Below are 72089 nucleotides of genomic sequence, written 5' to 3'. Positions count from 1 at the left end.
TTTAGGGATCGTAACACGGGGTGTTACAGTTTAGGTGCTTAAACAAAGAATCGTAGCACATTTTATCCTGGGAAACCTAGGCTACAATGCTCCTAGCACTTGTGGGAGGTAGCAAATAAGGTTTTAAGGAAAAGAACAATCTGTTCAACTCGTGCTAACCCTTACCCAGATTCTTTCACCTTTTCCTTCCCTATATTTTTTCTATTTTTCCCATATCATAATAATCTTTCCGTAGGATTATTATTTTGGGGGTTTTCAACCTTATCACCCAACATAACATGGAGTTTGGTTGGAGGGAGGGAAATTACGTGGGAAAAGAATTGTAATTCCATAGGAGATAAATTACTGGGAATAAAGTGGAATTTAAATTCCAGTGTTTGGTTTACAGGAATAGAATTACTGTGAATTTCAATTCCAATGTTTGGTATATATGGGAATTGAAAGGGAATAAGTAGTATAAAGTCCAAAATGCTCATTGTTGTTGTCAAACATTAATTTTAGGTTAAAAAATGGGAGGGGTAATTTTGTTTCATCACTATATTTTTTTCCTAGGAATTAAAATCTCAAGGGAAGACATGGGATTTTAATTCCATGAAAATAGAGAAATTGCAATTCCATGGAATTACAATTCCTTCCAACCAAACAAGGGAATTTTCTGATATTTGGAATTAGGTAGGACTTAAGTAGGAAGGGAATTTAAATTCCCTTCAACCAAACACCCTGTAAGGGTTCATAACTCCTAAATTTTAATTGATGTCCATTTTTTTTTTAAAGATCAATATAAAACATTATGTTTTGCCTAGCATTTAACTTATACATAATTCATTAATCCATTAGAATTTAATCTAATCAAATATATATATATATATATATATATATATATATATCATATATTCAGCAACATTCACAATTTTAATCCAAATACATATTTTTGCCATAATATGTTTTGCATCTAAAGATGCGATGAATGTCACATTTTATGTCAAATTTAGATGTATTTTTTTTATTTATTATATATTTTGAAGAGGACCCAAATTAAATTATTGTACAAGACTCATTTTATCCCATAGTTATACCACCATTGACTTCTCAATTCTCATCTTGATTTAAACTTGTGCAATTGTTATTGTGTTGACCGTGGTCAACACAACACTGTGGATCACAGACCAAAACGACATCATCTCCTCATTTAAGAAGATACTGCGCCGTTAATTTAGAGACGTGGGTCGCACAAACTTTTTTATTTTCACACGACTTACATTTTCCTCTCTATTGCTTCTTCCTTTAACTCCAATGCTACAACATACATGTGTTATAACTGATAAAGTACATTATTCTAACTCATAAGTACATCATCTTACCCCAGGAGGTTCATTATTCTAAACACATACCGACTGAGTAGATGCCGTTATTGGCTAACATAATTTTTTAAACGTCAAAACATCCACACAGCTATGTGAACTGTGCAATTTGCCAAACCTGTAGGTGGAATGGACTCCAGGTCTAAAGCCAATTGAGATCGAGAAATTGAGGCCCAAAAGGTAATTGGGTCATGAGAATAATTTAAATTCATTAGCAAGGTTTCTGAACCTCGATTAGGCGCAAATTATGCTGTGCAACCGTGTGCACCATGTATGCTGTGCAACCGTGTGCACCATGTATGGTGCACACGGTGGCAAAAACGACGTCGTTTTGATTAAAAACGCGGATGCACATAGACAACTGTTTTTCACCGTTGTCGTAGGGGTAAAATTTCTGTTGCTGAAACCAATGTTGTTGTAAGTCCCGCGCATAGACAACGGTTTTTAACCGTTGTCTTTTCTAGAAACAACAACGGTTTTTGAATCGTTTTCTATTAAGTGTTGTTGAAACCGGTGTTGTTAAAAGTCACGCACATAGACAATGGTTTTTAACTATTGTCGTTTTTTAGAAAAGACAACGATTTTTAAACCGTTGTCTATTGAGTGTTGTTGAAACTGGTGTTGTTAAAAGTCACGCACATAGACAACGGTTTTTAACCGTTGTCTTTTCCAGAAAAGGCAATGGTTTTTAAACACGCTTATCGGTCTTGATAAATGGGGTTAGCTACAGCTTCTTTCAACCGACGTGGGGGGTTAAGCAAGGCAACCCGCTCTCCCCCCTTCATCTTCATCCTTGTATCGGAGGCCCTTTCCTGCTCTCTTGTATTTAAAATGGACACGAGCTTGCTATCTCCATATGCTTCGAGGCTGGGATGCCTCATTATTTCTCATTTGGCGTTTGCAGACGATATTATTATTTTCGTCAATGGATCTTCAGGCTCTCTGAAGGCTCTCTCAGATGTTCTAAAACAGTACCAGGCCGGGTCCGAAAAGAAAATCAACTATAGCAAAAGTTTCTTCGTCACTTCCAAGCACTGCTCTACGGGAAGGTTATCCACAATGTCGCGTATTTTTTCTATGCAGCACTCGACTTTGCCTTTTCGTTACCTGGGGGTGAACATGTTCGCGGGGAGGAACAGAACACATTACTATTATCATGTCTTGGCAATGGTCCTGCTATATACAATGGCCTCTGTGCCTCTTCCTAAGCAGATTGAGAAAACTATTGAGTCAAAATTTGCTAAATTTTTTTGGGGAACCATTGAAGGTAGGCCGAAACGGCACTGGATGGCGTGGAAGAGGGTTTGTCTATCGATTGACGAGGGCGGTTTAGGTGTCCGCGGTCTCACGGCCAACCAAGAGGCGTTTTCAGCAAAGCTCTACTTCAATTATCTAAAAGGGGGATCCTTGTGGAGCTCCTTTATGCAAGAGCGCTACCGTGGTGACTTATCAGTTACGGCTGCCTCACAAACCTGGAGAAGAATGCAGCTCGTGAGAGACCTGGTGGAGGACAACACCATAACTGAAACTGTGGTGTGGATGCCGTTGGTGTATGGTAATTTTCCTTCTCCACGGCGTATGATTCGATCCGGCCAAAGGCGGGACGGAGTTTATCATCATCTGCCATCTGGGGAGCTCTAATCCCTTCGAAGATTTCAGTCTTTATGTGGCTTTTATTGCGGCGATTATTGCCTTTCCCGGATGTCATCCAATGCTTTGGATTTTGCTTGCCTTCGATCTGCCCTATCTGCCTGGCTGCAAGCTCAAGCTTGGAACTTTGCATGTACCATTGTAGCGGCGCCCAGGTCGTATGGAGACACTTTAACAGTATTTTTGGCTTAAGCCAGCGCAGCGTCTTCTTGGTGCGTGCGGCGTGCCAAGCTTGGTGGCTCCTGGATACTCCATCGCGCTTGGCGGCTACGCATGTCTTCTCCCATGCCTTATTCTGTGGTTTTTGTGGGTTTCTTACAATGAGAGCCTCTATGCTGGAGCAGCCTTCTCCGCTCAAAGGACTATTAGAAGAATCAAATCTGAAGCGTATTTGCTCTCCCTCGCAATACAGCCGCATTGTAGGGGGGCTGTAGGTTCCCTTCTGGTAGCTGAAGGCCTGGTTGCCCGCCTTTACTCTCCTCCACGACGAACAACGATTTAGGTTAAATGGTTGGCCCCACCGTCGGGGAGGTTAAAGTTGAACACAGACGCCTCATTCTCTTTAAATGGTGTTGCCAGTGGTGCGTGCCTAAGGGATTCAAGAGGCCATCTTGTTGTGGGTTTGTGCTACCATCTCAACACGTCCTCAGCACTTGAAGCGGAGGCTCTAGCTTTGCATAAAGCCATTTATGGTGTGAGGCCACTGTGACATAGCCTCTTATGATCGAGGTTGACTCTCTAACTCTCGCCAATTGTGTGTCCACGCCGGGGGGGGGGGGTTGATCCCTTGGAAGATACGTGAACCCGTTTTACACATCTGAGCTTGCCTTTTAGAATGGGGCTCTACTATTCGTCATGTCTTTCAGGAGGCGAACCAGGTGGCCGATGCGCTAGCAGAGGAAGCCCTCAATTTTGGTTCTCCCAAAGTTTTCAGCAATTTTGTTCTTTTGCCTGCTATGACCAAATTAGCTTTGATGTATGATCTTAGAGGCTTTGCCTCTCTTCGGGCTATTCGCCAATAATAGAGTCCCTTTGCTTAAAAAAAAATTGTTGTCTATTGTGTGTTGTTGAAACCGGTGTTATTAAAAGTCACGCACATAGACAACGATTTTTAACCGTTGTCTTGTCTTTTCTAGAAAAGACAACGGTTTTTCTATTTCGTGTTGTTGAAATCCGTGTTGTGAAAAGTCGCGCACATAGACAACGGTTTTTAACTGTTGTCTTTTCTAGAAAAGACAACGGTTTTTGAACCGTTGTCTTTTGAGTGTTGTTGAAACCAGTGTTGTTAAAAGTCACGCACATAGACAACAGTTTTAAACTATTTTCTTTTGTAGAAAAGACAACAGTTTGTAACCGTTGTCTATTGTATGTTGTTGAAACCTGTTGAATTCTTGATAATTTGAAGAATAGACAATGGTTTTTAACCGTTGTCTTATATATGGAATACAATGATTTTAAACCGTTGTTTTTAACCTGTTTAGGTTTTAAACATCATATAAAAAAAATTATACAATCACCATCACCAAGTGTAGATACACAATTTTGCACAAGCTAACGTTCAAAATACAAAAGAACTAATTACCAAGTCTAAATACTTCAATGACTAATTCCAATCCAATCACCATCCAAATCATAATACTTGAAGAAACAATTCCAAGAACCAAGTCTAAATGTTCACAAAGTTCTAATCATCATACTATACCTACTCTATATAACATGATACAATATCTGCCCATTCAGAACGCACCAAATCAATAACCGTTTTGTCGTAATCAACTTGTTGGAACTACATGTAAAAAGTTAGTAAATATATAAGTACGTACTCAACATAACCACAATATCATAAATTTTATGAAATTATTTGACATAATAATATATGTAAAAAAAAAAAAAAAAAAAAAAAAAAAGGTACACTGCATATAATATCATTTTTATAGCTAGATAGTGAGATACACATGTACCTAACATTATATACCAATAACTCTTCTCGTTAATCACTTGACAAGTAAAAGTTAGCTATATATAAACAATGAAGGAATAAAATTTATTCGATGGACGGATAATGATTCTGAAGTTCCAATTTGGCACATAGTCTTGCTAGTAACAGGTCTTCTCTAAAACTTTAACTTATTCTAGCAATAACAAATGAAGTTTGTTGAATGTATCTAGTTTTCCTACATTTGGTGTTATTTAGGAAAGGAAACATATTCTTGACCAGCACCATACCACTATCTCCAAGAAACCAGTCTCTAATCTTTTCCGCTGCAATCAGACTACTTGAAATGTCTAAGAAATTCCACTCCCTAAGATCTTAACTGAATGAATAGTTGCAGTTCTTGAGCTAAGATATATCCAGATGTGTATGAAACAGAAACAAGTATGATTACTGAAATCAAAACTTAGTGCAAGCACGAGACTTGTACCTACCAATCTACCATTACAAGTATGATAATTACAAGCAAAACTTCATGAAGTATCGAAACACAAACTGATAAAAGCAGAACTTTTATACAGAAGCATGCGAGATACAACTAATGAGCATGTAATAATACACACCCAAATATATATAATTATTGAAATCAAGGCACTTACTAGACTCTATCATTTGATATACACCCAACACCTCGAACGCGTGCACAAAAACCCAATGAAATATGATTAAAGGAAGAAGAAGAATATTTTGTTATGCTTGAACTGTTTCGTCAACTTTCTATACAGATCAAAGGCTCGTATAAGAGCAAATACAGGAAGGCGGGAAGGGTGGTTACAACTGAAAAGCTCAGCAAAAAATACAAGAAAGCCCCTACTTATTATTTGTTGTGGAGGGTGTAATGGTCTCATCCAATACCCCCCGGTAAGCTGGAGCATACATGTCATGTATGCCAAGCTTATGAACGAAAGCGCGTAACGGAGAAGTGGGAAGAGGTTTTGTGAATCCGTCCGCCGTTTGATTTGCAGAGGTGACAGATAGGAGCTTTACTAAGCCTTGCATCACTTTCTCACGAACCACATGACAATCGATCTCTATGTGTTTGGTGCGTTCGTGAAAAACGTAGTTTTCGGCTATAGCTATTGCCGATTTGTTGTCACAGAACAAGGTGGCATCTTTAGTAGTTGTAACTCTAAGATCATTAAGAAGATATGTGAGCCATTGAACCTCGCACACTATAGCTGTAAGAGCTCGGTACTCGGCCTCGGAGCTTGAACGGGAGATGGTGACTTGCTTCTTCGATCTCCATGAGATTAGAGAGGGGCCAAGAAAAATATAGAAGCCCGTAACAGACTTGCGTGTCTCGATGCAAGCCGCCCAGTCGGAGTCTGAAAAAGCTCTAAGGTGTAACTCTGTTTGTGAAGGGTAGAACAACCCTTGGCCAGGTGAAGCTTTGATGTATCTCAGCACCTGGTGTGCTGCTGTAAGATGTATGTCTGTTGGGGAGTCGACGAACTGGCTTAACTGCTGAGTGGCATAGGCAATGTCAGGCCTCGTGGCTGTGAGGTAGAGGAGCCTTCCTACCAGCCGTCTATATGAGCTAGCATCAGGCAGCAATTGCCTTCACCATGTATGAGCTTTAATCCGGGAATCATGGGAGTACTGGCCGACTTGCTTTCAAGGAACCCTGCTTCTTCTAATATTTCGAGGGCGTATTTCCTTTGACAGAGGCTTAAACCATCCTTTCCTTGGTGTGTTTCAATCCCCAAAAAATATCCCAGGGGTCCTAAGTCTTTGATTCGAAAAGTAGTATCCAGAAACTGTTTGAGGTCTGTAATGAGATTCAGGCTAGCACTGGCTACAAGTATGTCGTCCACATAGACAAGAATGGCAATAAAACCAGCATCATCATTCTTAGTGAACAAGGATGGATCAGCCTGAGATTGAATAAATCCAACTTGAATGAGAGCTGTAGTAAGTTTGACATTCCATTGGCGACTTGCCTGCTTCAAACCATATAATGAACGTAGAAGTCTGCATACTTGGTTTGGCCTTTCACTCTCAAATCCCGGAGGCAAAACCATGTAGACTTCCTCATTAAGATCCCAATGTAGGAAGGCGTTGTTGATGTCCAATTAATGAATGTGCCAGGATCTAGAGGTGGCAATGCAAATGAAAGTCCGAATCGTTGTCAGTCTAGCAACTGGAGAGAAGGTGTCAAAGTAGTCGATGCCGAGTTGTTGGGTGTAGCCCATGGCTACGAGTCGTGCCTTATATCTTTCGATTGTACCGTCAGCTTTCATCTTCACTTTGTATACCCACTTACACCCAATGGGAACTTTTCCCGGGGGCAGCTCAGATAATTCCCAGGTCTTGTTGTCTTGAAGAGCTTTTATTTCTGAGGCCATGGCATCTCTCCAACAAGTGTGCCAGACAGCTTGGTTGTAGGTTCTTGGTTCACAAGTGGATGTGACTGCCAAGGAAAACATTCTGTGAACAGAGTCAAGGTTATCATAAGTCATCCCCTTTGATATAGGATGGGGTGAGGTTTTGTATTGAATCACATTGTCACAATAATAGTCTTGTAACCTGCTGGACGGTTGCCTGTGTCTGGTGGAACGTCTAGCTTGTATGATAGGAGAGGGACTAGAGTCATGCATGTTATCTGCATTATCAACTGCATGACTATTTGTTGTTGCATCAGTGTTGGTCCCATCGATCCTGCATGGCAAAGATATGTGAGAATTGTAATCAAAGGATGATCCACTCTCCTCATGTTCATTGTGGGATTGTGATGAATCTGGGGGACTATGCTGGATCTCTTGATTATTATGTGGCACCGGCAGACCATGACTTTCTGCACATTCTTGGTGATTTTGTTGAAAGTCAATTTCTTCATGACTTGTAATTGAAATATTCGGCAAAGGTGGCATCAAATCTTGTGGAGATTCATCACTTATTTGACAATTCTTGGAGGTAAGGGGGAATTGGTCTTCATAAAAAATCACATCACGAGATATGAAGGCAGCCTTCTCACCAAGATCATAAAGCAGGTATCCTTTTACCCCTGCAGGAATGGCAATGAAGATACATTTTCGACTTCTTGGTGCCATCTTATGGCGTGAAGTGGGTAAGGTGGCAGCAAAAGACAAGCAACCAAAAACCTTTAGGTTAGAGAGATCTGGAACCTTACCATGCAACTTGTGATAAGGACTTGACCAATCAAGAACTACGGATGGGAGCCTGTTGATAACATAAATGGCATGGAGCACACAATGCCCCCAAAACTCAAGAGGAAGGCCTGCTTGAAATCTTAGGGCTCGAGCAACTGCTAAAACGTGCTGATGTTTCCTCTCAACCACAACATTTTGTTGAGGGGTGTTGACACAAGATTTTTGATGAATGGTGCCATTTTCATCAAATAGAGTTTTCATGCTAAATTCCAGGCTATTATCACTTCTTATTGTCTTTATAGTGACTCCATACTGTGTGTGAACCATTTTGAAAAAATCCTTGATTAAACCCCTTGTCTCGCATGAGTTTTAACCAAGTAAATCTGGAACAATCGTCCACAATAATGAGAAAGTATCTTTCCCCTTTCAAAGTCTTGATGTGGAATGGTCCCCATATATCCATGTGGACCAGATCAAAGCAGGCAGCAGAGACAGTTTTGCTCAGGGGAAAGGGGTTTCTTTTATGCTTAGCAAGATGGCATATGTCACAAGCCAGACTCTTAGTACTGGAAGCAGAAATATCAAGAAGATGCAGTTTATTTGAAGGAAAATGTCCCAAGCGTTGGTGCCACAATTCAACCTTATTACAAAGCATAGAAATTAGATTACACTTATCAAAAACAAGATTAGCTGATGGTGGATCATTGAGCAAGTACAGCCCCTTCTCTTCCCTAGCAAAGCCAGTCGTCTTCCCATGGTCCATTAGAAGGCACTGACCATAGGTAAATAACAAAGAGTGAGACGAATTCTTCAGCAACTTATTCACGGATATTATATTGAATCTGAATGAAGGGATGTGTAAATCATCTCTTAGCCACAGGTTATTGTTTAACCGGATGCTTCCCATATGTTTAACAGCCACACAATCCCCATTGGGTAAATTCACCATAGCACCAGTCACAGCAGAATAATCATCAAAGAAAGCAAGAGAACAAATGATGTGATCAGTGGCTCCCGAATCTATGATCCAATTAGAGGATGTCAGACAAGCAGTATTAATATAAGTGGGGGCGTAAAACTTGCTTTCATTACTAGACTTCATGCTGTTGAAGTTGGGAACTAGAGAGACGGCTGCATTGGTGGACTGTTAGTTATGCACTGCAGCACTAGAGGGTTGCTGTTTGTGCCCCATTTGATCAAGAAGGGAGATCAGACCTTGAACCTGCTGAGGAGTGAAGGTCTGTCCTGGTTGTGCAACTGCGGCATTAGCATACTGCTTTCCTTTGGATTTGTAGCCTGGTATCCAACCCGGAGGGAATCCGTGTTTCTTGTAACGCTTCTCAATGGTGTGTCCATTCATCCGGCAAAAGGTACATTTAGCCATAGATTTACCTCCTATTTCTGAATTCGCCCTTCTGCCATTAGAGTAGTTGAATGCAGCAGCCATTGAATCTATCGGCTCATTGAATTTTTCAGTTTGAGTGTGAATAGCATTTGCCTGGGTAAACTCCGTGCCATGTTTGTTGAGATTCATAACATTGAGCTGCCTTTCAAACTTTTCGGCCATAACCAGCACCTTGTGTAGGTCCGGAAGGGGATCAAGCACTAGAACTCCAGATTTCAGGGAGTTATAAGCTTCGCTGAGCCCCTGTAGGAATTTTATCACCTGATCAATTTCTCTGTCTTTCCTGATCTGATCCACAAGTCACACGAACAACGCGGCGTGCACTTGCATATAGGAAGGGGCCTGAGATCGTTCATCTCTTCCCAAATCGTGCGGCACCTGGTATAATAATCATTGACGGTTATAGCTCCCTGTCTCAGATCATTTATTTCGCTTTGTAGAGATGAGATGCGATGCGCATCTCTCTGTGAGAACCTCCTACGCAAATCATTCCAGATCAACTTTGCTTCGTCCATGTACATTACACTTTGTGCAATGGATGGCTGTACAGACCTCAGGATCCATGAAGACGCAATCAGATTGCATCTTCTCCACGCATTGTATTGACTGTGAGTTTGTTCCGGCGCAGGAAGGCTCCCATTGACGATTCCCCATTTATTTTTTACCTCAAGGGCCACTCTCATGGAGATACTCCATGTTGCATAGTTGTTGCTGCCAGAAAGGGGAGGGCTCACAAGTATCGCGTTAGGATTCTCATTGCTGCTCAGATAGAAGGGATTATCCAAGTCTTCGACAACGTTGCTCCTCTGCGGAGCAGGAACTCTTTGAGTATTGACATCTACCAGTGATTCCAGTTGAACTCCCTGGCTTGATTCACCGACGACTGCGGCGACATAGCTCTCCCGGCGGCGCTCTGATACCATATTGAGATATGGAACGAGAAATCAGAGTAAAGGAAGAAGAAGAATATTTTGTTATGCTTGAACTGTTTCGTCAACTTTCCATACAGATCAAAGGCTCGTATAAGAGCAAATACAGGAAGGCGGGAAGGGTGGTTACAACTGAAAAGCTCAGCCAAAAATACAAGAAAGCCCCTACTTATTATTTGTTGTGGAGGGTGTAATGGTCTCATCCAATAGGAGACGGCGGCGGAGGTTGGAGACGGTGACGGCGGTGTCGGAGGCGAGGCGGTGTACTATCTTCTCGACTTCGGCACTGCAGCGACGGAAATGGTATTTGTATTGCGCTGAAGTGTTTGTTTTTGTTTTAATTTCTTCTTTCCCGCTTAAGTGTCAATATCAAAATAAAGTTAAAATTTACAAAGAAGGAATTATTTTATTTGAGAGGGAAAGATATTTTTTTTGTAAATTTTACATGTCTTGAAAGTCAAAATTTAAAGAATAACATATATATCTATTTTTTTTAAGCAAAAAAAAAAAAAAAGATATATATATATATATATATATATATATATATATATATATATATAATGTATATCTAAAGTCAAAATTATTTTGACTTTTATTTCTTTTAAAGAATTAACATATATATCTAATATAATAAGTAAAATAACGAAAGTTTTATTTTTATTTCATAATAAGTCTTAATTTTTTTTTTTCAAATTAAATAAGTATATTCTTAGTTCTATAGGGACTGGGTCTACCATAAACCGGGTATATAGACACAGAACGGGGGCAAATTATGTTGTGTAACCGTGGGTGGACACTAGGAATGGAAATAGGCCGAGCCAAGCCGAGCTTTAGAAAATTATGCCTGGGCCTGTTACAAAAATCTAAAGCCTAGGTCTGGGCCTGAGCCTGTATGTAGGCATTTTGTTAGGCTCAAGCGTGAGCCTACAATTGGCCAGGCCTGGCTTGAATCCTTTTTTAAAAGCCTGTTTAATATTTAGGCCATTAAAAAGGCTTCGAAGTAAGTCCTACTTTGAGCCTATTTAAAGCCTCCATGTTAAAACTTTTTTAAAACTTTAACTGCCTGTTTGGTTCACGGAATAGGCTGGGAATGGCATAGCATTCCCAGTAACAGGCCTATTTTTTTGTTTGGTAACAATGTCTATTACCAGGAATAATAATCCTAGTAATAGCCTATTACCTCAGATGAAGTAATAGCTATTACCAGCCCCCCTGGTATTAACTTATTCCTGAGTCCTCAGGAATAAAATATATTTTTTTTTCAATTTTAACCTTATCTTTCTCGCCGTTCTCTCCCTACGTATCATTCTAACCTTCCCTGATTCCTTCATCATCAACATCAAAGTCAAGCAATTCTTTCTGCCACATCAAATTAAAGCATCATCAACATCAAAGTCAAGCAATTCTTTCGGCCACATCAAATTAAAGCATCATAAATTTTTAAAATTTTATTCTTTACAAATTAAATATTTAAATATTTAATTTTATATATATATAATTATATATATATATATATACACTATTGCGGCTGCGGAACCCTCCACGCCTTCCGCAGCCGCAGCAGTTTAGTTTTTTTTTTTTTTTTTTTTTTTTTTTTTTTTTTTAGTTTATTGTATCATTAATGTAATTATCACAAAAATTCGTATAGACAGTGTAATTGGTTTGATTTTACAATGATAGATTTGGTGGGAGTACCAGATATGATATGTTCATCTAATAATTTACCCATCTAATATCAATCAAAGTTTATTTAGCTAAGATTAAGGTTGACAAACAGATAATCTTTAACATGGGAATTGGTGAAAATGAAAGAAAAGATTGATTTTTTTTTTATCTTGAATTGAATTATAATACTTACTTAGGACTTGTTCTGCAGACAAGCGTTGGAAGGGTCCTTGACTTAGTTTTTTATGTTTTTTATTTTATTTTTTTTAATTTTTTGTTTTTAGTTTAGTTTTTTTTTTTTTTTTTTTTTTTTTTGTGCTGTAAAAGTGTTATTGTTTATTTTGTTTGGTTTTTTGTCACAGCAATGTTATTGTTTATGTTTTTACCGTAGTGTTATTATAATCTGTATATGTTATTGTAAGTTTTAAATTAAATTTGTAGTTATGGCTCGATTGCGTTAAATAACTCGTACTGAAAGAAGGAAAAGATGTGTAGTTGTATTGCGTGTATGGTTGGATATGTGTGCTTCAGTGAGTTTATTGTTTATCATGATGATGTCAACCTTGACAATTTTGTGTTCTAATAAAAAACGAGTGAAATCTTATATTATAAATACTTTAGGGTCTTGAGAATATATGTTACGAACTGTGTATTCGTGTGATGAAAAATGCATATCTCAACTTAGGATGAATCGACATGCTTTTGTGAAGTTGTGTGCAATGTTACAAACTATAGGAGGGTTAAGGCCAACAAGAAATATGCTTGTTGATGAGCAAGTAGCAATATTTTTACATATTATTGCTCAACACGTAAAAAATAAGATCATTCAAAATAATTTTCAAAGGTCGGGGGAAACTATTAGTCGATACTTTAATATAGATGGAAATGGTTTAAGGTAGTTAAACATATCCCCTACAGTTGAGTTATAAGTTTAATTACAATGTGAATATATATTTAATAATATTTGATATTATTTCTAGAATTGCCTAGGCGCTTTAGATGGAACTTTCATTAGAATACAAGTGCCATCAAAAGATAAACCTAGATATCGATCTCGCAAGGGTGAAATTGCAACAAATGTATTAGGTGTATGTACACCTAATATGCAATTTGTTTATGTTTTTCCGGGATGAGAAGGATCTGTAGCAAACAGTAGAGTTCTTCGGGATGCATTATCTAGAAGACATCCACTTAAGGTCCCTAATGGGTAAGCATTATAATATTAAATTCCAATTATCATGTAATATAACATGCATTCGTATTAAACTATAAACTTATGTTTCTAGGTTGTTACTACTTAGTTGTCGGAGGATATGCTAATAGTGAGGGATTTTTGACACCATTTAGAGGTCAAAGGTACCACTTAAATGAATGGCGTTAAGGTCATCAACCGACAACTCCCCAAGAATTCTTTAATATGAAACATGCAGCTGATCGAAATGTCATAGAACGTTGTTTTGGATTATTGAAAATGAGATGGGCTATACTTAGAAGCCCATCATTTTATCCTGTTAGAATACATAACAGACACTACAAGAAAAATCATGATTCGCGACGGAAAAATTTCGTCGCAAAAACGCAAAATTCTGTTGCGAAACGCGTTTTGCGACGGAATTTTGCATTTTCGCGTCAGAATTCATTCCGTAGCCTCCAGGCTTGTCGTATTTCATTTTGCGACAGAAATAATCCGTCGCGAGTGATGGTAACGGAAAATGTCAATGGAATTTTCCGTCGTGAAGTTGGCGACAGAAATCATTCCATCGCGAGTCCGTCGCAATTTTGGCAACGGAAATGATTCCTTCCGTCACCATTGCATTAAAAAATATTCCGTCGCTAAACTCATATTTCCTCGCCTATTGCTGTCGTGAAGTATAACGACGGAAATAATTGTTATCGCTATTCCGTCGCTAACTTTTCTGTTGCAAATTTTATATTCCGTTACAAAATTCCGTTATAAGAAAACGATGTAACAAATTTCCGTAGCAATTCCGTCACTAAATATTTCCTCGTAAAAAATTAACGGAATGCATTAATGTCGTGATTTCGTCGCGATTATGCTAAATTATCCTCTCTTTTTAAAAAAAAAAAAAATATTTTGATAATTATTATTTATTTTATTAAAATTCTAATGCTTGTATTTAAAATGTTAATATTCAATTATATTTATAAACAAAAGCACTATTTAAACTAAAATACAATCTAATTTGTAATATAAAAGTAATACTATTTTTTTTTGGAAACAATGTAATACTACTTTATTGTTCAATAAATTGAATTTTGTATTTAATACCAAATTTATGTCTAAACAATAATATAATAATCCATAAAAAATTCAATATCAAGTTTAATCCCGTTGTGATGAAGGTGATGAAGTACCAGCTCTCTCACTCTCAAGAGCATCTAATATTTGCTGCATAAAAAGCATAAAAGCGTCTATATTCTCAATCTCATCTTGCATCTTTGCAGAATTAGCGTTGTTTGTAGGTTATGAGGCCAATGTTATATTGTCTTATGTGTTAGCATTTATTGTACCACAAATGAAGCTACTCTCTATCAATGCACTTCCTATATTCATTCAGTAAGTTGCTCCAATACATCTAAGTTCACCACGACCAAGCATTGATTTCAGTAGATTTCCAGCATCCATTGCCCGATTGTCCCACCGGCAGCACCTATTCATAAATCATAACAGAAAAGCCTAATTCAAGCTTTTACTTTAAACAACAAAGTGAAAATAAACAAGCGACTTTTGCTTAGGCTGAGGCCAGTTTAACAAAAGGTTGTGTGAACTGACTAATAAATAAAAGGAAAACAAAACTAGTACATAACATAAAAGGAAAAAGATGAAGAAATGGAATTAACTTGACCTGCACTAACAACAATGTCGATCTCATCAATAAATATTATAATCTGCCAGTGTGGAGGTAGCAAGCATTGAACCTATATCCAATGATAAAATATTTGGATCGCAACTGGGATTATAACACATATCAGCAGGACAATATACAGTTTAGTATTTGGCTATATGATCACAAAATATGAAGCTGTCAACTACAAATAAAACACCCGCAGGTTGATCTGTCTCTAGGACTAGATTCTTCAATGTTCAATTAGGTTGTCTTTCAAAAAGTTTAAACATGATATCGTCCAGTTCACCACGGACCCTCCTAATTCTTTTTACTTCATTCAGGCACCTTAACTGGAGCTGCTTTATTCTTCTCCTGCAGAGAAAGGTTTAAATTAAAGAGGCTATACATTATCCTAATTACACAAGCTTATATGTACTGGAAGGAGATCATTGAGCACAACCACATAGGTCGTGTTATTGTGGACACAGACAAAATACATATTTCTCCACCATATTCAAATATTCTTTGGTTACACATGTTTATAGATAGCAATAGTAAGCATTCTGTATACAATTTAAGGACAGGATTTATATAAAAAAAAAAAAAATATCCAGTCAGTGTGACATAGAATCATAAAATCCAATTATGTGCTGAAGCTTTTCTTATATAAGCACTACAACAACGCAAGTATGTAATTAAACAACTCTTCTCTTATCATTGTAGAGAACTGATAGCCATATCATGTATTCATGTATGTAATTAATTCTGACCATAAGTTACAGGATATCATTAAATTTCCCCCCAAAAAAATGAAAGAAAATAATTAAAATTATGAAATTATGAAATTGGCAAAGATTTGGATCAAGAAATACCTATCCTTTTTCTTCGTCGTCGGCAGGGGAACACGACAGTGTTGGCTTCTACTTCTGCTTCTGCTTGCTTCATCGACGGCAATGGAGGAAATGTTGCAGAATCAAAATGGAGGTAGCGGCGACAGGGGAGGATGGGAGAAGGCGGCGTCGACTTCTGCTTTGTCGACGGCGTCAGCTTTGGTGGAGAGCTACGGCGGCGACGGATTTAGAGGAGAGTTGCGATGTGACCGGCTTCTACGGCATCGACAGTTGGAAGACTAGTCTTTAGGTGAACATTTAGACTAGTATAAGATTTTAGTATTTTAGGGATTAGGGAGTTTAAGTTTAAATTTAAATTTTTAATTGTTAAAGACTTAGTCTTTTAAATTAATATATATATATATATATATATATATATATATATATATATATATATATATACTAGCATTTTGTACGCGAGATGCGCGAAAATTCATGCCCAATATTAAAACATTGATAAATATAAATAATTAAAAATTATAATTTGAATTATATATACACAAATAATATATGTATTTTGTAAACACACATATATAATTTATCATTCAGAGAAATTGAATTAAAATATAATTAAGTATTAACTTAATATATAATGATTTTAATAAAATGATAATTAAAAAATAGGAAAAAGATATGATAGATATAGGTGTATGGTAATATTGATGTGTTATCAATGTTAGAATTAAAAACTAACGGTGTTATAACGGTGTAAGGGTAGTTTTGTCAAATAACATTTGAATGTACAACATTTAAAGTAAAATGTACACATTTATTTGCATACAAAAAGAGGGACATAAATCAAGGATATAACCTCAATTGAGACTTATTATGTATGTATGTATGTATGTATGTATGTATGTATCTATATATATATATATATATATATATATATATATATATATATATATATATATATAGACTACGTCCTTATGGATTAATAATTACAATAAATATATTTCTCAAATAATTGAAAAAATTAATTATTTAATTATTTTTCTCATTTGTGGATGATTAATATCTTCTTTTATTTAATATTTACACAAATATTAATTATTATCTTTTGGAGCGTATACAATTTGGTAAAAATTGATTAAACGATCAAATTGAATTAACAAATCGGTTAATTGAATTGTTAATGTGTGTGTGTGTGTGTGTGTGTGTATATATATATATATATATATATATATATATATATATATATATATATATATTTATCATACGTACATGGAGTGATTAAATTAATATCCCAAACAAAAGTTAAAATAGGTAAATGTTTAGTATAATTTTTAATTAAATCTAACTGAAAATATTTATTTGTAATATGCCAATTAACTACTATGTAGTGTGATGGCATCCCGGTTACTATTCCAAATGGGTGGTCATAGGTTATGTAGTGTGATGGCATCCCGGTTACTATTCCAAATGGGTGGTCATAGGTTCGCCTCCCGGTGGTGGGAGCTTATATTCTTTGGGCTAAAAATGTTTGAGAAAGTATATATAGAACAAATATTACATTGTAAAAAATTATGAGTACTTCAAAAAAATTTAATATAAAATAAAATGATTATTTTTTATATAATCAAAATTAGTATTTTAAACTTATAGTAAAAGTAGTAGTAAAGACGAATATTGTTGTACTTACCTCATAAATTGTCTTGAAATTTGATCAAGTCAAAAAGGTAAATTGAGAAATATAAAATGATAGTTATGTTCTATTTTGAAAATTAAAGAAGACGCTATTTCTAAACAAACTTAATTAACAGATCGATTAACTCTGTGTGTGTGTGTGTGTATATATATATATATATATATATATATATATATATATATATATACATATATAGAAGAGCGCTCATATGCGGCGGGGTCTTACGGTGCGGCGGTGCGGTCAAATTCCAGAATACACCAACAGTGTTAACAATATGCACCAACAGTGTAATAAAAACACACCCCAATGAAATGTAATAAAACATCACAAAATACACCACAGACTCAAAAAAACACACCATATAACTCACCACCCCCAATGGTGTATTTCCGAACAGTGTATGGTGTTTTTACTCACACCTAATGGTGTGTGTTTGGTGATGCAGGGCTCTGTTTACTCTGTTTTGTGTGGTGTATTTCCTAACGTTGATGGTGCATATTTGGTGAACTATTGGTGTTGCCGCACCGTAAGACACTGCCGCACCTGAACCCGCCTCTATATATATATATATATATATATATATATATATATATATATATATATATATATATATATATATATATAGGGTCCGGATCAGGTGAGGACCTAATCTTAGGTGTGGACTAATCTAGACCATTAAATCAGAATGATGTATGACTGAGATTAAAAGAAACAAATCACACGGATTAAGAAAACAAATCCCTTTAAAATATTAAAATATATAAATTTAGGGTAAATCAGTCTTATTAAAAGATGTGCATTCCTATACAAAATGTTGTGCATTCCTATACTGAATGTTGTGCATTCCTATACTGAATGTTGTGCATTTCTATACTGAATGTTGTGCATCAATAACTTCATTGTTGTGCATTCAAACCCCGCCAAAAAATCATACAGTGAACATCCAATGTTCTACGATGCATTGAGCTATGTGCTATAATGCACAATTCCCTAGCCTATAGTGCACAACTTACAACACTAGGTTGCACAATCAGCACACACGAATGCATAATCGTACTACCCAGGCATTTATACATATACACGACAATCCAAATATAGACAATATTATACTCAAAAGAACAAGCGAAAAAAAATAAAAAATACTGATTAGTTTGAATGGGCGAACACTCAATCAATGATGAAGAAATTGCGGCTCCAAATTACAACGGTGATGATCCAAGAAAATAGAAAACCAATTTGGCCAAGGATTATACATGCGTTCACACTTAAAAAAATTAGAAAAAGACACTATTATCCCACTTTAACAAAAAAATCAATCCATGTCATCTCAAAAACTCAAATCTGGACCATCCAAATAAAAAAAACAAACGCACAAGATTAGTCCTCACGTCCTCACCTAAGATTAGGTCCTCACCTGACCCGGATTCTATATATATATATATATATATATATATATATATATATATATATATATATATATATATATATATAGTTATAATGTGTACATTGAACGATTAAATTAATATCCTATATGAAAATTAAAATCGATAAATGTTTAGTACAATTGTTAAATATTAAATAATTAATAGAAAATAAAAATGATTATTTTTGATATTATTGTAGATATTTATATTTTTAATTGAAACTTAACTTAATTGGTGTTGTGAAATAATCCATTTACTACTACTACTACTATTATTATTATTATTATTATTATTATTATTATTATTATTATTATTATTATTATTATTATTATCTTTTTTTTTTCTTTTGTCTTTTTCCTCCTTATGCACATAAATTTGTTGTTAATAACAATAATAATAATAATAATAATAATAATAATAATAATAATAATATTATTATTATTATTATTATTATTATTATTATTATTATCTTTATTATTATTATTTGTTGTATAAATAGAAAAATGAAGGAATGGGGAAATGGAAAACTATAGGAATGGAGAAATGGGGAAGGAAAACTGAAGAAATTGAGAAATGAAAAACTAGAAATGGAAAAAAAAAATGAAGTAAACGACCCCTAAATAGTTGTGCAATTTAGTTATAGCATATGAATTCATGTGCAATTTAGTTATAGCATATGAATTCATATGCAATTTAAAATTTGTCACATTTAGAACCAAACATGGTGCAAACTTTGACCATAAAAAAACAATAAATTTTACTTAAAAAATTATATATTCTCGTGACGGACATGTAGGGCGTCGCATTTTCTGTCGCCAATGTGTCAACATATTGCGACGGAATGATTCCGTCATTCCATTTTGTAGCGAAAATAAAATTTATTTTAAAAATTAAATATTTTACCAATGAAAAAAATGATCGTCGCAAGTTCCGTCACCAACATCAAACATCAAATTTATCTTTACGCCAAATATCGCAAAATAAACAATTCCCATTGCTAATTCCATCGTCATATCACGATAGACATTTATGACGTCATATTTTTTATCGCCAATGTGTCAACGTATTGGCGACGGAATTGATTCTGTCGTCCTATTCTGTAGCGAAAATAAACTTCACTTAAAATATTAAATATTTTCGCAACGAAAAAAATAACCGTCGCAAATTTCGTCGCTAACCTCAAACGTAAAATCTATCTTTGCGCCAAACATCGCAACAAAAATCATTTCCGTAGCTAATTTCATCGCCGTATCGCGACAGCCATGTAGCGCATCGCATTTTCTGTCGCGAAGTGTCAACATATTGGCAACGGAATTGATTCCGTCGTCTCATTTTGTAGTGAAAATAAACTTTACTTAAAATATTAAATATTTTCGTGACGGAAAAAATAAACGTCGCAAATTGCGTCGTCACCCTCCGTCATCAATTCATATCACAAAGATTACATGAGATTATTTCCCACTTTGCGCCAAACATTGCAACAGAATTCATTCTCGTCGCTAATTCTGTCGTAAAATCGCAACGGAAACATCGGTCGTTGCCTTTTCCGTCGCCACTATGGTGACAGAACTTAATTCCGTCACAAAATCTGTCACCAAAATGTGGGCGCCAAATTTTCCCTCATTTTTTTTCATTTTGCGCCAAAAATCGCTACGGAATTGAACTCCGTCACCATTTCCGTCTCAAAATCGCAACGGAACATATTCCGTTGCAAAATCCGTCACGAATCGACAACGGATTATGCTCCGTCGCGATCTTTCCGTCGTGATTTGTGATTTTTCTTGTAGTGAGAATTATACTTGCATGTTGTTTGCTGCATAATTTTATTAGAAATGAGATGAATGTTGATCCTATGGAAGATGAATTCGTACAGAGTAACACCATACATGAAGATGATGATGTTACACAAATAGAGCCTTCAGAAGTTTGGAATAATTGGAGGACAAAATTAGCAAATGACATGTTCAATGAATGGATATCATCTAGAAATTAAGGACATGTTCATTGATGTTTGATTTTGGGATTTGGTGTTTTTTTGTAATGTGGTTTATGAACAATGTAATGTGGTTGAGTTTGATGAATAATTTATTATTTCAATTTATTTGTAGTTAAGAATGGCTTCTCCCCCTACATCTGCAACCATTGGATCTCAAAGTGTTAAGAAAACAAAAAGAAAGTGGACACCCGAAGAAGACATTATATTAGTGTCCTGTTTGACTGAAATGCGTACTGTAGGAAAATTTAATTCTGATACAGGGTTTAAGACAGGTTATTTATTAGAACTTGAAAGAATGATTTTGAACAAAATACCAAATTGTATCATAAAAGCTAAGCCACATATTGAGAGTAGAATTAAAACTTTGAAAAAAGAATGGAGCATTATTCATGATATGGTGCAAGGTAATAACACTAGTGGGTTCGGTTGGAATGATCAAAAGCACATGGTGTATGCTGAAGATGCAATTTGGGAGTCATACTTAATTGTAAGTATTTACTTTTTTTTTGTACTTTCATTTATTTTTATTAATGTATACATACAAATAATTTATTTATGTTTATTATAGAGTCACAAAGAATCTGCCCCTTTTAGAACAAGAAGCTTTAGGTTTTATAATGAGTTATCTGCAATATATTCTAAAGATCGTGCAACTGGAAAAGATGTATAGACAGCAGTTGACGAAATTGCAGTATAAATCTCAACTAGCTTACACCCCCAAAATTTTAATTTAGTTTTTTTAAGAGTTATTACACATAAGCCAGATTAACCCAATGCACATTCCCTCATATAGTAATACTAGTATTTTATATGCGCGATGCGCAAAAAATATATGCCCAATATTAAAATTAAATATTAAAATCTTAGTTATATTAATTTTTTAAAAATAATAGTGTGTGTGTGTGTGTGAGTATATATATATATATATATATATATATATATATATATAATTGTATAATTCGTATTAATATTATTGAGGTAAGAATTATAGAAATGATAATTTACTAAATATAACTGTGGTAACATTTTAATTAAAACCTAAATGAATTCAAACTTATCATTGAAGGATGTAAGAAAAAATATTGTGTATGCATGTACATGGTAATAATAATGTGGAAAGATAACAGAAGTTATAACGGCAGGGATATTTTTGTCCAAAAAATTATGTAGTATAGCTTTTATAGCACAAGGTACAAAAAAAAAAATTAACAGAAAATATGGACATAAACCAGGGGTATAACCTGGATTGAAGCTTATTATGTTTTTAGATATTGGCAACAGGTTTCAATTTATAGAAAAGTTTGCATTACAAAATAATTTTAAATCTAATTTGATTAGAACTGACACCTAGTTATTTGTGCTTTAGGTCGGAGACGATGCACATACTCAATTCCTAGAACTCTGGGAAACACACCAAGTTATGAATATGCTTCTAATCCATACAAATAATTTGTGCCTTGGGAGATGCACGAGGGAAGCTTAACAGCTCCCTATGGATCTTGACCGCCATGGCATCGTTATCATAATGTTCTTGAATAATAACACTCTCGAGTGCAGGAAATCTTAAGAGCAACATTTTCAAAAAAAGCATTTCGAGTGTGGACGAGTGTGGACCCACCAAATGATTCAATCTTGATTGTGTTATCAGTTTCAAATCTTGATTAGTGATGTAACCATTCGGATACTCCAAATGTTTTGAAGCAACTTCTATGTCAAGAGGACATTTCAACATCACAACAAGAAATGAGAAAGACTTACAATCATGAGGAACTAAGAAATAAAATTATGATTGCATGCCAAATATACTACATAGGTTTTATGCCTTACAACATTGGATATTATAACCCCAGTTCACATAGCTTGGGGGATTTTTGCAACAATTGCATAGCTTCAAAATTAAACTCATACAGCTTCAAAACTTGCAGATTAACAAAGAGAATACAACAATAGAGATTCTCACCTTTAAAAACTGGCAATACAGGCAAAGTGTCATAATTGCTTTTGGATGCAGCCAAAACGATCTGGATCCAACCTCAGAGGTATTTTCGATAACAGTCAATCTTTTAAGATTTGGAGCACTGATCTCAAAATCACTGAACCCATCACAGAATTGGAAAATCAGCTTCTCAAGATTAGGAATACTATACACAATTCCATTTACATTATGACGAAAATCAACACCATCGAAAACTAATGAAGTGACGACAGGAAATATACAAGGAGCATTTTTGGGCAAATAAAAAATAAAACCATTAAGTATGAGTTGCTTAATTGTCTGACATGAGACTATACAAGATGGCAGCTTATATTCGCCTGGTACAACCAAGGTAAGTTCCTGCATGTTGGTACAGTAGGTAGAAAAATAAATAATAATCAAAACATAAGATTATTATTTTCTGGATATATAAGGGAAGGAAAGATGGAGAAATTTGGCTAGTGTTTGGTGTTGGGTTTTTGCAAGAGTCAAGCGATCACTCTTTCCTTAAAACCTTATTTGCCACTTCCCAAAGATACTAGGAGCGTTGTGGCCTACGCTTCCCAGGATAAAACTTGCTATGACTCGATGTTTGAGCATTCAAATAAAGAATCCAGCGAGCAAGACAATGGCTATGAACACAGTATGGCTAAAGAAGAAGTAGAAGCAGAGAGGTTTTGAGGCTAAAAAGATGAACTTTCTTGTTCCAATTTTCTGTGTATATAAACTCTACTGCCCAACTCCTCTTTATATAGGGTTGAAGGATTAAATAGCTCTTAATAGGACACTTTAAGGCACCCCCCACTACACCAGGTAACAGCAGCCATTACCATGGGTTTCAATTCAAAATTTAAGATTGGATTTAATTCTTTTAAGAATTGAACACCCAACGGTCACAGACTGCACAGGTTCGTGTAGGCCGAAACTCCCAGTTTCGACCGCCAGGCCGAGACCTTCTAGGCAGCCAAGCCGAAACCAGTATGGTTGCCGAGACCTTCTAGGCAGCCAAGCCGAAACCAGTATGGTTGCCGCCACATCCAGTGGCATATGTTGGAAAATGATTCTGAAGTTTGGCATAATTTAGCGCACACGAGCGTTTTCAATCTCGTCTAGTTGGAATTTGTTTTGCACCCCCCCCCCCCCCCCCCCGCGAGAGAGCCTCTATGATATACAATTCTACAAGCTTCAAAAGAGCTCTTGTATATAAGGGGGGCAAATCCTCTTTCCAAACCAATGTGGGACAAAAGCTCACTTTTTCCCTTTATTTTCCAACTCAAATGGGTCTATTTTGAGAATCAATATCTCATTCACCCATTATCCGTTTTGAGCGTACAATATATCAATCTCTTCGTCTCACTACGAAGAATCCGAATCCACTTTGACCCGACCCAAATCGAATGTAGACCCCACTGATAATTGTACCACAAAATAGCCACTTAACATGCCATTTTAAGCTATTTTTTTCCAACAATCCCCCACATGAATGAAAAATTGATTTTCGGGGTATTTTGAAATCGGAAACAACTGTGTTCAAACGGTCAATCCCTGCATAGGATAGGTAGGGAGTCACTATACCCTTTGAACCTTCCCTCGTGAAGACATGTTTACTCTACTGGCTGTACGGTAGAACGCGATATCTTTGAACCGACTGCCGTTTGTGTAGACGATGACATATCTCACATAGGAATCTCCCAACCATGCTCTTGCTCTCACGAGGGTGCCCTTTTTTGTCGTGGGTCACCGTTCCTGGTTCTGCGAGAGTTTCTAAAGAATTGTTGCCCAACAATTCTCCTTTGAAGCGACCCTCACTTCTCTCTAACATAGGTGATTCTTTCTCGAGTATCCCGCATACTCAAGAGTCAAGAATCATTAAAGCATTAACATGCTAGCCTCTTGCGGGAGTCACTGTTTTAACGAGGAGTGGTAGGGAGTCCGAGACCCCCATAGTGACGCGCTCCGTTCCATAATTTAGTTGTCCCATTGAACCTAGGTGCCAGCTAGGTTGGGTATCCACTATATAACTTTTTAGTCTAAGGGCATTAGACCCATTCCTCGTGTTAACTTCTCCACAACCTCTTTGCCTAACCCTTTGGTCAGCAGATCCGCTATATTGTCTTTTGACTTTACGTAGTCAATCGAGACAACACCAGTTGTGAGTAGTTGTCTAATGGTATTATGTCTACAACGCACGTGTCTAGACTTACCATTATACATATGACTCTGTACTCTCCCAATTGTGGCTTGGCTATCGCAATGCACACATATTGGAGGTACTGGTCTTTCCCAATTAGGAATATCCTCTATAAAATGGCGTAGCCATTCAGCCTCTTCACAACCTTTGTCCAAGGCTATCAGCTCAGATTCCATCATGGATCTAGCTATCACAGTTTGCTTAGAGGATTTCCATGCAACGGCTGCACCGGCTAGTGTAAACACGTAGCCACTCGTGGACTTAGAGTCATTAATATCAGATATCCAGTTCGCGTCGCTATACCCTTCAAGTACAGCGGGATATCTTCCGTAGGGCAGTCCAAGGTCACGAGTATACCTCAAGTATCTCATAACCTTTACTATTGCCTTCCAGTGCATAGCACTGGGGTTACTTGTATATCTACTGAGTTTACTAACCGCATAGGCAATATCCGGCCTAGTACAACTCATAAGATACATCAAACTACCAATAACCCGAGCATATTCCACTTGTGAAATACCTTCTCCGTGGTTCTTGGTTAGATGAATGTTTGTATCAAACGGTGTTCTAGCCATTTGACTATCATCCTTGTTAAAATATTTCTCAAGGATTTTGTCAATATAATGTGATTGGCTCAACACGAGACCATCAGGTCTTCTAATGATTCTAATCCCGAGGATTAAATCAGCCAAACCCATATCCTTCATGTCAAATCTCGCATTTAACATGTTTTTGGTAGACTTGATCATCCGATCATTACTACCAACGATGAGAATATCATTGACATATAAACAAAGAATGACGTAGCCATCTATCGTTTCCTTAACGTAGACACATTTGTCACTTACGTTTATTTTAAACCCGTTAGTTAACATCGCATGGTCAAACTTCTCGTGCCACTGCTTAGGCGCTTGTTTTAAACCATAGAGCGATTTAACCAACTTACACACTTTCCTTCCTTGGCCTGGAACCACGAACCCTTCGGGTTGTTCCAGATAGATTTCCTCATCTAATTCGCTATTTAGGAAAGCGGTTTTCACATCCATTTGATGAACTTCCAAGTTTCACAACGCGGCTATGGCAAGTATCATCCTAATGGAGTTTATTCTCGTCACGGGAGAATACGTGTCGAAGTAATCGAGGCCCTCGCGTTGCCTGTAACCCTTGATTACAAGCCTAGCCTTATACTTCTCGATGGAACCATCCGGTTTCATCTTCCTTTTAAAGACCCACTTGGATCCTAAGGGTTTACTACCCGGAGGAAGATCAACAAGTTCCCAAGTGTGATTCTGTAGGATAGAATCCACTTCACTCTTTATAGCCTCTTTCCACATTGGTCCTTCCGTAGAAGTCACGGCTTCTACATACGTTTGAGGCTCGTTCTCTATCAAACAAGATAGAAAATCGGGTTCATTTTCTAATAAACAAGTTAGAGTACCCGAATTGTACTCTAACAAGTAAGTTAGAAAATCAGGACCGAAAGATTTTCCAACTCTCGCCCGTTTACTGCATCTAGGCTCGAGCTCGGGTTCTGTAACACCCCGTGTTACGATCCCTAAAACCAATTAATCATTTAACAAATTACCCAAAAGAAGGAATTAAATCACAATAATTAATTAGGAAAGGCTCACCATAGTCCATGGGCCCTTATCCCTAAACCCAACCCTTAGTTCCAAAAGGAATAGAATTAGCAAGCCTATAATATTAGTTCCTAACCAGGACTCCTAAATATATAAATAGGGGACTTAAGAGGCACCTAGAACCCCCCCCCCCCACCACAATAAACGACTCACCACCCCAAAGAGCTCCAAGAATTCCCTTAGAAGAAATCAAGAAAGCAAGAAAGCTTAAAGAAAGACCCTTCATAGCCAAGGAATTAATTAAGGCTAAGAGGTAACCCATGTCTCAACAAAACCTATTTTCATAGCTATGATTTCCCCCGTAGGATTTCCCCATATTATTGTGTATTGATGATTTGTGATATTATTATTGATGATTGATGGGATAATTCCATGGGTGATCTTGATGATAAAAGGTTCTTGATAATTATGGTGTTCTTGATGATTATATGACGTTCCTGATGATTATATGATGTTCTTGATGATTGTAGGATGTTCTTGATGTTTATATGATATTCTTACCGAATCTTGATATTAGAAGATGAATTGTGTCCTTGTTGATTTAAAAATGATTAGAACCCTAGGTTGTATTGTATGGAATTATTCTTGGTATATTGGGTGGGAATTCGCATGATTGGGTGTTGATTATGTTTAGAAAAGAATGATAGGTTATGTGCCATATGTTTCTCGATCTTTGACCCGTTAATTGTCTACGTGTGTTATCAATTGCGTTTGAAAGTGTCTAAGCATGGTTTCGGGTTCCACAAAGGTTCCCGGGGCGTTTTTGGTGAAAAAGAGTCAGTGGGGGTGGGTGGGGGTAGGGGACCCGCCACCTACCCGCGGCCTTCTTGGGCAACGCCGGCAGCGGGCAGCGGGCGGGCGGGCAGCTGCCCGCCGGGCACCCGCTGCCCGGATTAGCTACCGCCGGCGGGCAGCCGGCGGGTGATCCCTCACCCACCGGCTACCCGCTGGTGTGGACCCCACTTTGGGATTTTGGCTTCCCCGTTTGATGTTCCCCCGACCCCCGTGGTGTCCCAACGGACTCCATCTATCGTGCCTATGTCTAGTTTGATATTTCGGGTACCATTAGTAGGTTGTATGAGTCTTATATATTGCATGCTAGTTGAATTGGTATCCCGTTGACCCAGGTAAAAGAAGTATGAACCCCTTAGGATTATTCTTAGTATGTGAAGGATCACGCATAGGTTTTGATTATACGTTTTCTCCCCCTTCCCAATGTGTTAATGTGGGTTGCATGTGCTTGCTATGTGTTATGTGTGCATGATACCCCTATTCGGTTGCGATTGGATTGGTTATTCCTGAGCTGCGGTTCAGAAGCTGGCTGCGGTCAGATTTACACTCTTGGGCTGCGGTCCACCGTTTGGTTGCGATCAAACGTTTCTACATGAGCTGCGGTTCATATTTCCTGGCTGCGGTCAGATGACATACTCTTGGGCTGCGGTCCACTGTTTGGTTGCGATCAAACTATGATGAGCTGAGGTTCATCGGTCGGTTGCGATCGACCCCTCCGTGTTGCGATACGGGGCAGGGTGCTGGGGGCCGTGTCAGAGCTATATGCGCTGACCCTCATGTATGGGCGTGCGGTTGGTCCTGTGGCACCAACAAAGTGTGCTATGTGATGAGATATGGAGGAGTTGTTGTTATGAGTGCCTTGGGGATGTGACTATGGGATTCATATTGGGAATCGTATATGTTAGGTTATGATTATTAATTGTGTTTATCTTGTCTGTCTTGCCTATTGTGAACTGTATATGCTTGGTATAAACTGCTATCTGTGCTTAGCCCTATCTGTTGAGTCTATCCCTGTTTTAAAAGCTAGAGTTCGTAGAATATATCTTCATGCTCAAAATGGTTTTCGTATATATATATATATATATATATATATATATATATATATATATATGTATTGTATTTCAACGCGTTGGAGTGGGTTACTAGCATCTCTCGCTGAACAGATATATTTGGCTTTCAGGCACAGACGAGTAGATCACTGGAGCGCGCTAGAAGCTTGGGGGCATAGCTTAGACAGTTTTTCCCTTTCGGCCTGCGTGCCATGATTTAGTACTGATACTGATTAAGGTCTTAGAATTTAGCCTGTGCACCCGAGTTCTCTAGCTCGGGTGTGGCATAGCACCCCGTACTCTTTGTATCGTATCTTGGGATTTTATGAGATTCTATCTTTATTATATAAGTTTTAAAAGTCTTGAAAATCTGGGGTGTTACAGGTTCTTTCTCAGATTCCCCCACTATCATTATCCATAGTTTCGTCAAACGTTCGTTTTGACGCGCTAGGTCCCTCGTTGGACCTACAAGGAAATATATTTTCAAAGAAATATGCATTCCATGATTCTATTATCGTGCTCTCAAGTACGTCCGGATTATGGGACTCGTGTACTAAGAACCGATAAGCACTACTATTATGTGCATAGCCAATAAAGATACAGTCCACCGTCTTACGACCTATCTTTACTTTCTTAGGTGTTGGCACCAAAACTTTGGCAAGACACCCCCACACTCTCAGGTACTGGTAAGAAGGTTTCCTACCGTTCCACAGCTCATAAGGAGTCTTATCGAGCTTTTTGTGGGGTACCTTATTCAAAAGGTAATTACTCGTCAAAATCGCCTCACCCCACGCATCTTGAGGTATGCCCGAACTTATAAGCATCGCATTCATCATATCTTTCAATGTACGATTCTTTCGTTCGGCAACACTGTTCGATTGAGGTGAGTAAGGTGCAGTACGCTCGTGTATTATACCTACACTCGCATAGAAGTCACCAATAGGTGCTTCGTACTCACCACCTCTATCGCTTTTAAACTTCTTAATTCTCCGATTAAGTTGGTTTTCCACTTCATTCTTATAAAGAACGAATTTATCAACGGCTTCATCTTTGCTTTTAAGCAAATACACATAGCAATATCGTGTTCTATCGTCGATAAACGTGATAAAATACTTATTACCACCTCTCGTTTGTATCGATTTAAAATTGCACAAATCACTATGGATTAGTTCTAGTGGTTCAGTTTCCCTTTCAACGGACTTGAAAGGTACTTTCGTTAGTTTTGCCTCAACACAAATTTCACACTTATTATTTGTGTCAATTTGAAAGTTAGAAATATGGTCCATGCTAATTAATCTACGCATAGAATTAAAATTAACATGACCTAGTCTACCATGCCACAAATTGGAAGACTCAAGCAAGTAAACAGAATTAACTTTGCTTTTATTGATAACAGGAATTACATTGAGCTTAAAGAGCCCATCAGTTACATATCCTTTACCAACAAACATCCCTAACTTGGACAAAACTACTTTGTCTTACTCGAACACCATGTGAAAGCCATGCTTGTTCAACAGAGAGCCAGACACAAGATCCTTCCTTAGCTCAGGAACATACAGCACGTTGTTCAACGTCAGTTCTTTCCCGGAAGTCATCTTCAGAACCACCTTGCCCATGCCTTCCACAGCAGACTGAGCAGAGTTTCCCATCCACACCTTTTCACCCTCAACGGTCTCAAAGGTGTTGAACATCTCTCAGTTGCAACACAAGTGCCTGGTTGCTCCGGTATCAATGAACCATTCACGAGGGTTTAAGCCCACGAGGTTCACCTCGGTCACCATAGCCGAAAGGCTAATCTCGACCTCCTTCTGATTGCTATCTCCAACAACAATGGCTTCTGAACTCTTGTTCTTCTTCCTTGGAGCCTTGCATTCAGATGCTCTGTGGCCATACATGCCACAATTGTAGCATTCACCAGGAAACTTGTTCTTGGTAATGCCACCTTTCGGACCTAGCTTTCGCTTGTCCTTCTTGTTCCTCTTGGAGCTCTTACCATGCTCCAAAACATTGGCCTTAGCGCCAACAACGATAGGAACTTTCCTATCATTCGTCCTGTTCCCTTCCTCAATCCTGAGTCGCTGGATCAGGTCCTCCAGATTCATCTCATTTCGCTTATGCTTAAGGTAGTTCTTGAAGTCCTTCCAACCTGGAGGCAACAAATGGATCACAGATCCCACTTGGAAGGCTTCACTTAGCACCATGCCCTCTCCACGGATCTCATCAAAGATTAATTACAAATCTTCTACCTGACTTAGCACGGTTTTTGAATCAACCATTTTGAAGTCGAAGAATCTCTTCTCCTTTCACTCCAAGGAGGAAATTCACTATCTCGTTCACCCAGATACAAATAGTGAATCAAGTGCACACAGGCACTTCCCGAGTGTTTTGCACACAGCTACACTCAATCCCGAGTATCTCGCACAAAGCTATACTCCCGAGTATCTCGCACAAAGCTATACTCCTACACCAACTAAGTGTCTTGCACCCAGCTACACTTAGCACCACCGAGCGTCTCGCACACAGCTACACTCAGCAACACTCAGCAACCACGAGTGTCTCGCACAAAGCTACACTCACAGGGTAGTGTCTTGCACAAAGCTACATTCAACCCTCTTTCTACATAAAGTAGAGGTAAGATTTAGAGAAAACAAATTTCTCTTCTAAGGACTTGAAGAATCTCTCGTGAAAGCTCAAAACTGGATATTTCAAATTTTGCTTCTTTGTATTGTCTTGCCTTCTCTTTTTCGTGTATTGCACTCTCTGCTCTGCTCTCTGCTTCATGTCTTCAAGTCTTCTGGTATATATAGCTGAAGAAGCTATATTATCGTTGTAACATCAGTTGATCTAGATCGTTCATCTTGATCAGCTACACATTATTGCCAACTTGCATTGCGGTGATTTAATGCAAGAGATGGGCTTCTTACAGTGAGTTTGAAAATCCTCACCTGACAAATCTTCAAAAAGTCATACATATCGGCTCATTAGTTGAATCTTCTCCGAAAAATAATTTCCTTATCTTGACGGATTCAAAATGATGAAATCTTCCAAAAGATTTGCTGCTGATTCTTACTTGAGTAAAAAAATATATCTTCGATCATTTCTTCTTCTGAAATGATTTGAGATGCATTGAAATCTTCCAAAAGATTTGCTGCTGATTCTTGCTTGAGTAAAAAAATATATCTTCGACCATTTCTTCTTCTGAAATGATTTGAGATGCATAGCAAGAGATTTAAATGAGAAAGAAGATGTGTAGAAGAATTCACGTGCATCTTCCTTATCATGTCCACAAGCTTCCAAACTTGTAGTCAACTTAGCATTCCATGTGTCCACATTGTAGCATGCACCTAACAAGTGTCATCTTTCAAAGATATGCTTCTAATGAGATTCAAACATGAACCCAACAACATATATCTCCCATATTAACTCATTAATATTTCTGGATTTAATCTTTATTCCCAGAATGGCTTTAGTAGCATTTTAGATTAATTCACAAATTAATCCAAGTCTGCCTCTTGGTCGTCCCCTTCTTTATCTGTTACTCAAAAATGTAAAGATTGAGTTTCAAACCTATGACCTCTAACTTCAACAACCTTATTCCTTATCCACTTCACCACTTCATCCTTTAGTGTCTTTTAAGGTAAATAATTCTCAAATAGTAACATTCTGGATAAGTATATTTTGCTAAGAATTTCATAGACTTTATGGCTTGACTTGGGACTTAGGCTAATAGACAACTAGACTCAAAAATAAAATTGGGGGGTTCTAGAAAATACATTTTTGGCTCATCAAAACTATTACACTTTATTCCTAACAAGGTGTAAGTATGAAAATGAGCATATTCATGTCTTGATGATACTACTTGGTTGATTTGGCACACGTAGGCATCATAGGCAACATGTTCACTGAATTGCCCTGTAACAGAATTCCATGTTGGTGTCATGATTTTGACCAATTTGGGAATCATTTCAATTGCAAAGTGGATGTGTTTTTCCTCCAAAGACACTATTGATGTGAAAATGGATTATTGAAACAATTGGGGAGACTTAATATGCACAATTGTAGTTGGTACTTTATCTTTAATTGGTGCTTCAATTTGGGCTGAATCCATGCAAACTATGATGTGTTCTCCCGTAGCATTTGGTGCAACATCTATCTCCTCAGTAAAATTTTTAATTTCGTCTTGATTGGCTTGATTAGTATAGTCCTCACCAATAATTTCCCCAAAACTCATGTCAACCACATAATCACCAATCTCTTTTTCAATTACACTTCCGCATCATTTCTCACTTGAAGAGTAGGAGTTTGATGATCTATTTCCCCACATGTAGCCATTATTAATTCTGCATCAGGAAATTCTATATCCATAATGCAACCCTTCATAAATATTTTGGCCATGGAATGTTTGTTTGGCTATGATTGAATCCACAATGGAATCAAACCATACCAAAGCTTGGAAAGTAAGGCCATCATCTTTTAAAATAGGGAAAATTGTAAAAAATGCCCCTCTATAATATGTCAATTATCAATGTCACCCCTGAATTATGAGTGGTGTAAATTTTGCCCATCAATTATCAAAATGGTGCACATATAGCCCCTCCCGTAACGAACCTGTGGTTCCCCACCGCTGTCCCTCGCTGGTACTTCGAATCGAGGGAGGGAAAAAATAATTAAATTACATATTTACTCCGAATTAATGGTGTCGTACACTAACGGGGAACCACATGTCCATTACGGAAGGGGCTATATGTGCACCGTTTTGATAATTGAGGGGCAACATTTACACCACTCATAATTCAGAGATGACATTGATAATTGGCATATTATAGAGGGGCATTTTTTATAATTTTCCCTTTAAAATATGAATATATTACACGGATCCTTTCGTAGAAAAGATCTCATAGAATACAAAATCATCGATCGGATACCAAATTTGGTGTACAGAAACCAATAAGCACCAGTGAGTAATATTTTCCATAAAAAAAAAAAAAAAAAAAAAAAAAAAAAAAAAAACTCTTTTTCCTTTGCTTTCTGTCATTTTTTTTTTTTACTTTTTTCTTTTCTGTCGTTTTTTTCTTTTTGTTTTCAAATTTTTTTCTCCTTTTTTTTTAAAAAAAAAATTCCAAGGGATGCAACAAAACAAACAAACAAACAAACAAACAAATAAATAAATAAATAAAAGATAGGAGATACTCTCACCAACGGGATCAATGAAAGCACCAATGTTACGTACAAAAATTTAGTACGCAACGGAAGAAACCTTTCGAGCAGGCTTCTAGCTCCAATCCGTATTCGAGTTACGGTAACTCCAAAAGTAAAACAATATAACGAAAGAGAATGAAGAACTCTTCAATATAAAAAACTAGAATAACAATATATTTCTCTGCTTCTTCCATCTTCATATACAATAGTCTATTTATACTAATTTACTAATACCTATAATAATTAACCTACTAAAATTATACTAACTATACAAGGTAATGATATATTGTGATTTACATAATTTCCCTATACTAATCCCACTAATTAAGTTGTATCATCCTAATTATAATACTAATTCTAGAAATATAAATAATTCTTCCTAATTAAGCTCCATAATTACAATTAAGAGCGTATCATATTCCCACTGAGTTTTAGGTAGAATATGCATAATTAGTTCTTCCATATTAATTAACCTTTGTTGTTGGCAATCCTGATAATATATGTTCTTTCATGACTGCAGCTAAACAATATTGCATGTGATGGAAGGGCATGATATGATGCCAAATTGAAGAAAGCTCTTTCTAGGGGATGCAATATCTTATTTTTCTCTGGTATTGTTATGAACTTGCTTTTTGAATTTTTATAGTGTATTTTTTTTTTGAAAAGTATTTATAGTGTATTTAATATGTCCTGAGGTTATCATTTTAGCTTATTTTATATGGTGTAGATTTGTAGGTTGAGAATAATGAGGGATGATATGGAGAGCAATTTATATTGTGCACCAGGGCGCGCATTGTATTGTGCGCCCTGATGCAAAACGACGTCGTTTCAATTTTTATTTTTTATTTTTTTTTTGAAATTTCGCTACCCTGTGTTGGCGGTTAATTTTCTTTTTAAAAAAATCTTATGTTCAAAAATGTACATAATTTTATACTAGAATACACATAATTGTATACATGAATGTACATAATTGTATAACAAAATACAAATACTTATAAAAAAAAAAAAAAAAAAAAAAAATGAAGATAATACACATAATCTAACATAATACATAATACACATAAACTTTTAACATAATACACATAAACTTTCTGTTTCGGATGTACTTAATTGTATAAAAAAAATGTACATAATTGTATAAAGTATAAACAAATACACATAATTGTATACCATAATATACATAATCACGTCAACTACCTACATAACTTACCAAAACGACGTCGTTTTAGGAGGCGTGGGGCGCACAGTGCTGTGTGCGCTGTGGTGCAGGGTATAACGATTGGATATGGAGTTCCTCCTTTCCTATTATTGTTGGATACTTGCATCACAAAAATGGAGAGTGAAAGAATATGATGTCCCTCTATGGTAGAGATTCTTGATAATATTTTGGAATTTTTGCCAAGAAGATGCTAGAACTATTGTATTGTCCATTAGATGGAGATATTTGGTCCAGTCCTACACGACTCAAGTACATGTGGTCATTTGATGGGTTTTATGTAATCAATAAAATTGTCATGTAGCACAATGGACCTAGAAATTTGAATTTCTTGACGCACGTTCGGATATGGAGGATAGTAGTCCATTGTATGACGCTGAAAACTTGTAACATTATGTTGCACCTTACACCGGAGAGATTGCATCTTTATTATATGTTGATCTATATCTATTAATCATTACATCATTACATATTTTCAAATGTAATTTCATTGTATTGATTTTGATCCTACAAGTATATTAAAATTTTTGATTGATGATATTATGCTTGAGAACCTCTCATTTATATGAAAATTCTTTAATGACTAGTAAATAGTAATTGGCCTATCTATGGCAGGAATTTTTCTGACTATCAAATGCCTTAACATTTTTAGATGAACAAATATACGCGAGCACACAAAAAAACAAAAAAAAATAAAAAATAAAAAATAAAAAAAGCCAGCATAATTGAAGTAATTTATTAACAAAAGCAAATATATGAACATTCTTAATTGCCCACATTGCTTGCTGATTACAAAAACCTCATGCTAAACTTAGAAAACATTTCAACTTCCAACACAACCTTTGCTTACATTTCTAAGCTACATGCACCCAAATAGAACCCATGGAGATTAAAAATACTAAGGTTCTAAAAGGATAAAACCATGGGTATCCAACCAGTCATCACGCATAGACGCATAGTAATTGCCAGTGCAGACAATTTGTGCATTTGGAGATGCACGAGGGAAGCATTCCAACTTCCTTTGGAAGTTTCTCACCTCGGAGGCATTCATATGCCAAGATTGCACAATAACAACTCTCTCTAGCGCAGGGGATTTTGAGAGCAGCATTTTCATAAAAAGCATTTCGAGTGCGAATTCACTGAATGATTCAATCTTGATTGTGTTAAGCATCTTCAGCTCCTGAATAACAAAGCCACTGTCTGGATCCTCCAAAAGCCTTGAAGTAGCTTCTTGGTCATCCTTCCCACGGAACTATAACTCAAGAAAAACTGAAAATCAAGCACAACTGTGAGACATTTGAAAGAGCAAAACAAGAAGAATCATACATGATTGCCAAATATATACTCCTACCTCATCGGCCATAATCCGCAGTTCACATAGGTTAGGACATTTTTTAAGCAATTGCATAGCAACGGCGAGTTGCTCCCGACAACCAAAATTTAATTTATATAGCTTCATTACTTGCAGATTTATTGCAGTTGGAAACACAGATACATCCATACGCTTGAAAAATAGGAACAAAGAAACAAAATTAGCCACACGAACTTTAACAAGCCAGAAGGTAAAAAATTATATCTATCCATGCATTTACATGAAGTAAAACGACTAAACGAGGCAGATCCTCACCTCCAACGAAGAGCCACACAACCAAAGAGTCTTAATGGCTTTCAAATGTGGCGTCAACTATCTCAACTCAACCACATCATCATACATATAACTAACAACAGACAACAATTCAAGCTTTGGAGGACTGATCTCAAACTTGTGGATCCCTTGACAACATCCGAAAGCCAGTTTCTCAAGTTTAGGAATACTAATACTAGAGGCAATTCCACTCACACTACACTTAAATTCAACATTGTAGAAAGCTAATGAAGTGACATTGGAAAATATACCACAAGCATTTACAGGCAAATGAATAGAGGGACCTCGGACTTTCAGTTCCTTAGTTGTCCTACAAGAGAGTAAACAAAATGGCAGCTTATATTCCTGCACATCAGTATCTAAACATATGTTAAGTTCCTCCACACCATTTCTTGACAGAAAAAGACACCACCTATCAAAATCAGACTGCTGCGGCGTAGGATCATCACATGAAATCTGTAGAGTAAATTTCTTAACCGGCCCATCACGGAAAAAGAGGATATTATTGATTACGTTCACGAGAGTTCTACCTTCATCATCATAGCACTCTTCGACACATTGCAAGAATTCCCAATCGAACGTGAGTCGCCCATGCTGCAACCAAACATCATTCCAGTGCTTTGAGAGCATAGCAGTTCTGGCAGCCTCTGGGGTGCGCAAACACCCTAAAATACTGTTCTTTACCTCTAAGGGCAGCTCACTTATTAAATCCCTACTTGTGTCCGGTACGGTTTTGAGTCGCCGAGCCATTAAATTGAAAGAACAATTAGGCATCTGTCGAAATGGAAACCTGTAATCGTTCTATTCTTCAAAACGCAAGATTGCATATTTCGTAAATAGAAAGGGAATTAGGAAGCTAAGAGTTGGGAAAAAAACAGAGATTGGGGAAAAGTGAAAGAACCCCTCACCTCTGATGTTTGGTCTGGGCCTTTGCGGGTTAGGAAAGCCGAAGGGAAACGAATCAGAGTAGCAGATGCCAGACGGAGAAGACTAAGGCCGGCCGCCGGTGGAGCTGAGTGGAGAGTGGAGAATCGCGGTGGAGAGACAGAGAGACAGATGAGTCGCAGGGCTGAAGGGCGAAGGTCGAGTATAGAACTAGAGTCTAGGGATTTCATTTTAGTTTTAGAAATTTTAACTTATATCTTTTTGCATCTAGATTTTACCTTATATATTTACATATTTATTTATGAATTAATTTCACTTTTGGTCCCACGACTTTTGATGTTCTATCACTTTTGGTGCACAACTTTAAAATTTTTTAATTTTGGTGCCTAACTTTGTTATTTTTATCAGTTTTGGTCCTTTCGGCCAAATTGACAGCGAAATGTTGTTGGATTTTATATTTTTAGGGGTAAAATTGTCATCCTAAGGAAGCATCTTCAATATCTAAACAAAATCACTTAAAATCATATCTATAGGTGTTTGATCGATGAGAATAATGGGGAAGACGGGCAGAAACCAGAAAGATCTATGGGATTTATAATTTCGACAATTGCCAAACTCTTTTTTTCCTTTTAATATGATTTTTCTTTTGTTTAAATATTGAAGATCTTTAAATTGGATGACGATTTTGTCCCTAAAATATAAAATCCGGAAATATTTTACCATCAATTTGGTTGGAAGGACCAAAACTGATAAAAATAACAAAATTAGGCACCAAAAGTGAAAAAATTTAAAGTTGTGCACCAAAAATGATAAGAACTCAAAAGTCGTGGGACCAAAAGTGAAATTAATTCTTTATTTATTTATATTATCTGTGATCCTCCGAGTATGCTGATTTTGCTACTTATAGTCCTAAACTTTAAAACTGATCATTTGTGGTCTTCCCTTCGAGTTTCAAAATGTTACCAACAGTGGTCTAGCCATTAAATTAATTTGCTCAATTTGCACCATGTAAATGAAGGGCAAAAATGTCATTTCATGTTATTCTTTCATTTTAAGTGAAAATCTAGCCTTTGGATTAGCAAATGCATCTTCTTTCTTTCCGGTTCTTCTCTAAGTTTCAAAAGATTACTAATCGTGGTTTTGTATAATGTTGTCAACCAGACAGTAACTATGATTTTGATTCTCATTTCTAGTGTGTAAATCAATGAATCAAACACACCCTAAATACATAAATTCACTATCGTAAGTATATAATTTATTATTGTCGTGTCATTTGTAAAGTTGTTTTGAAAATTGTTAAACTTTATTACCCTACAATTGACAAATGAGTTTGGAACATGCTTAGGTAGTTCTAAATGAAATAATAAGAAACAACAGCATATGTAAAATCTTGTACAATTAACATTAGCAAAAAGAAGAACATTCTTGGGAGTCTATACAAGGTGCATCCTTTACATCCAAACTGAACCTATGAAGCTTCATCATACTAAATCCCGACAAGATTAAAAGCATATGTAATCAAATAATTCGAGCACGGAGTCATCATCTTCCATGCATACAATTTGTGCTTTTAGAGATGTACGAGAAAAACATAACAATTCCTTTAGGCAATTCAGCAATTGACATATTCGGGGGTATCTATATCAGTAATAACATATTCCATAATGACAAGTCTCTGTAGTATAGAAGATTTTGAGAGATGATTGTGTTAAATGTCTTCAAATCTTACTTATTAATGTAATTGTTTAGATCCTCCAAAAATCTTGTACCCCGTTATTATATCACAAGAACATAGCTACACCAAACTATGAGGAAATTAACAAAGAATTGAAAAGAAAACAATCATATATGATTGCCAAATATATAGTCCATAGGTTTCATGTCTTACACCATCGATGCCGCAATATTCAACTTGCATAGGTTGGGGGAGTTTTGAAGCAACTGCAAAACAAAGGCAAGTTCCTCTCTACATGAAACACTTAACTCATACATCTTAATCACTTGCCGATTACGGAACCCCTATACTATGATGTTTGGTTTAGGACTTTGCCAATTACGGTAACCGAAGGGGACTGAAATGTTATTCATCTTTTTAGGTTTAAATGATGATTGCTTATCAATTTTCATCTTGGTTTAAACCTGTGCAATCATTATTGTGTGCAATGGAATGTAGTCCACACAGCTTTGTGGATAGGGCCACAGTTCAAAATGATATCGTCTCTCATTTAAGAAGATATGACGCCATTAAGTTAGAGACGTGGGTCGCAATTTTTTTTTTTTTAATTTTCACGCAACCTACTTTTTTCCTCTCCATTGCTTCTTCCTTTAACTCCAATGCTGCAACATACATTTTTATAACTCATAAAGTACATTATTCTAACTCATAAATGCCGCATCATCTAACCCCAGGAGGTTCATTATTCTAACACATAACGACTGAATAAACGTCGTTATTGACTAACATAATTTTTTAATTGTAAAAACGATGTCGTTTTGGACTGTGGTCTACACAGCTATGTGGGCTGTGTAATTTGCCAAACCTATAGGCGGAATGGACTCCAGGTCTAAAGCCAATTGAGGCCCAAAACTTAATTAGGTCAGGAGAATAATTGAAATTCATAAGCAAGATTTTTGGACCTCAATTAGGGGTGTACACAATTTAGTGAAAAAAAAGGACTAATCGATGAAACTGGAAATTTTTAATTAGTCATTTTTTAATCGAAATATTTTGATTCGATTAATGGAATTTTTAAAAATTTTAGTTAATGATTAATTAGATTTGAAAGTACAATTAACCATACGGTTAGACTAGTTTAAATCATACTGTTATAAACTTATAATTCATAAATCATATTGTTAGACTAGTCTTCTTTTCTTTCTTTCTTTCTTTTTTTTTTTTTTTAATTTTCATCATTTATATATACTAAATAATGACTATTTTATTGTGTGAAAGTATAAGTTGAAATTTTTTTATTTATAAATGGCTCATATTGATATTTATTTATTTATTTCAAATAAATCAACCAGTACATAAAATCATTACTTTAAATAAATTTGCTACAAATGCATAAATTCATTTCTATAAATACATAGATTTACTAATATAAATAAACAAATCCAATTCACTATTGTTAGTGTCGTTTTTAAAGTTGTTTTGGAATATATTAAACAAGTTTGGTTATTAGGACTACTTTTAGGACTCTATGTAGTCCTAATACTAGTCCTAATATTGATATCCTACACACTACAAATGAGTTTGAAACATGCTTGGAGTAGTTCTGAATGAAGTTATAAGAAAGACCTGCATCGGTAAAATCTAGTATACTTAACAGAAGTAAAAAGATCAGAAGAACATCATATTCTTGGAATCTACTGCTTATAGATTCAAAATACTTTAAGTACAACATAATACTTTAATTACAACATAATACTTAGGTACAAGGTTTCAACTTCCACCACAACCATTGATTACATTTCTAGGTTGCATCCAAACTTAACCCATGGAGCCTCATCATACTAAATTCCTACAAGGTTAAAACCACATATAATCAAATAGTTCGAACACGGAGTCGTCAATTCCACTGCAAACAAATAGTTCACATGACTGCTGCACATCGCATACTTCGTTACATTAAAGGTTCTCTCGGTCAGGGTATTTTTTATCCAGCTGCAACCACACACCTTCTCAAAGCCTTCTCAGATTCAGATTGGGCTTCATGTCCGGACACCCGCAAATCTTTCACAGGCTACTGTATATTCCTTGGTTCATCCCTCATCTCTTGGAGGTCAAAGAAGCAATCAACAGTGTCGAAATCTTCGTCAGAGGCAGAATACCGGGCCCTTGCAACCACTGTTTGTGAACTCCAGTGGCTCATCTCCTTGCTTCGTGAATTGAATGTTGTTGTAAAAGATCCTGCCATCATTTACTGTGATAACAAGTCGGCCAATGCAATTGCTGAGAACAATGGTTTTCATGAAAGAACGAAGCATATTGAAATAGACTGCCATGTTGTGCGAGAAAAAATCACTCAAGTTTTGGTCAAAGCTCCTATCTGTCACCTCTCTCAATCAAGTTGCCGATGGCTTCACCAAACCTCTCTCAACCTCTCGATTTGAACTGTTTGTATCTAAGCTGGGTGTTCAAAACTTACACACGCCAACTTACGGGGGGTATTAGAGGAAGCAATGAAATAATAAAGAGGATATATATGTACTTTCACTCACAACTACAACGTCTGTATTTAAGTGGTGGTTTTCTTCATTCAATACACTTTTACCTTTATTGTTTCTTTCTTCCAAGTAAAACAAGCAATGCAGTTCTTCCCATTTTCTTCACGCTTGTCCTTCTCGATACAAACAATTTTTGCTTTCAGAGATGAACAAGGGAAGCACAAGAACTCCCTTAGGATCTTGATCACCATGTAGCCATCTTTTATATAACAAGATTCCGTAATAACAACTCTCTCTAGTATAGAGGATTTTGAGAGTAGCATTTTGCAAAACATTTCAATTGTAAATTCACAAAACAATTTAATCTTGATTGTTTTAAACATTTTTAGATCCTGATTAATAATGTAATTATCTGGATCCTTCAAAAGTTTTGAAGGAGCTTCTATATATGTCATCATCTGAACAGGTCTACAACTCAACAACAAATAAAATAAAAAACATGTACAACCATGAGGGAATTAAGAAAAAAAAAATCATTATATATACACACACACACACTCTATATAGGTTCCGGTCTATCTTACAATAATTGCTGTTATAATGTCAAGTTCACATATATTGCTAGGTTGGGAGATTTTTGAAGCAATTAACTTCAAAACACCCAAAAGCTGCTTTTCATTGGCAAACTTTAAAGAATGTAGTTTGATTACTTGCAGATTTATTGCACTTGGAAATGAGGCTACTTCAACATCTTATTAAAAAAAAAAATTTTAAAAATTATATGAGGCTTGAAAAAAAGCTCTAATAAACCAGAAGGAAAAGAATATTTATTTAATTCGTGAATACTAGTACGTACTAACTATATGAACGAAGAGAGATTCTCACCAACAACAAGCTAAGCTGTCATGATCCAAGCAAATTAAAGAACCTTGATTGCTTCCAAATGAAGTGCAAGCCATCTTGATTCAACGTAACCGCAAATATATAACCCCTAATATAATAGACAAGCTTTCAAGTTTTGGAGCGCTGATCTTAAAATTACTGATCCCTATGGAAATACAGCTTCTCAAGGTTAGGAATACTATATACAGTTCCCTTAACATTATATTATGATTAAAAACAACTTGATTTTGAGAAAGCTAATGAAGTTAAAAAAAAAAAAAAAAAAAAAAAAAATCATAATTGAAGTCATTTATTAACAAAAGCAAATGGAGGAACATTCTTGTCCACAATGCTTGCTGATTACAAATACCTCGATCATGCTGAACAACTTAGAAAACATTTCTAACTTCCAACACAACCATTACTTACATTTTTAACTTGCACCAAAATTGAACCAATGGAGATTCACCAAGTTTGTGAAAGGCAAAACTAATGTTACCGGCCAGTCCATACGCATAGAATCATTGTCATTGTCCATGCAGACAATATGTGAGTTTGAAGATGCACGAGGGAAGCATTCCAACATCCATTGGATTTCTCTCACCACGGGGCATTCATACCCCAAAACTTCACAATAAATCTCTCTAGCCCAGGAGATTTTGAGAGAAACATTATTATAAAAATCAGTTTGAGTGTGAATTCACGGTATGATTCAATCTTGATTGTGTTAAGCATCTTCAGCTGTCCTGAATAACAAAGCAACTCTCTGGATCCTCCAAAAGTCTTGAAACAGCTTCTTTTTCATCCTCTTAAATCATAAAGTATTTTAATTATGGAGGTATAGATCGATTTTGTCTTGCTGTGAGAAAGCATTTAGGAAAATGTATGCTAGTTGAGGCTTGAATTGTGATATATCTCCTCTACAATCTCCAGGGTAAGAGTGGTGCTGAACTCTTAAGTTTGGAGTTCAAACTCATAGAAGTTGTTGAAATGCTTTTGGAGAATTCAAAGAGTTGCATCATTAATCGGGATTAAAAAATGCATAGCTCAATCAAGATTGAATCATTTAATGTAACCTCACTCAAAAAATACCTTTTCTGAAATTTCTGCTCTCAAAAGTCTCATGCTTCAAAGAAAGTTGTTATTAAAGAATCTTATAATATCATAGCCTTATATTATATATATGCATTATACTCTTACTCATCTTCTTCAAGTCTCTAGTCAGCAGCAGTGACGGAGCTACGTGATGGGGTAGGCCAGGGGGCCCTGGCCCCCCATCCCCACCCCTACCCTCACCCTAAATTTTTTAGCAAATATGTATGTATATATTGATATAGTACGTAGAGATAAAATATATTTTTGATCCCCTTCTATTTTTTTAAAAATAAAACAATCTATTATGTTTATATTAAATGAACTCAAAATATATATTAAGGTTCACTATTTTTCATTAAATAAAAAAATTAAATCATATAATTAAAATTAAAATTTTTCTTTATTATCTTATTTCTTTTATCAAGATTTTAATAATGAAGAGAATCAAGTATACATTTTAATTGCTTTCAAAAAAAGTATACATTTTAATTTTAAAAAATCTCCAAATCAGAGATATATGCTTTGATTTTATTAGTTATGTTGATTAATTAATTAGTGATTTATTGTGTGTTTTAATTATTTATTTACATTTTTAAGATGTACATTTGCTAGTTTAAAACTTTAAATGATTAGTTTTGAAATTGACAAAAATTAATATTGAATGTTTAATTGGTCTTGGTTTTTGTCTTTTATCTCTCAAATTTTGAAATATTCAGTTAATCAGTGAAATGAATATCAGTTAATTATGAAAAAATTTGGTGACAAAATAATTGACAAAACTTTTTATTTGATGTTAAGAGAATATATATTTAATAAATGTTGTTGCTATTGTTATTATTATATTTTGTGTTATGTGAACAATTTATAAAGTAATGATCGGCACATGTGTCGATCGTACTCATATAATTATGTATTTCATACTTTATTACACATAGTATAATTAGAAATTATTATCAATAATAATCACAATAATGTATGGTATATATAATAATATGGTACGATTAATTATAATGTCGGCTAACATTGTAAATTTTCTCTACTACATCGGTCCCCCAACTCAAGTTTTCTGGCTCCGTCCCTGGTCAGCAGTCATGCATCATTACTATATGAGGTTGCTTTTCAGATTTGGAAGCGCCATTAAACCTACTCCATGTGCTCTTATTGTATAGTTGGATGAAGTTCACTTTTAATAAATAAATAAAAAATTCTTTATTTTTACTTCGTTTCCTAGAAATTATTATTATATCTTAATTTTACAATGGTGTTTAATGTATTGACTATGTGATATATTCTTTGTATCATTTTATGTATCATGTTTATTATGCCGGAAATAAACAACATCGCTGCCTCCCAAGGCCAACATCGTAGCTACCACCGCCAACCTCATATCGGAAAACACCATCGATGCCGAGCCCGGGTCGGTGAAGCTCTCCAGAAACACATTCTCCATTGTTCATCTGCAACCATACAAAGTTAGAAAGCAAATGTGTGTGTTTTTTTATGTCAAATGCATTTCGAAAATTGGTTTGGGTTTTTTATTAACAAAAAAAAAAAAATCCAAAAGCAAAGATGCATTTGGGAAATGTGTTTGACTAAAATTTGTCCAAAAATATTTTTTTTTCATTTTTTTCCATCACTTTCATATTTTTCCATTATGATCAATTTCCCTAATGTTATGTGGAAACATCTTATGTTTTTCTTGTGCCTCTACAAAAGCAAAAATTGTTTACATCTATCCTAATGAATATCCTTCAAAAGAAAGGCATTTTCAATCTATGGACTACACAATAAATGGCCTCTGTTTTGCTTGTTAAATATGGCAAACAATCTATGGACTACACAATACTTTGAACTCAATGCTGTGAACTTATTCGCAACTCTCCGAGCCCGAGTCGGCGAAGCTCTCCGAAAACACATTCTCCTTCGGTTCATCTGATCTGCAAGCACAGAAGGTTAGGAACGCAAATATGTTTTTTTTTTTTAATATGTCAAACGCTTTTCAATTTGGCAAAATAATACAAACTCATTTTATAAATGCGTGGGTATTTCGTCAAAATACCCCAAAGGCTAAAATGCTTTTGGTTAAAAATCCAAAAGCAAAAATGCATTTGAGAACTATGTTTAAGGTCCAGTCAAAATTTTCCACAATGCTTGCTGATTAACAAAAGCAAATAGAGGAACATTCTTAATTGCCCCCAATGCTTAATGATTACAAATACTCCGATCATGCTGAACAACTTAGAAAACATTTCAACTTCCAACACTACCATTGCTTACATTTCTAAAGATTGAACCCATGGAGATTCACCAAGTTTTTGAAAGGCTAAACCAATTTTACCAGTACTCCATACCCATAGAATCACTGTCATTGTCCGTGAAGACAATATGTGCGTTTGAAGATGCACGAGGAAAGCATTTCAACTTCCTTTGGATTTTTCTCACTTCGGGGGCATTCATACCCCAAAACTTCACAATAAATCTCTCTAGCGCAGGAGATTTTGAGAGCAACATTATTATAAAGAGCATTTGGAGTGCGGAACAATTTGATTTAATCTTGATTGTGTTAAGCATCTTCAGCTCATGAATACCAAAGCAACTATCTGGATCCTCCAAAAGCCTTGAAGCATCTTCTTTGTCATCCTCCGAACCGAACTATAACTCAAGATGAAATGAAAGACAAGCACAACAGTGAGGACATTTGAAAAAGCAAAACAAGAAGAATCAGACATGATTGCCAAATATATACTCTACCTCGTCCGTCGAAATACGTAGTTCACATAGGTTAGGACATTTTTTAAGAAATTGCATCGCAACGGCAAGCTGCTTCCGACAACAAAAATTTAATCCATATAGCATCATCACTTGCAGATTTATTGCAGTTGGAAACATAGATGTATTCATACACTTGAAAAATAGCAACAAAGAAACAAAATTAACAACCACAAGAACTTTAACTAAGCCAAAAGGTAAAGAATTGTATCTATCCATCCATTTGCATAAAGTAACTGGGCAGATCCTCACCTCCAATGAAGAGTCACACAACCAAAGAGTCTTAATGGCTTTCAAATGCGGTGCCAACCATCTCGAGTCAACCACATCATCCATAGAATGAATAACATACAAGATTTCAAGCTTTGGACTGCTAATCTCAAACTTATTGACCCCGCTACAAAGTTTGAAAGCCAGCTTCTCAAGCTTAGGAATACTAATACTAGAGGCAATTCTATTAACACCGCGCTTAAATTCAACATGCAAGAACTCTAATGAAGTGACATTGGAAAATATATCACAAGCATTTACAGGCAAATCAATAAAGGAGCCACGGACTATCAGTTGCTTAATTGTCCTGCAAGAGAGTAAACAAAATGGTAGATGATATTGTGGCCCTGGATAATTATATAAAAATATGTTAAGTTCCTCCACACCATTTCTTGACAGAAAATGACACCACTTATCAAAATCAGTTTGCTGCGGCCAAGGATCATATGCAGTGTCTATCTCTAGAGTAAATTTCTTAACAGGCCAAGCACGGAGAAACAGGATATTATTGATTATGTTCACGAGGGTTATATCTTCTTCATCATCATAGCACTGTTCAGCACTACGCAAGAAGTCCGAATCGAACACAAGCTGCCCATGCTGCAACCAAGCATCATTCCAGTGCCTTGAGAGCAGAGCCATTCTGGCGGCATCTCGGGTGGGCAAGCACTCCAAAATTCTGTCTTTTACCTCTATCGGCAGCTCACTTATTAAATCCCTACTTGCATCCTCCAGTATGGTTTTGAGTCGCTGACGTCGAGCCATTAAATTACAGAGATTGAGGGAAAAGTGACAGAAACCACTATGATGTTTGGTTTGGGCCTTTGCGGGTTAGCCGTGGAGCAGAGTAGCAGACGCCACACGGAGAAGACTCTGGGAGTGGAGACTGGAGATAGAGACACGGCTGATTGTGGAACTAGGGTGGAGGCATTTCAATATGGTATTTTTCGGCATAGCAAAAATGACGCCCGTTTTGAATGATTTTTTTTTTTTAAAGGTAATTTCTGAGTTTTATTTATGTTAAGTGATTAATTGAGATTTTATTCCTCAAATCTTAATATACCAATATGGCAATATGGTATACACCTAAACTAATCTTATACAATACCAAGACTATGTGGTCTAATGGTACCCGGGTTGGACTTTCATTTGGAAGGTTATGAGTTTGAGTCTTAGTGGAGACGTTATTGGTTTTTTGTGTTTCAGTAGGCTGAGAAAGTATATGAACAGATACTACAATGTAATAGGGCCAGTAACATTCAAAAAAAAAAAAATCTTATACAATATTATTCACAAACTTTATTTCAAGAATTCTCTTTGTAAGTCAATGAGGAAGATAACAAATAGCTAACAAAGGTAAGTGTGAACATTTTTTAACCTTTCTTCCTTTTGATAAACTCTATTTTAGACAACAAGGTTATTTTCATTTTTTCAATTTTTTATTACTTTCTCCATGAATTAATTCGAACAAAAATTCCTTATCAATCATAGTCAACATTCAACAACTTATAGTCTTACACTATCAAATATATAATTGGAAAAATGTATTTTTCGTCCAACAATTGAAAATGCTTAACACAATAATCAAGATTGAATCATTTGGTGGGATTCACACTCTGAAATGTTTTTTTGTGAAAATGCAAAAAGTTTAGAATTTTGCATATTTGGAGTGAATGATAGGGTTTATACAATTTGAATGCTAACTTGCTACTCATTTATTTTGAATTCATGTTTTAGAAATTTAGTGTTTAAGCAATATAATTTGAATATGAATTTTGAATTATTGTTTTTATTTCTACTTTAGAGTTAATTTCACCAGAGGTCATTTGTCTTTGATGGGCAATTCCAAATTTAGTCTCAAATTGTCATTTTTGTCATTTAATATCCCAAACTATTATTTTTTGAACACTTTTAGTCCTTCCCATGACTTTTTCTATTTTTAGTAACGGCATTTTTAACTTTTCATATTTTTCTTTTGTTATTTTTTTAGTTTCAACTTGGTTTAATTGGTTTAGGACTTTAGGTAACCTGTGATTTTTAGTAACCATAATTTTCAACCGATTTTAGTAAAGTCCTAAACCAATTAAATCGGTTGAGACCAAAAAAATATAACAAAAGAAAAATATGAAGAGACAAAAATGTCCTTACTAAAAAAATGAAAAGTCATTAGAATGACTAAAAGTGTCCAAAAAATAATAGTTTGAGATGTTAAATGGAAATGACGATAGTATGGGACTAAATTTGGAATTGCCACCAAAGACAAAGGACCTATGGTGAAATTAACTCTTCTACTTTACTTTCAATTTGAATGTCCACCCGCTTAAGAATATGTTTTAAATTCTATTCTATACTTTCTCAAACATTTTAGGTAACCGGGATGCCATCACACTACATGGTAGTTGGCGTTTTAGTTTTAATTTATTTGCTCTTTAATTCGCATATGTTAAAGTTATCTAAATTATGTTAGAGAGAGAGAGAGAGAAAATCAGTGAACTTCGGGTACAGATTCTTGACACTATTTCTTCTTTGGCTACACTTACGATTATGACTATAATGGTTATGTGTGGCCATTTTCTGGGATTTATGTAATCAACAAAATTGTCATGTAGCACAATGGACCTATTTGGAAATTTGAGTTTCTTGATGATGATGAGGAATGTCCAGTTATGGAGGATAGTAGTCCATTGTATGACACTGATAACTTGTAACGTTTAGTCATGCAAAAAAAAAAAAAAAAAAAAAACTAATGAAATGCGACTTTATTTTTAATCTGTAGAGTAAATTTCTTAATCGATCCCGCGCGAAAAAAGAGGATATTATTGATTATGTTCACGAGGGTTCTACCTACATCATCTTGGCACCGTTGGACACTTTGCAAGAATTCGGAATCGAACGTAAGCCGCCCATGCTGCAACCAAACATGATTTCAGTGCCTTGAGAGCAGAGCAATTCTGGCGACTTCTTGGGTGGGCAAACACTCCAAAATTCTATCCATTACTTCTATCGGCAGCTCACTTATTAAATCCCTACTTGCATCCGCTACAGTTTTGAGTCGCCGACAACTTCGAGCCATTAAATTGAAAGAACAATGAGGCTCCAGTCGAATCAAATTTAATCTTAGATTATTATTTTTGTCATTTAACACTCTAAATTTTTATATTTTAGACACTTTTAGTTCTTTCGATCATTTCTCCGGTAAAATCCTATTTTAGACAAAGGTTATTTTCATCTTTTCAATTTTTTTTTTCACATGAGTTAATTCCAACGAAAGTCTCTTATCAATCATAGTCAACATTCAACAACTTACACTATCAAATATATAATTGGAAAAATGTATTTTTTGTCCATCAATTCTTCATTATTATTAGTTATTTTAGTTCTTAACTTTTACAATTGCAATATACTAATCTAACTATTCAAAAAAGTTACTCCACTTTTAACTCCTAGAAGAATAAAATTATTAAACTCTATTCAAATTTTACTTAGTACATGGGTATTTTATAATTTTATTATCTTTATTGTTATGACTTTTCAATTTTAGTGTTTCATTTGAAAAATAGATCAATTAATACCTTCTTCCTTAAATATGTCATCTTCAAGTGTGGTACATTGTCCATATTTTCCCTACACAAACATTTTAAAATCAAATTTTTTTATTTTACAAATGAAATATCAATACTGTAGAATATTATAATTAAAAAAAATATTAAAAAATGCTAAAATACTATGTAATAAATAAAATTTTAATAAAGTTTAATAGTTTTTATTGCTTTATGGGTTAAAACTACAATTTTTTTTAAAGAGTTATGAAAATATATGCTGAAAATTGAAAAGAATGGCATATTCTTTATCAAGGAAAAAAAAAAATCAAATACTGAAACGCCAACCTCTAGTAAAACTCTACTGGTGAATTTCAATAAGTCTTTTTGTGTGTGTGTGTGTGTTTGGGTAGGTTTGCATAATGATTTTATGGTTTTTCAAAAGCTGTTCGATCTTCTAAAGACAATATTACTCAAATTGAGCAATTAACCTGAATGAATTTCATTTCATAATTGAAATCATGGGAAAACAATATGTTTCCTTCTGTAAGTCTTGTGAATGTGTTCTTATATGTCTTGATTAGGAGTTATTGTAGGTTAATTGAATTTTCACTAATGTTGTGTAGTCTAAGTTAAAATAATTAAGAAATTATGTGAAGTGATTATGCCTTTTAATCTCTTTCTTCTTCTGCTGTTTTGCAGCAGTTACAATCAACAAGAGGCTAGGAACTGTATTCCCTTTACTTTGAAGATGTGAAATGATTATACTTTTTTATTTGATGATGGTTAGTTGGCTCTATTCTCATGCTTTTCTATTGGCAGTCTATTGAGAGGCAATTTGTTTTCCTTATGAATTATAGAGTTTTTTGTGAGGTAATTAACTCTGGCACCATTTGCCTATGTTCAACTGCAAATTAAAGGCCATAGTATGCATATTTTTCTTACATTCCTTCTACTTTGCTATTGAAAGTCCATTCCCTCCAATTAGTCAATAAAGCAGCCAAAATTATGAATTAAAGGTGAGGGGGTGGAGTCACCATCTTTCTATTTAAAATAATACAGATTATGAAATGTTTTTGTTAATTTCTTTTTTAATAATAGAGTTGTAAACTGCATTTTGTAATGTAGGTAGTGATCATTGAAATTGTGACGTGGATCTTGAATGCAAGAAAACAACTAAAGTTCTACTTGGTTTTTAGGTTTGAAATTAACGCACCATTTTAATAAGTCATTTTAGAATGAACAACATAAATTAAAAGGTAAGAAATAACAATTCATCTCCTACGTCTGCGGGGCAACTCACGTCTGCCCAATCCATTAGATGTTTTACCAAGATTTTACAGGGGTATGTACACAAGACAATAAGCCACTACAACCAACTACAACCTTCGTTACTTTAAATAAATTTACTACAAATGCATAAACTCATTTCTATAAATACATAGACTTACTAATATAAATACACAAATTCAATTCACTATTGTTAGTGTCATTTTTAAAGTTGTTTTGGAATATATTAAACAAGTTTGGTATCCTACACACTGACAAATGAGTTTGAAACATGCTGGGAGTAGTTCTGAATGAAGTCATAAGAAAGACCTGCATAGGTAAAATCTAGTACAATTAACAAAAGTAAAAAGATCAGAAGAACATCATATTCTTGGAGTCTACTGCTTATAGATTCAAAATACTTTAATTACAACATAATACTTAGGTACAAGGTTTCAACTTCCACCACAACCATTTGATTACATTTCTAGGTTGCATCCAAACTTAACCCATGGAGCCTCATCATACTAAATTCCTACAAGGTTAAAACCACATATAATCAAATAGTTCAAACACGGAGTCGTCATTTTCAGTGCAAACAAGTTGTGCTTTCGGAGATGCGCGAGGAAAACACAACAATTCCTTTCGCCAGCTATTGACATCTTCGGAGGTATCTTCTATATCAGTATCAACATATTCCATAATAGCAACTCTCTCTAGTGTAGGAGATTTTGTGAGCAGCATTTTCACAAAAAGCATTTCAAGTGTAAATCCACTAAACCCGACAATTATGATTGTGTTAAGAATCTTCAGATCTTGCTTAATAATGCAGCAGTTTTGTTCCTCCAAAAGACTTGTGCCCGTTGTTAGATCACAAGAACATAGCTACAACACAACCATAACCATGAGGAAATTAATAAGTAAAAGAAATTAAAATAACTGCAAAATATATAGTCCCTAGGTTTCAAGTGCAAAAGTCCCTAGTTTTCAAGTGTCTTACACAATTCAATGCCATAATCTTCAACTGGCATAGGTTGGGGGAATTTTGAAGCAACTGCAAAACAAAGGCAAACTGCGCTGCACATGAAACACTTAAATCATACAACTCAATCACTTGCAAATTTATTGCGGTAGGGAATGTCACATTCGCTATTTCTGCATCTTTACACTTGAAAAAGAAAAAAGATTATATGAGCATTGAAAGAAATGTTTCAATCCTAATAATCAATCCATTTGCATAAAGAGAATGCAAAAGACAAGTAGAGATTCTCACCAGCAAAAAACGGGCACCCAAGATAAGGGTCTTAATTGTTTTCAAACAACGCATGAACCATCTAGATTCATCAAGCTTCATCCAAAACAGAGAGCCAATAACAATATATCTATCAAGTTTTGCACTACTGATCTCAAAATTAGTAATCCCTTTACAACCACAGAAAATCAGCTCCTCAAGATTAGGAACACTGTAGACAATTTCCTTAGCATTATCACTAAATTCAACATTCTCCAAAAATAATGAAGTTACGCTGGGAAATATACAACTAGGGACAGGCAAATCAAAAATGAAACCACCCATAGTCAGTTGCTTAATTGTGCCGCACAAGAATATACAAGATGGAAGCTTATGGTTACGCGAAATATACAAGTTAAGTTCCTGTACACCATTTCTCGAAAGAAAACGACACCACCGATCTAAATCACACTGCTGGGGCTGAGGATCCGATGTGCGGTGAACTTGTAGAGTAAATTTTTCAATGGGTCCAGCACGAAGCATGAGAATATCATTTATTGTGTTAATCAGAGCCATACCTTTCTCACATTCGTACTTTGAGAGGCATTTCAAGAAGTCCTTATCAAATACAAGCTGCCCATGCCGCAACCAAACCTCATTCCATTGAGTAGAGAGCAGAGCAGTTCTGGCTGCGTCTCGAGTAGGCAAACACTCCAGAATCCTTTCTTTCACTTCCACTGGCAGTTCACTTATTACGTCCCTTCCTGCATCCTCTTTGGATTTTCTCCGACAACTCGCCATTAAACTGGAAACCGAAGTTAAAATCGATTTGCATTCCAATAGCATTCCAATTTAGCCCACAAGGTTTTGGAAACAACAGAAATTTGGTTTAATTTGGGAAGAAATAAGAGATTAGGGGGAAAAGTGTTAGAAACCCTTGCCTTCTCTACTGCCCGGATGTTTTGCGTTTGGAACGAACAGAATACTGCGAGGCTTTTCTTTGGGCCCTTGGCGGCGACAGTGGGCTATTAGTAATACATCACTGTGCTAAATGTTCAAGCTAAAAATACAAGCTTCATTTGAAAAGGAAATTAGGAAGCTAAGAGTTGGGAAGAAAACAGAGATTGGGAAAAAGTGACAGAAACCCTCGCCTGTGATGTTTGGTCTGGGTTAGGAAAGCCGGAGGGAAACGGATCAGAGTAGCATACGCCAGACGGAGAAGACTAAGGCCGGCTGCCGGTGGAGCTGAGTGGAGAGTGGAGAGACGGCTGAGTCGCAGGGCTGAAGAGTGTTGAACTAGAGTCTAGAGATTTCATTTTAGTTGTAGAGATTTTTGCTTATATATTTACATACTAAGTAATTGTCCCTTTTTTGCTTATATATTTACATACTAGTAATTGTCCCTTGCGATGCACGAATTATTATTAATTTAACAAATGAGTTAATACCCAAAATCGTCCTCGACTATAGTGGTTTTTCTCAATTTCGTCCTAAACGACTTTGGTGACCTAATATCGTCCCAGACTTTTGTGTTTCGCTTAATTTAGTCCCAGACTTTTGTGTTTTTGCTCAATTTAGTCCCTCATTTGTTATTTTGTCCATTTGGTATTAAATAAATAGACAATTCAATAATTTTAATATTGGCATCTCTTTACTCATAGACATGTGAACTGCGAAATCCCTTTTTTTTTTACGAATTACTCCCAGAATTACTCCTAAAACTGCGAATATAAAATTTGATTTGCAGGTCCGGGAGTAATTCTGGGTGTAATTCGTACAAGAAAGAGGAATTTCGCACTTCACAAGTTGAAAGTAAAGAGAGATCAATATTGACATTACTGAATTGTCCCTTATTTAACACCAATTTGACGGAATAACAAATGGAGGACTAAATTGAGCGAAACACAAAAGTCTGGGACGATATTAGGTCACCAAAGTCATTTAGGATGAAATTGAGAAAAACCACTATAGTCGAGGACGATTTTGGGTATTAACTCTTTAACAAATTTATCAATTAAAGTTTTTACATCCTTTGAATTAGCAAAAAAAGTAATTGTTTAAAAAAAACATACTTGAATTCTTAAGCTCAGAATTAGTTTGATTAAAATGTAAGTATAACTATACAATGTAATATTTAATATTTTTAAAAGTTTTATTATGCTATTATTATGTTGATTTTAATGTTTATTGTTACTTGTATTATTATTTGAATTTGAATTTGAAATAACTACTTTAATTATATAACTAACGTATTTAAATAAAACTTGTAAATGAAATAACATGCAATATTTGTCGAAAATCTCCACCAAAAACTTATTCATTTGAAAAAGTTATTTATGTAAGAACTATATTTATTTTATATCTAATTTCTTCTCTTTATATATGTGGAGTCAAATTAATTATAATTGAGGTTTAAATAAATATATATACATAAATTATATTAAATATAAAACTTTACCAATAAATTTGAACACAATAAACTTTTTTTCATACTTCATTATGCTTTAATATATATATAGAGATAGAGATAGAGATAGAGCTATAATAATAAAATATAATTAAAGTAGTTATTTCAAATTCAAATTCAAATAATAATACAAGTAATAATAAACTTTAAAATCAACATAATAATAACATAATTAAGCTTTTAAAAATATTAAATATTACATTATATAATTATACTTACATTTTTAATAAAACTAATTCTGAGTTGAAGAACTCAAGTACGTTTTTCTGTTTCCACAACCATTAATATGCTAATTTAGAGGATGTCAAAATTTTAATTGGTAAATTTGTTAAATTAATAATAGTACGTGCATCGCACGGGACAATTACTAGTCTGTATATACACACTAATACGGCGCCGTTTGTTTTGAGCAGGAAGTTTTGGCTCTATTATGTATCCCAATGCGTGTGTCTTTTTTATATAGTAGTAAGATACTAGTAAGTGTCCCGTGCGATGCACGGGCTATTATTAATTTAACAAATGAACAAATTACACTTTTGGTCCTATGACTATATGAGACGTGTTAATTTCGCTCCATAACTTTTAAAACTAACAATTTAGTCATTTAACTATACTTTTTTAACAGATTTGGTCCTTCCGGCCAAATCACCGGTGGAAATTGGCTGGAAAACTTAAACCTTTTTAAATTTTTTATTCATGAGGGCAAACTAGTCTTTTTATGTAAGCTGTTTCTTCTTCTTCGCGTTCATGAGCTACGACTAACAGTTGCCTCTGCTTCCAAGAAAGAATAGCTCCAAGAATCGAAGCCCCAAGTTCAGAAGCAAGGTATGATTTTTATCCTCAGCTTTTTCTTCATGTCTACTACGCATTTCTTAATTCATCTTCTCTAGATCGCACGGTATAAAGCTCTATAAGAGATCTAAACTCCCAGCAATATGCTTCTCCCTATTCTAGCAACAACCATCCTCCCAATTCCAGCTAAGACCAAAACATAATTGTAGTATTGGTTGTGGTCCTGCGATTTATAGTGTTAAAGTAGGTGTAGATGTTCATGTAAATAGTGATTCTGAATTTTAAATTTATATCTAATCAATTAATGTTAGAAACATAACATAATTATTGCAATGTTAATTCTCAATTATGGATCAACAATTATTATTCAAATTAATTTTGTGAATTACTCTCCTATCCACTAAAATCTTTTTGCTTTTTATTCACTTTGATTTTCTTTTCATCTTTATTTAATTATTTAGATGATTATGATTAGGGAAAAATATTCCCTAATCATTTTGCTTTAATATATCTAATCTTTTTTTTTGAAAGTTAATATATCTAATCTAAAAACATAATAAGTGTCAATACAAGTTGTCCTTGATTTTTGTCCTTTTTTTATATGCTAATAAATGTATACATTGTGCTTTAATTGTTGTACATTCATTTGCATTGGACAAAATCACCCTTATACCGTTATAACACCGTTAATTTTTAATGTATCTACCAATCTTACCATACACCTACATCTATCATATCTTTTTCCTATTTTTAATTATAATTTTATTAAAATTATCATATAACAATTAATTTAATTATAAATTATATTTTAATTAAATATTTATATGAATGTTAAATTTTATATATATATATATATATATATATATATATATGTATGTATATATATATATATATAATATGTATGTATATTATTTGTGTATCCATATCAATATATCATATATGTGAGTGTTAGCTTAGTATTATTTGTAAATTATTATTATATAAAAGTATAATTTATTTTTTTGTTTTGATCACTATATTATTCAAATATATGATAATTCAAAAGTATCATCAGTTTAAGAAATTGCAAAACATAATTTTAACTAATTTTTTAAATTTTGTTACTTACAAATATTTTAATATTGGACATAAGTTTTCGCGCATCGCGCGTACAAAATGCTAGTAAACAAAATAAGTGTCAATGAAAGTTATACTCTTCATTTATGTCCGTTTTTTCGATTAAGTATTTTTTATACATTATGCTATAAAAGTTGTACTTTATAATATTTTGAACAAGATTGATAAATACTAAGGTGATCTAGATAAAATGAATTTTTTTTATTTTCTATGCAAATATCTTCGACCTAGGGACAAAATAGAATATATATCATACTCCTTTACACTACTGATGTAAATGGTAAACACTGTTTTAGAAGGTTATGGTTTATCTTTAAAAAGTTGTATGATGATTATGTGGCTAGTTTTAGTGTCCAGTCTGATCCAGTTGCACAATTTAGGCAATTTGTTCCCTTTATTTCAATGTTTGATTCAATTTCAATTGGTAGAGCTCAATATTTTGTTAAAAGCGCAGTTAAAGAAGCAAAGATTGGAGAATGGGGAATTGGGCAAGAAAATAACTGAGCTTGAAATATATTTGTCTGAGGCAATGGCAAGGGACATTTTTGTTGTTCTCATGTTATCTCTAGTGTTACATCTGAATCAACATTCATCAGTACTAGTAGGAGGTACTAGGTGCTTTAATTTTTGGAGTTCTTACTCTAAAAATTATTGAGGGGCTTCTGTGTGCACAAGATTGGATGAGGTTGACAAATCAATCAATTTTAAACTGAAAATAATATTGATGATTAATTGAATGTAAAAGATTAAAAAGCGGTAAACAATTAAGTGTAAATTTGTATATTCCATTTTGCATGTTTGTAATTGTAGTTGTAAGTTGAAACTAAATTAGTAAATTGTCAATTTTTGCTATGTATGCAGTATGCTTGCAGTAGTCATCAGTAGCTTGGAATTTATTTCAAAACTAGCATTTTGTATGTGTGATGTGCGAAAACCTATGCCCAATATTAAAGTATTGTAAAGTAACAAAATTTAAAAAATTAGTTAAAATTATGTTTTGTAATTCTTTAAAGTGGTGATACTTTTGAATTATCATATATTTGAATAATATAGTGATCAAAACAAAAACAAAAATTATATTTTTATATAATAATAATTTACAAATAATACTAAACTAACACCCACATATATGATATATTGATATGCGCGCGCACACACACACTCATAATTTAACATTCATATAAATATTTAATTAAAATATAATTTATAATTAAGTTAATTGTTATATGATAATTTTAATAAAATGATAATTAAAATAGAAAAAATATATAATAGATGTAGGTGTATGGTAAGATTGGTGGATATATTAAATACTAACAGTGTTACAACGGTGTAAGGGTGATTTTGTCAAATACAAATGAAATGTACAACAATTAAAGCAAAATGTATATATTTATCAGCATATAAAAAGGGGACAAAAATCAAGGACATAACTTGTATTGACACATATTATGTTTTTAGATTTGTAATTTCAATTTTTTTCTCAAAATTTGAGATATTGGCATCTATTTTCGAATATCCGATGGGTTTGTTTATATAATTATCTGACAGATTACAAAAATAATTTCAGAGATCAGGTTTATATAATTATTCGACAGATTTACATATTGGAGAAGACAAATACACCCTCAGATGAAATAAAGAAGTGAGGGTGTTTGTGTAATTAGGCTAGCCAAGAGTCTGTTACAACTGATTGTAACTGCCTTTACCGCTCAATTAGCTTTGTACTTAAGCTTTGCATTCTTCTCCTTTTCGAGCTAATGAAACAGTGTTACTCTTCTCATTCACAATCCCATCTTCTTCATCTGAATACTTTCTGCTTCATTCATTATGGTATCAGAGCTCCGATCAGGGAGTTACGCCGCAGCAGTCGTCGGAGAACCTAGCCATGGAGTTCATCCGGCAACATCAACGGCCAGATCTCCAGATCACGCACCACCAGTAGCAAATAGCCAGAGCATTCCAGTTCCGCAGAGGAACAACAATGAAGACATTGAGAACCCTCTCTATTTGAGTGCCAACGAGAATCCTAACGCAGTTCTCGTCAGTCCTGTGCTCACTGGTAGCGGAAACTATGCGTCTTGGAGCATCTCGATGCGCGTGGCCCTAGAGGTCAAGAACAAATGGGGGCTGGTTGACGGGAGTATTCCGGCGCCGGATAGAACTCACATCCAATACGGTGCTTGGCGTAGATGCAACTTAATCACGTCTTCATGGATCCTGAGGTCTGTTCACACATCCATAGCGCAGAGCGTGATGTATATAGGCGAAGCAAAGGAAATCTGGAACGATCTCAGAAGAAGATTTTCACAACAAGATTCACGCCGGATCTCATCTTTGCAGAATGAAATATATGGACTGAAACAAGGAGGATTGTCCGTTAATGAGTACTACACCAAATGCCGCACTTTGTGGGAAGAGATGAATGCTCTTCGTCCCCTTCCAATCTCCAAATGCACGCCACGGTGTGCCTGCAACTGTGCTTATGATCTGGTGCCTGAAATCAGAAAGGATCGAGAGATTGATCACGTTATCAGATTCTTACAAGGTCTGAATGAAGAGTATAACTCTTTGAAGTCCGGAGTTCTTGTTCTTGAGCCGCTCCCCGAAATGCACAAGGTGTTAGTCATGGCGGAAAAGTTCGAGAGACAACTTAATTTCAGTAACTTGAGTCATCTTGAAGCAGAGATTGGACACGCAAATGCAGTTCAGAATGAACAGAGACAACCTGATGAACCGATTGCTGCTGCTGCCAATTTCTCTAATGGCAAGAGGTTCATAAATTCAGGTGGAGGAACGAAGAACACTGCTAAGTGTACATTTTGCGGGATGAACGGACACACCATTGAGAAGTGCTACAAGAAGCACGGGTATCCACCGGGTTAGGTGCCAGGCTATAAATCCAAAGGGAAACAATTCACCCCCAATGCAGTGCAGTCTGATCTCAGTTCATCATCTATGCAGCAGATTCAAAATCTTATTTCCCTCCTCCAGGATCAGATTGGACACAAACAACCATCCATCAACGCAGCTGTCCCTATGACTCCTAAAACTCAACAATCCACCAGTGCCACTGTATCACTGGCTCCCAATTTCAACAGCAATGCTCATAATATGGAAGGCAAGTGTGCAATTAATTCTATCTCTTTAAATTCTGCTGAGTGGATCATAGATTCTGGGGCTACCGATCATATTATATGTTCTATTGAACTATTTGATGAATATTATGCTGTGAAAGGGGATATGGTTAATCTACCAAATGGGAATTGTGCTGCTGTTGAACATATGGGAAGTGTAAAGTTAAATAATAATCTCTGGTTGAGGGATGCCTTACACATTCCTTCATTCAAATTCAACATCATATCAGTGAATAAACTCTTGAAAAATTCTTCTCACGCTTTGCTATTTTCCTGTGGTCAGTGTCTCCTAGTGGACCATGGGAAGATGATTGGCTTTGCTAAAGAGGATAAGGGGCTGTACCTGCTGAATAAACCACCAGTAGCTAAATCTGTTGTTTGTAATTTTGATGATTCTACGCATTGTAATAACGTTGAGCTATGGCATCAACGATTGGGGCACTTTCCCTTGAATAAACTGCATCTTTTAGATATTTCTCTCCCTAACACAAAGAGCATGATTTGTGATATCTGTCATCTAGCAAAACATAGAAGGTATCCTTTTCCTTTGAGCAATACTGTGTCTGCAGCCTGTTTTGATCTTGTCCACATGGACATCTGGGGACCTTTCCACATCAAGTCTCTAAAAGGGGAAAGATACTTCTTAACCATTGTTGATGACTGTTCTAGATTTACATGGTTGAAACTCATGAGAAATAAATCAGAAACAAGGGGACTGATTAGAGACTTCTATAAGATGGTTCACACACAATTTGGAGTATCTATAAAAACCATAAGGAGTGACAATGGTTTAGAGTTCAAGATGCAGGATGAATTTGATAAGTACAGAACCATTCATCAACAGTCATGTGTGAATACTCCTCAACAGAATGCGGTGGTTGAAAGAAAACACCAACATGTATTGGCTATTGCTCGAGCTCTGAGATTTCAAGCCGGCCTCCCTCTTGAGTTTTGGGGGCAATGTGTTGTTCATGTAGTGTATATCATTAACAGGCTCCCCTCTGTAGTCATTGGTTGGTCAAGTCCTTACTACAAGCTCTATGGTAAGAATCCTGACCTTACAAACATGAAAGTTTTTGGATGCTTATGCTATGCTGCAACTTTATCTACTTCAAGACACAAAATGGCACCACGAAGTAGAAAATGTGTTTTCATCGGTATGCCTGCAGGTGTAAAAGGTTATCTGCTATATGATGTCAATGCCAAGATCACCTTCATATCCCGTGATTTGGCTTTTTATGAGAATCAATTCCCTCTTGCAACCCAGAATGATGACACTACTCCCAATAGCTCACAGAATATGGAGCCTTCCTTGCCAAATATTTCCACAACAGATCTTGAAGATGTCCATTTTCACATGAACCATCAGCCATGTGAAAAGAGCTATGAACAAGATCTCGTTCGGCCACCATCAGAAAGATCTCAGAATTCATATCATTCTGCACGAAGTATCCATCATGATATTAGCAATGACAACACAGCCACAGTGGCCAGTGACCATGTTGATAATATTGAAGATAACATGGACAGCTCTAATTCGACTCCTACCCCTCCAGTTCGGCGGTCTAGCAGACAAAGGCAGCCATCTAGTAGACTACAAGACTACTACTGTGACAGTGCCATTCAACAGAGGTCTTCACCCCATTCCCTATCAAAGGTGATGACCTATGACAGTCTTGAGCCATCCCATAGAGCTTTTTCTATGGCAGTCACATCCACCACCGAGCCAAGATCATATAACCAGGCTGTTAAACATGCATGCTGGAAGGAAGCTATGTCTACAGAGATTAGAGCTCTTCAAGAAAACAGAACCTGGGAACTCACCGAACTACCACCGGGAAAGATTCCTATAGGTTGCAAGTGGGTATACAAAGTGAAATTAAAGGCCGATGGCACGGTTGAAAGATATAAAGCGAGGCTTGTGGCGAAAGGTTACACACAACAACTAGGAGTTGATTACCTCGAAACGTTCTCCCCGGTTGCTAGGCTAACAACAATCCGGACATTCATATGCACAGCTATTTCCAAATCATGGCACATCCACCAATTGGACATCAATAACACCTTCTTACATGGTGATCTTAACGAAGAAGTCTATATGGTGTTACCCCCGGGTTTTGAGTGTGAAAAGCCAAAACAAGTGTGCAGGCTATTACGCTCCTTATATGGTTTGAAGCAAGCAAGCCGCCAGTGGAACGCAAAACTTAGCTCAGCTCTTACTCAGATTGGTTTCAGACAATCTCAAGCTGACCCCTCTCTATTCACAAAAGGTGACGGCAACAGTTTCATGGCCCTTCTTGTGTACGTTGACGATATACTTGTTGCTAGTTCTAACATGAGCCTTATCACAAGTTTGAAGCAATTCTTGGACTCCACTTTTAGAATCAAAGACTTGGGACCTCTAGGCTACTTCCTAGGGATTGAAGCACACATGGGAAAAGATGGTTTAAGCTTGTGCCAGAGGAAATATGCACTGGAAATATTAGAAGAAGCTGGTTTCCTTGAGTGCAAACCGGCAGCTACACCCATGATTCCAGGTCTAAAACTTGTACACGATGAAGGTACCTTGCTCAATGATGCTAGCATATATAGAAGGTTGATAGGGAGACTTCTATACCTTACTGCCACTAGGCCTGATATCGCGTATGCCCTCCAACAGCTTAGCCAGTTTGTAGATGCTCCCACAGACATACATTTGACAGCGGCTCACCGAGTTCTACGATATATTAAAGTCTCACCTGGTCAGGGATTAATCTATCCCTCACAAACCAGTTTACATATCAAAGCCTTCTCGGATTCCGATTGGGCGGCATGCAATGAAACACGCAAATCCGTCACTGGTTTTTGTATTTTTCTTGGCTCCTCTCTTATATCTTGGAGATCAAAGAAGCAAGCAACTGTCTCGCGCTCTAGTTCAGAAGCTGAATACCGCGCTCTTGCAGCCACCGTGTGTGAAATACAATGGCTTACATACTTACTCCTTGATCTCAAATTCTCGATTACTAAGCCTGCAGTTCTATTTTGTGACAGCAAATCTGCGGTGGCTATTGCAGAGAATTATGTCTTCCACGAACGCACCAAACATATAGAGATTGATTGCCACGTGGTTCGTGAGAAGATAACCAAAGGATTGATCAAGCTCTTATCTGTTTCAACTGAGAATCAAACTGCTGACGGCTTCACAAAGCCCCTCCCCACGTCTCTGTTTCGCAGCTTCATTAATAAGCTTGGCATACAAAACTTGTACGCTCCAGCTTACCGGGGGGTATTGGAGAAGACAAATACACCCTCAGATGAAATAAAGAAGTGAGGGTGTTTGTGTAATTAGGCTAGCCAAGAGTCTGTTACAACTGATTGTAACTGCCTTTACCGCTCAATTGGCTTTGTACTTAAGCTTTGCTTTCTTCTCCTTTTCGAGCTAATGAAACAGTGTTACTCTTCTCATTCACAATCCCATCTTCTTCATCTGAATACTTTCTGCTTCATTCATTATTACAAAAATAATTTCATAGATCAGATTTGGGGTTCAAAACAAAAATTAAACCAAAATCTGATGGAATAGTCTTTCCATCTACCTGAAACGTTAGAACCCGACGCTCTAGCCTAATCATATGTAATAATATTATCACACATTATGTTCATAATATGTTTTCTATATATTCATAAATCTAGTTCTTAATATCCATAAATATTAAATTAAATGCATTTTGTATGTATTTTCATTCTTTAGAATAGGTTCATAATGTTCCTTCTATGTCGTATTATGCAATTAAATCCTTAGTATGTTTAATTGAAGCATGGGGGACTTGTGTTCAATTACGACCTCTTCCTATGTTTCCGAATATGCAAAGCTGATAACCAAAAAACATTACACACTACAGAACTTACATACTAAGGAGATGGAATAAAATTAAGATTATTATATAAGTTCCTGCATACGGACATCGAACAATGACAACCTTCTCAATTCCTGGAAAGCAGACAAGAAACACCTTGATAGATTGCATTTCAGACCTCATCCCAGTAAAATTTCCAAACTTCAAAGTGCGAAACATTTTCAGCGAGCAACACCGCTAAGTTCCTCCATAAGCATAAAATCCTATGAATTTATCTTCAAATACTAATAACAGAACATAAAAAATAAATAATCAATTAGTTCATAATTTGCATCAAGAAATGCAACAATAATGGAAACAATCAGAATTGAATGGAACAGTGTATATATATATATATATATATATATATATATATATATATATATATATATATATGATAGAATAACAATATTCTAAAAAAAAATAGAATAATATATGAAATAATTATTTAAAAGGACAATAACTAGGCTTATTAGAGATTTCTCTTCTTCCAAAAGGTTGAATCCCAAACCTCAAAGGATTTCTTTTCTTCTAAATACATTGAGCTAAGCTCATACGGGCACCCCAAAAATTTCTCAATATATCAATTGTTAGTCTTTATAATGCATTCTTGGCTCCCAAGGTCCTTATTGCCTTGCTTATATCATAATCTTGTGTTTTTGCCCGTGTTGAATGACGGCAAATTATACTGTGCACCAGGGTGCACAATGCATTGTGTGTCCTGGCTCAAAACAACGTCATTTTGTACATTTTCGCATGTCTGCTCTTAACTCCTTAACAAAAAAAAAATAATAATAATATTTTGAATGTACAGAATTGTATAATAGAATACACAGAATTTTATACTTGAAAACACAGAATTTTATACCTGAAAACACAGAATTTATAACTAAAAATTCTCATGTTTCGAATGTACAAAATTTTATACCTGAAAACACATAATTTTATAACTGAAAATTCCCATGTTTTGAATGTACAGAATTATATAATAGAATGCACAGAATTTATACCTGAAAACATGGAATTTTATAACGATTGGTTGAATGACACAAGTCAATAATATTAAGAGTAAATACCCAAAATGGTCCCTCGACTATAGCTAAATTCACAAATTGATCATCGACTTTCAATTTCAACCAATTAAGTCTTTAACTTTGCAATTTTAACGCGATTTGATCCTCCGTCTATTTGACCGTGATCTCTGAGGATATATATGTAATTTCATGGTCTATCGCCGGTTTTTTAAGGTTTCGGTTACATTTCCAGACCGCACTGTTACATTTGAATCCACTGCCGAAAGCAATATGCCAAATGTTGTCGCCTTTCTTCATCCTCCCTTTGGATTCAATGTAGTTAAGTTCGTACCAGACCGAAGAAGACGACGTGTTTTCGAACCACAATCTGCCAAGTCCACGTGCTCCGAAGAGAGTTGCAGGTTCTTCTGGAGATTGTCAATGACGGCACGGCCATCGGCGTTGATGCAGAAGTGTTTGAAGGCTTGTTTGAAGTCTGGAATGTAGGGTTTCCATTTGGGATTGAAGATTTTCCGACCGACGATGGACCATGAAATTACATATATTTTCTCAAAGATCACGATCAACAAACGGTTAAATAGACGGAGGACTAAATCGTGTTAAAATTGCAAAGTTAAGGACTTAATTGGTTGAAATTGAAAGTCAAGGACTAATTTGTGAATTTAGCTCTAGTCGAGGGACCATTTTGGGAATTTACTCTAATATTAATCTCAATAAGAGACCAAGACTATGTGGTCTAATGTTATTTGGGTTGAACTTCCATTTGGAAAGTTGTGAGTTCAAGCTTCAGTGGAGGTGTTATTGATTTTTTGTGTTTCAGTAGGTTGAGAAAGTATATGAACAGATACTACATTGTAATAGAGCCAGTAGCATTCAAAGAAAATCTCAATAAGAAAGAAATATCATTTCTATAGCAATTTTTTTTAAAGAACTCCTTTAATTTATTGTATTAGAATATCAAGAAAATTATCTCTCTATAAGTATAGCAATATTTATTATCTAAAATACCTTCATAAAATTTTGTCTATTCAGATGTGAAAATATTTTTTTAGAAAAAGTAAAAAATAAAAAGAATTTCTTTGAAGTTTTTTTTTTTTTTTTAAATGTGAAATTCACCTTACCTAACTATATACATGGGGTCCTTAAATGAAGTAAGTTAAATGTTCGTTTGGAAACTTTGGAAACTTGAAAAATGTTTTTTAGAAAATGATTTATTTTTCAAAAAATATCTTAAAATTATCTTTTTCTGTTTGACTTTCTGTTTAGTTCATTTTCCTGAAAATGATGATGATGATAATATGTTGTAATGGTGGTGGGGGTGTTGGTATTAGTGGTTGTGGTTTAGTAGTGGTAGTGCTAGTGTTGGTAGTTGTGGTAGTGGAAGTGGTGTGGTTGTGGCGGTGATGGTGTAGTGGTGATGGTTATAGAAGTCTTTTTTTGAATTTCCAAACGAATCCTAAAGCAGACAACAAAATTAAGATAGAATAAAGTATACTAATGCAATAAGAACTAAGAACACACCTTATACCTAACACACATTCACCCTATCATCATCCGAGACAAAATCTAGTACTCATATACATTCAAGGTTGACATTCTTCAGGTCTACTGCTTAGCAAAATTAGATGTCATCCTTATCTTACAAATGTTTACAACAATACAGGACAACCATTGATTACATTTCTACTCTAAACCAGGCAATGGAGCTGCACCATACTCAATTCCTAAAGTCTTATCTCATCAGATAAACATGTCTACAACTCAACAAGAAATGAAAATTAAGTACAACCATGAGGAAATTAAGAAAAAGGAAAATCATGATTGCCAAATATATACTCTATAGGATCGGTTTCTTACTCCACAGGGAGTACATAGAGTAAATTTCAAAACACGGCATCAGGCAGGCATGGTGCAAGAGATCAAATGTCATTTATCATGTTCACCAGAGCTACGCTTTTATCATCTTTGCATCTTTCGGCACTCTAACGAGTCCCCATTGACCACAATTTTCCCATAGCCCAACCCAACATGGAGCCATCGTGTTCCATGCAAACAATTTGGGCTTTTGGAGATGCACGAGGAAAACGCAACAACTCCCTTAGGCTTTTGACAGCTACGGATGTGTCAATATAACCAGATTCCATAATAAAAACTATCTCTAGTGCGGGGGATTTTGAGAGCAACATTTTTACAAAAAGCATTTCGACTGTGGATCCACTAAATGATCCAATCTTGATTGTGTTAAGCATCATTAGATCCTGAACAATAAAGCAACCATTTGGATCCTCCAAAAGTCTTGAAGCAGCTTCTTTATCACTTTTGCATTCTTCCTATAACTCAAGAAGAAATGAAAGACATGGACAACTCTGAGGACATTTGAGAAAGAAAAAACAGAAGAATCATATATATACATGCATGATTGCCAAATTAAATGTATACTCAACCTGATCAGCCATAATTCTCAATTCACATAGGTTGGGGCACTTTTGAAGCAATTGCATGACGACGGTGAGTTGCTTTCCACAACCAAAACTTAACTCATCCAACCCCAGTACTAGAAGATTTATTGCAGTCGCAAACAAAGATGCGTCCATATACTTGAAAGATGGTAATAAAGAAAGAAAAAAATTAGGCAGACAATTAAGAACTTTAACAATTAAGCCAGAAGGAAACCATCCATTTGCATAAAGTAAAATGTGGAAGATTAGATTCTCACCAGCAAGGAAGAGCCACACAACCAAAGAGCCTTAATTGCTTTCAAATGTGGTGTCAACCATCTTGATTCAACCACACCATGCACAGAATGACGAACAGATAAAATTTCAAGTTTTGGAGCGCTGATCTCAAATTTATTAATCCCTCGACAATCAAATAAATCCAGCCTCTCAAGATTAGGAATACTAATACTAGAGGCAGTTCCATTAACAGTGCGTCTAAATTCAACACCCCAGCAAAATAATTTAGTGTCATTGGAAAATATACCACCAACATTATTTACCGGCAAATCAATAAAGGGAACATCGACCAGAAGTTGCTTAATTGTGGGGCACGAGAGTATACAAAATGGCAGCTTATATTCAGCCTCTCCATTAAAAAATCCTATGTTAAGCTCCTCCACACCATTTCTTGATAGAAAAAGACACCACTTATTGAAATCGGACTGCCGAAGCTCAGGACAATAACTATCAATCAATAGAGTAAATTTCTTAACCGGTCCAGCACGGGAAAGGAGAATATTATTTATTATGTCAACCAGAGTTCTGCCTACATCATCGCAGGGCTGAAGGGCGAAGGCTGATTGTTGAACTAGTGTCGATTTTGAAGATTTTACATTAATTATTTATTTATTTAAAATTTGAGTTAGTTGATAGTTTCAAACTAAATTAAGAAATTTTATAAAAATTTTAGTTATTAATTGAATCATGTATTTTGGTTAAAAAACAATTAATTCAAATTCATTCAAACGATCAGTTAATTGAACTTCTATCAAAGTTATGCACTCCCATTTAAAATGTTTAAATTAAAGGAATATATTATTATTAATTTTAAAAATAGGGAGAACTGTCAAATAGGCCATCTACTGCTGTCAAGTGCTCAATTCCCACCACGAACTAAATTAAAGGCTAATTAACCACACTTACTTGCTAAATTTGTTTATTTGACTTTTTTGCAGGTTCCTAAAAGGTTACCAATTCAATTATTAAAAAAATAATTAAAAAATAAATTAAAAAAAAAAAAAAAAAAAAACAAAACAAAACAAAATTTCAGCCACCGGCTAGGACAGCCGGTGGCTGAGTATTCACGACTGTCATGTTTGAGATCCAGATCTGGACCTCAAGCCGAACAGCCGGTGGCTGAAATTTCGTTTTTTTTTTTAAATTATTTTTAATTATTTTTTAATAATTGAATTGGTAACCTGTTAGCAACCTGCAAAAAAAAGTCAATTGAACAAATTTAGCAGGTAAGTGTGGTTAATTAGCCTTTAATTTAGTTCGTGGTGAGAATTGAGCACTTGACAGCAGTAGATGGGCCTATTTGACACTTCTCCCTTAAAAATAGGCAAATTATGTTGTGCATCCGTATGCACCATGCATGGTGCATACGGATGCAAAAACGACGCCGTTTTATTAAAAACGCGCGTCTCCCCTTAAAAAAAAAAAATTCAAGTTCGATTCCTAGCAACAACATATGAACTAAAATTCCAGAATCGATGAACTATAATTCCATAATCGATGAACTATAATTCCATAATCGATGAACTATAATTCCAGAATCTAATCTATGAACTAAAAATTCCAGAATGAATGAACTAAAAATTCCAGAATGAATGAACTAAAATTCCAAAATCTATGAACTAAAATTTCAGAATCGATGAATTACAATTCCATAATCGATGAACTATAATTCCATAATCAATGAACTAAAATTCCATAATCTATGAACTAAAATTCCAGAATGAATGAACAACATAATGCTGTTGCTGGGAATCGAACTTGAATTTTTTTTTAAGGGGAGACGCGCGTTTTTAATAAAACGACGTCGTTTTTGCATTCGTATGCACCATGCATGGTGCATACGGATGCACAGCATAACTACTCTCCAAAATATGATAATTGCTCCTCAATTCTCATATTGTTTTAAACTTGCAGGGGAATAGGCTCTAGGTCCATAGCCAATTGAATTTGAGGAATTGAAACCCAAAAGTTAATTAGATTATGAGAATAATTGAAATCCATAAGTAAGGTTTTTAGGCCTAGATTAGGGTGTGCATCATTTGATAAAAACACAATTAACCGATATAATTGAAAATTTTTGATTAATCATTTTTAGTCAAAATATTTTGGTTCATTATTTATATATTGATATTATGACTATTTTATAAGTATGAGTTGAAAAATCTTTATATAAAATTATCTACTAATCTACTAAATATAATAAGAGCCAATGAAGATAAAGGATATAACGTGTAATTGTTTGGAACAATAAGGGCATCCTCAATAGTTGGAGATTTTATCCTAGATTTTTGTGGGCCCAAACATCCACTATCTCACTCAATCACATGAAGATAAAGGATATAACGTGTAATTGTTTGGAACAATAAGGGCATCCTCAATAGTTGGAGATTTTACCCTAGATTTTTGTGGGCCCAAACATCCACTATCTCACTCAATCACAAAATCTCTTCTTCCCATTAGTTTTAAGTTTTTTCACAACTTTTTGTAGACCCATCATTTTAATATCCTATATTTTAATTATCATTCTAAAAATTTATAGTGTAATTATAATTATAAAATTGACGAAATGTTATTGATAATTATAAATTTAATAATAACTAGTAATTCACCCGCGCGATGCACGGAAAAAAATTATACTATTATAAATATAAATAGAAAATAAAAAAATTAAAAATATTTTAAATTATTTAATATAATAATATTTTTGAGCTTCCATTGGTCAAGTATTTATTATTTTTATAGAATACAAAATTACAATTAAAATTATAATTATAATTATAATTATAATTTTGTATGATTAATATAATCACTAATTATGTGCATATTCAAATAAACTTATAGAGATAATTTACATAATTACATTGATTTATTCTTAATTGTATTTCATCTATATTATAATTTTCACAATACAAATAATAACTAAGATAATTACATTTGGAAAGCAAATTTCAAATTTTGTATGTGTAAATTTAAACTCTAATTGAACACATTTTTATATGATTATATAATATATAGCTATTTTATTTTTTAAATATTGTGTTTTTTTTTTTAATAATAAAGGATGTTGTAGCATTAATTATAACATTAATTATTTCCCAAACCATATAGCTTTATTATATAAAGGATATTATTGATAATTATGAATTTAATAAATAAAAAGAATAAAAAAATTAATAACACTGTATGTTATATTAACTAAAAAAATTAATAATAATAAACAATCATAACTGGCCGTTGCAATGTAACGGCCAGTTTTTAGGAAAAAAAAAAAACAAATGAAACATACAGTGTGGATGTTGGGGCCCACGACGTACGGTCAATCAGCAGGAGAGAGAAGCAAAAGGATGAAGCAATATGACAGAATCTTCTTATTTGCAGGAGAAAGAAATTTGTAAAATCTCCAATCCCCATTTGTCAAAATTAAGCAAGAAAATTTTACTATTTCAAAATCTATGATTGCTCTAAGTTTTACATTTTGCTTACCTTTTTGTACAATTATAAAATCCTTCTTCATTTGCATATCCTTACCCTTTTTTTTTTTTTTTTTTTCATAATGGCATAATAGAAGATACGAAACTTAACAATTAACAATATAAAATTTAACATTGTTACGTTGTTTTCCATAAGGAGTTTGATCCCATTTCATTCACACAATTTGTTAAGATAATTTAATTAGCATCTTCTACCAACACAACATGGACTCATTCTTAGCACCGCAAAAATAACTTTCGTGATTTTTAATCTAATTTTTGTCCAAAATAAAATTTTATTGAACCAACATAGCAAATACTAAAATAGAACATGTACTAAATTAATACCAAACAATTTCGTACTAACAATCTCCCCCTTTGACATATGTTGATCAAACAGAAACAATATCCCCTTTACAGCAAACAATTCCCCCTAAATAACATGTCTTCCCCTGAGCTTTTACGAATGTTCTCTCCCTTAAACCAAGGCAAGGTTTACACAAAATTCTTACAAAATTTCCAGTACAAAGTACTCAATGCTCCCCCCCCCTAAATTGTCATACTTCTTCCCCTTTTGATTAACATAAATCAAAGGTAAAAATCCTATGATTTTGGCATGCACGCCTAACATCATGCAACTATCTTTATTGTGACTAATAAGACCACCAGATGTAGGAAGCCAGAAATACACATGCAATACCATAAGTCCTTACCAGTGCAGAGATA

At 35.2% G+C, this 72089-nt stretch overlaps 5 protein-coding genes across 6 annotated transcripts; all 5 read right to left on the bottom strand.

Moving 5' to 3' along the window:
- Positions 1-5814: 5814 nt before the first annotated feature.
- LOC109147234 (uncharacterized mitochondrial protein AtMg00810-like) lies at positions 5815-7025 on the bottom strand. Its single transcript, XM_019294864.1, has 2 exons — positions 6563-7025; positions 5815-6521 (listed from the first exon to the last, which is right to left on the bottom strand). The coding sequence occupies exons 1-2, from the start codon at positions 7023-7025 to the stop codon at positions 5815-5817; spliced, it is 1170 nt and encodes a 389-aa protein (XP_019150409.1).
- Positions 7026-9261: 2236 nt separating this feature from the next.
- Positions 9262-10442, bottom strand: LOC109147233. The gene is made up of 2 exons (XM_019294863.1): positions 9918-10442; positions 9262-9807 (listed from the first exon to the last, which is right to left on the bottom strand). Exons 1-2 carry the CDS (start codon positions 10440-10442, stop codon positions 9262-9264), a joined length of 1071 nt encoding a protein of 356 aa, XP_019150408.1.
- Positions 10443-35704: 25262 nt separating this feature from the next.
- On the bottom strand, positions 35705-71413 carry LOC109147232 (F-box/FBD/LRR-repeat protein At1g13570-like). The gene is made up of 4 exons (XM_019294862.1): positions 71377-71413; positions 67875-68452; positions 67603-67755; positions 35705-36234 (listed from the first exon to the last, which is right to left on the bottom strand). Exons 1-4 carry the CDS (start codon positions 71411-71413, stop codon positions 35881-35883), a joined length of 1122 nt encoding a protein of 373 aa, XP_019150407.1. The 3' UTR covers positions 35705-35880.
- On the bottom strand, positions 45960-49802 carry LOC109147252. The gene is made up of 4 exons (XM_019294908.1): positions 49543-49802; positions 46681-47005; positions 46411-46563; positions 45960-46311 (listed from the first exon to the last, which is right to left on the bottom strand). Exons 2-4 carry the CDS (start codon positions 46762-46764, stop codon positions 45994-45996), a joined length of 555 nt encoding a protein of 184 aa, XP_019150453.1. The 5' UTR covers positions 46765-47005; positions 49543-49802; the 3' UTR covers positions 45960-45993.
- On the bottom strand, positions 51861-53876 carry LOC109147238 (F-box/FBD/LRR-repeat protein At1g13570-like). 2 transcript variants are annotated; one of them, XM_019294875.1, is made up of 4 exons: positions 53679-53876; positions 52780-53542; positions 52507-52674; positions 51861-52391 (listed from the first exon to the last, which is right to left on the bottom strand). In XM_019294875.1, the coding sequence occupies exons 2-4, from the start codon at positions 53536-53538 to the stop codon at positions 52050-52052; spliced, it is 1269 nt and encodes a 422-aa protein (XP_019150420.1). In that variant the 5' UTR covers positions 53539-53542; positions 53679-53876; the 3' UTR covers positions 51861-52049. The 2 variants fall into 2 exon arrangements, with proteins under 2 accessions (XP_019150420.1, XP_019150419.1); XM_019294874.1 differs by having other exon boundaries at positions 52780-53876.
- Positions 71414-72089: the final 676 nt, after the last annotated feature.

This window comes from Ipomoea nil, unplaced genomic scaffold (genome assembly GCF_001879475.1).
Source record: "Ipomoea nil cultivar Tokyo-kokei standard unplaced genomic scaffold, Asagao_1.1 scaffold1978, whole genome shotgun sequence".
Taxonomy (NCBI): domain Eukaryota; kingdom Viridiplantae; phylum Streptophyta; class Magnoliopsida; order Solanales; family Convolvulaceae; genus Ipomoea; species Ipomoea nil.
The sequence above is the reverse complement of the archived record's forward strand: the minus strand, read 5'-3'. Positions and strand labels throughout refer to the sequence as shown.

Bases quoted from the DNA above. Each gene is read 5' to 3' on its own strand.
- LOC109147234 (XM_019294864.1), bottom strand. From the start codon at position 7,025: ATGGTTTTGCCTCCGGGATTTGAGAGTGAAAGGCCAAACCAAGTATGC. The intron at 6,522-6,562 runs GCAATTGCTGCC...GACGGCTGGTAG, and splicing joins AAAGCTCATACATGGTGAAG to GAAGGCTCCTCTACCTCACA.
- LOC109147233 (XM_019294863.1), bottom strand. From the start codon at position 10,442: ATGGTATCAGAGCGCCGCCGGGAGAGCTATGTCGCCGCAGTCGTCGGT. The intron at 9,808-9,917 runs GTCAATGATTAT...CTTGTGGATCAG, and splicing joins TGAGACAGGGAGCTATAACC to ATCAGGAAAGACAGAGAAAT.
- LOC109147252 (XM_019294908.1), bottom strand. From the start codon at position 46,764: ATGGATGATGTGGTTGACTCGAGATGGTTGGCACCGCATTTGAAAGCC. The intron at 46,564-46,680 runs GTGAGGATCTGC...CTATTTTTCAAG, and splicing joins TGTGTGACTCTTCATTGGAG to TGTATGAATACATCTATGTT. The intron at 46,312-46,410 runs GTAGAGTATATA...CTTGAGTTATAG, and splicing joins TACGTATTTCGACGGACGAG to TTCGGTTCGGAGGATGACAA.
- LOC109147238 (XM_019294874.1), bottom strand. From the start codon at position 53,583: ATGCTATTGGAATGCAAATCGATTTTAACTTCGGTTTCCAGTTTAATG. The intron at 52,675-52,779 runs GTGAGAATCTCT...TTCTTTTTCAAG, and splicing joins TGGGTGCCCGTTTTTTGCTG to TGTAAAGATGCAGAAATAGC. The intron at 52,392-52,506 runs GTAAGACACTTG...GTTGTGTTGTAG, and splicing joins AGATTATGGCATTGAATTGT to CTATGTTCTTGTGATCTAAC.
- LOC109147232 (XM_019294862.1), bottom strand. From the start codon at position 71,413: ATGCAAATGAAGAAGGATTTTATAATTGTACAAAAAG. The intron at 67,756-67,874 runs GTGAGAATCTAA...CCATCTTTCAAG, and splicing joins TGTGTGGCTCTTCCTTGCTG to TATATGGACGCATCTTTGTT. The intron at 36,235-67,602 runs GTTGAGTATACA...CTTGAGTTATAG, and splicing joins TGAGAATTATGGCTGATCAG to TTCCGTGGGAAGGATGACCA.